At 42.3% G+C, this 71863-nt stretch overlaps 2 protein-coding genes across 3 annotated transcripts in view; both read right to left on the bottom strand.

Moving 5' to 3' along the window:
* The window catches only part of LOC129466026 (pregnancy-specific beta-1-glycoprotein 3-like), a 22353-nt gene extending 20767 nt beyond the window's left edge, over positions 1-1586 (bottom strand). For both annotated transcript variants that reach the window (XM_063621035.1, XM_055248843.2), the window contains exons 1-2: positions 1464-1586; positions 1-231 (exon numbers count right to left, since the gene is read on the bottom strand). The exon at positions 1-231 is cut by the window's left edge and continues 135 nt beyond it. In XM_063621035.1, the coding sequence (XP_063477105.1) occupies positions 1-231; positions 1464-1527 (295 nt within the window). In that variant the 5' untranslated portion in view covers positions 1528-1586. The remainder of the gene's footprint in view (positions 232-1463) is intronic.
* Positions 1587-48861: 47275 nt separating this feature from the next.
* On the bottom strand, positions 48862-65877 carry LOC129465389 (pregnancy-specific beta-1-glycoprotein 6-like). Its single transcript, XM_055247405.2, has 6 exons — positions 65650-65877; positions 64058-64423; positions 57280-57558; positions 53974-54252; positions 53321-53575; positions 48862-49656 (listed from the first exon to the last, which is right to left on the bottom strand). Exons 1-6 carry the CDS (start codon positions 65711-65713, stop codon positions 49589-49591), a joined length of 1311 nt encoding a protein of 436 aa, XP_055103380.2. The 5' UTR covers positions 65714-65877; the 3' UTR covers positions 48862-49588.
* Between the last annotated feature and the right edge of the window lie 5986 nt (positions 65878-71863).

Here is a 71863-nt window from a genome sequence, read left to right as displayed (position 1 = left end):
CTCGTCCACTGTATGCAGGCCCATATATAATTATTTGACTGGCTACTACATATGATGTAATGTAATTGTGGAGGTCCATCATTCGCCCTTTGCGCCAGCTATAGCTGGCAAGATTATGGGGCAAATTGTGAACAAGTAGAAGAACATCCTTCCCCTCGGAAACTTTGGGTGGCTGGGCTTCAATCATGACTTGGGCCATGGTAGGTGGGTTCCAGAAGTTTAAAAGTGATGCTAGGAGGTGGAGAGAGCATCAGTTAATATTGAGACCTATGTATTGGGGTGAAAAGATGGGGCCCTCGGTCCTGAGAAGTTCTCTTCAAACCACAGCCTTGAAGACACACACACACACACATACACGCCCATAAAAACACATACACACACAAAAGGGGCATGTTTGTGTGTGTGTCCTACTGTCCTACTAGGTCAAGGCCAGCAGCATGACCCCCATTCCTTCAACACTTCTGACCTTGGCATTTTTCTGTTTGGAGTCCTCTTACCCGGGGGTCCGCACAGCCCCCTCCACAGTGCCCTCAGGTCCTGCTCACATCAGAGCATCCTTAGACTTCTTTCCTGACACCACCTTCAGAGACCCTCGGTCTTCCCTTTCTGACCTTTCCCTGCTCTGCTCCCTCCAGGGTTCTTGTCAACACTTGACCTCACATTCTAGATCTCTTTGCATGTCTGTCTTCCTCCCCATGACAGCGTGAGCTCCGTGAGGACAGGGACTTTTGTGATCCTGGTTGCGCCCCAGTGCCTGGAATAGGCTGCACACTCTTGTAGATGTGAGTTCTCAGGGCCGTCCACGCCCTGGGTGTTTTTGTTTTCTCCCAATTGTCGAGGTTTTTTGCTGAGGACAGTGTTTGATGCCCTGTTTATATTTTTATTTGAAGTGTCATCTGATATAGTTATTATTATCATTTTTCAAAATGTGGTTGCCCCTTATGATTAATCAGGAAAGCAGAACACTTAAGATTTTCCTACCTTTTACCAATTCCGGTTCAATGTGGCTTTCCTGTTTTGACCCCTGTCCCTCTCTGGTGTATTTTCCCCTATCCAGGCTCCAACAGAGCCTTCTTTCCTTCTTTTATTCTTTTTTTTTTTTTTTAGACAGAGTCTCGTACTGTCGCCCAGGCTGGCTTGCGGTGGCTCTCTCTGGCCCACTGCAACTTCTGCCTCCCGGGTTCACGTGATTCTCCTGCCTCAGCCTCCTGAGTAGCTAGGATTACAGGAGCACACCACCATACCTGGTTAATTTTTTGTATTTTTAGCAGAGACAGGGCTTCACTGTGTTGGCCAGACTGACCTTGAACTCCTGATCTCGAGCTCCTGATCTCGTGATCCACCCACCTCAGCCTCCGAAATTGCTGGCTTCTTTTATTTTTTAGAACCCCATCCTCTCAGGAGACCCCATCCAGTGACTCTGCTTCCTCCTCCTGTCCTCTCCCAGGAAGTTCTCTCCTCACCTGTGAGCAGGAGCCCCTTCCAGGTGATGCGCTGTGTGCACGGAGGGGCTGAGAGGAGCCCCATTGTCTCTGCTGCCTGTGTGTTCTCCTCTGTGGAGATGAGCCTAGGATCCAGAAGCTTCCTGAGCACGGCTGTCAGCTGTGCTGTCTTTCCTCCTTCTGTGCTGAGCCTCTTCCTGGGGCAGGAGCAATTCTTAGGCTCATGGGCGGGGTCAGGCCCAGGACACCTCTCTGTCCCCTCCTCTCTCTGTCCTGCCTCCTTGTCCCTACTTCTGTTTTTATTTTTGTCCATGTTTCAGGTCCCTGGGAATTGTGGAGGCCTCTGCCTTTTTCAGCAGTGACTCTTTCACCAAACCTCAACACATACTTTGTGCAGACACACACACACACACAGAAGAGACACACACAGACCACACAGTCACACACATACCCTGCAGGTTGGGCAAACACAGTCCTGGGCCTCAGCCTCCTGCTGTCCCCATGGCTCTGGATTGGGGTGCACATTCACGCCCTTTGACCTCTTTCATCTCCATCTGGCTCTCCCCTTCAGTGCAGGAAGCTGGAGCTCCACCAGGTCCCTGTCACAATGACGCCCCATTGTGCTGTGGGTAAGCTGTGTGTTGCCTGGTGAGAGGGACGCTTCTTTTCTCTAAACGTGTCTAGCATGGCTGCAGATTCCAAGGATGGACATTCAGGACCTGGGTGTCCCAGAGGAAACTGTCCTTCCTGGAGGTGTGCAGGGTGAATCTCTCATGCCTCTTGGGAGGAGAGGCCTGTGCTGGTTGCTCAGTGGGGGCTGTGAGTCCCATAGTCAAAGGGATATTTCTCAGTCACTCTATGGCTCCCTGGGGTCTGGCAGCTGAGGTGGAGCTCAGGGTTTCTCATGTTCTTCCTGACCATCTTTGATGTCCTCTCTTCTCTGCCCAGCTGATTGTCCTGTGGTCACCACACCTTCCCCATTGTGGTGAGTTACCCAGGAACCCCGCAGGACATGGCTCGTTGAGACGCAGGATGGGGAGCCTGGGACACAGCAGGGGTTCGGAGCTGGAGAGGTTCATCCCGACTAACTCCGTGGCCATGATGGGCTCAGCCCTCCATGTGCTGACATGGAGACTTCCTGAGCGAGCGAGAGAGAGAGAGAGAGAGAGACCTATTGAGTTAGTTATTATAGCATTTACCGATCTTTCCTAACAGAACTGTTTCCCTGAACTGTAAAAATTTCCATATATTGCATACACAAAAAGAATGGGAGACATAGAGACCATGGATAGAAAGGAAGAACAAATTTGCAACAGGATAGCAAATTAGGAGACCCATTACCAACATCCGGATGGGCTGCCTGAGGCTGTGTTCAGTCCAGAAGCCTTTGAATAACATCAGGGTGTGTCCTGTCCAGAAATTCTCAGCTTCTCCAGGACATCCCCCAGCCTCATGTGATGGTGAGGTTCTCCATGAAAGGAAATTCGTTTGAAGAGAACCTTGAAATTAAAGGGAAGATTTGAGGTTTGCTCCATACTCACCATTCTGATGTTTCTATCTTCTCTTCTGATCACAATCCTGGATGAGAACTCCCAAATAAAATGGCTGTGTTGTCTGGGAATCTATCCATGGTTCTTTGTCACCGAGAAAGAATTCAGGACATGGAAACACATGAGTAGTGGGTTTAGGAGTGAAAATTTTAACAGACAAAAAAGAAGAGAGAGAGAAAAAGCTTTCTCATACTGAGAAAGCAGTCACCCAAGAGAGGGTCTCCAATTTGGGGTGGAATGCAATTGATTTTGTACAGAGACTTGAGGAGGCAGTGATTGATTTACATAGGGTCCAGGGGATTGTTTTGACCAGGTGTGCCATTTACATAACCTGAGAAAAGACTGGCCCTCCCACCCTAATCTTTTATTATGCAAATGTGGCTTCTACCTGGTGGTCACCATGACACCTGCACATGTGGTGACAAGGAAAAAAGAGCAGGAGCTGCCATATTGGGTGTACCTGGCTCTTAGCTGCCTGCATCTACATATGCTTATCTATGCTTGCAGCCTGATCATTCTGTCTGTTTTCTGTTAGAAATTGTTTGGGGCTGCTTTTTATTAAAGGAAAATTCCACCAAGAATTCTTTTACCCTTTCTAGCTGCCTAAAAATAATTTCTCAATAATTCCTGTATTAAGACCCCTTTAGGAAAACAGAAAAGATGACACAGACTCTCCTGTAGGGGAGCAACCATAGTTTTGTTTCTCATGGAACCCCAAGAGTTGCAAGTGAATGGATTTCTCTCAGGTCTAAAACTCAGCTATTTTCTCCATTGTATTACCTGACCTCTTTGCCTTTTACATTACTTTGTACTGTAAAAATATTTGACCCTGTGTGTAATGGTTGCTGGGTCAGTGGTAAGAGCTATGGTTTTGAAGGTGACTAACAGTGGTTATAATAAATTATTCTAGCTTCAGAGGGGTACTCATTTCTTTGCATGTTTAGATGGAAAAGACACAGTTTAAACAATTAGGGAAATGCCTTTGTAGCAAAGTACTCTGTGGAAGTGTTGCACAGTATGGTCCCCGTTGCATTTTCCTCTTCTTGGGGACCGGGGATTCAGTGAAATCCTTGATTTTTAATGTCTAAATGTTGTCCCTTCCAACTGGTTCTCTTTTTTGCATATTTAAATGATTAGAATCAAAAAATTGCAAAGACTTTGTTGGCCCTCTTCTTTAATGGGCTCTATCTTGAGCACAGTGATTCAGTTGAAGAAGAGAGACCGAATTAAAAGCTACATCTCTAAATAAACAACAGGTGCTGGAGAGGATGTGCAGAAATAGGAACACTTTTACACTGTTGGTGGGACTGTAAACTAGTTCAACCATTGTGGAAGTCAGTGTGATGATTCCTCAGGGATCTACAACTAGAAATACTATTTGACCCAGCCATCCCATTACTGGGTATATACCCAAAGGATTATAAATCATGCTGCTATAAAGACACATGCACACGTAAGTTTATTGCTGCACTATTCACAATAGCAAAGACTTGGAACCAACCCAAATGCCCAACAACGATAGACTGGATTAAGAATATATGGCACATATACACAATGGAATACTGTGCAGCCATAAAAATTGATGAGTTCATGTCCTTTGTAGGGACATGGATAAAGCTGGAAACCATCATTCTCAGCAAACTATCGCAAGGAGAAAAAACCAAACACCACATGTTCTCACTCATAGGTGGGAATTGAACAATGAGAACACATGGATGCAGGAAGGGGAACATAACACATCGGGGACTGTTTTGGGGTGGGAGGAGGGGGGAGGGATAGCATCAGGAGATATATCTAATGTTAAATGACGAGGTAATGGGTGCAGCACACCAACATGGCACATGTATACATATGTAACTAACCTGCACGTTGTGCACATGTACCCTAAAACTTAAAGTATAATAAAAAAATAAATAAAACGCCATGGTAAATTTCTATTATTTTTGTGTTACCTTGGCATCTATTTTTAATCTTCCTTGAGCACACCAAATTTTTTCTTGAAAAAGCTTAAATTCTCTTTCTCTCTCTTTGCTTCGAGATGTAAATGTGCTACGTATTTTCTCTAAAACTCGGTAAAGTCTTCCTCAGATAAATGTTTACCATTTACAAGAAAGCAATTTGAATCCAAGTATCCATTAAAATGGTGGGTTTTACTGATCTCATGCCTAAAGTCCTAAAATCAAAACTCTAAAATCTTTTTGTCTCTATCTTTATGTGAACATGTATGTTATATGTTTCATCACATATATGTATATGTCACACGTTTATATACTGTTGACACATAGTATCAAATGAATGTAAAAATAAATGAGTACTCACAAATTAAGTGAATAAGCCCAAATGCTTTTCTATACATGTGATTTTAGTACCTTTGGTGAATATAGATAGTTTTAAAATTGTTGGTAAAATAAAGTAGAAATGTCTTCATAATTTAATTTATACGTTTTTGCCTAGGTCTGTTGGCAGGCAGGTTTATATTGTCTTTACTAGATGTTTTAAGGTCATCAAACAGTTGCTTCTGTATATATACATTTTCTTAATTTTTCTGTGAGCTTATGTCTTTATATATGAACCTTTAAATTCTGAGTTCTAGATGAGTGACCATAGTAAGAACTGGGAACAAAACCCATCCCATCCTCCAGCTGTGCCTTTTGGCCATGCTGGGAGAGAGGAGATTATCCAGGCATTTTCTTCATAGCTCTGTTCTTTGTCTTGGGCTTTGCATCTGGTACATAGTTAGAATGGTTTACTCCCTAGCTTTTTTTCTACTGAAAAGAAGGCTGTATAAGTCTGTATTTACATTGCTACAGACAAATACATGAACCTGAATAATTTATAAAGAAAAAGGATTGAATGGTCTCATGATTCAGCAGGTTGTAGAGTAAGCATGATTCTGGCATCTGTTCAGCTTTTGAGGAGGCCTCAGAAAACTTACAATCATGGAGAAAACCAGTCGTGCAGGAAGACATCTTATATAATGGGAGCTGGAGGAAGAGAGCAAGGGTTGCACACTGGTAAACAACCAGATAAAACTCACTGTTGCTACAACAGCACCAAGGGGAATGGTGTTAAAATATGAGAAACCACCTCCATGATCCAATCACATCCAACCAGGCTCCACCTCCAACTTTGGAGATTACAATTTGACTTGAGATTTGGGTGGGGGTAAATGTCCAAAAAAAATTATTCTCTCCATCGTCCCTCCCAAATCTCATGTCTTTCTCACATTTAATAATATAAAAAATGGCTTCTCAACAGTCTCTAGAGTCTTTAACTCATTCCGGCATTAACTCAAAAGTCAAAATAGCAAGTTTCATCTGAGACAAGGCAAGTTCCTTTTACCTATGAGCCTGTAAATTCAAAAACAAGTTAGTTACTTTCAAGACACAATGGAGGTATAGGCATTGGGTAAATACTCCCATTCCAAAGGGAAGAAATAGGACAAAGGAAATAGGATACAGTCCCCATGAAAGTCTGAAACCTTGCAGCACAGTCTTTAAAACATAAAGCTCCAAAATAATCTCCTTTGACCCCATATCTCCTATTTGGGGCACACTGATGCAAGGCTTAGGCTTTCAAGGTTCTGGGCATCACAAGAACTTTCCAAGAGAGTCACAAAAGAGTTTGTAGTGTGGCTTTTGATGCTAAACAGCATATTAGACCGAGTAAGTCACTGAAGAGAAAAAAGTCAGAGGAGAAGTTGCATGAGGGTGACAGAAATGGAATGGTGAAAGGAAAGGTCTGATAAAAATGTTTACTGGCTGGGCATGGTGGCTCATGCCTGTAATCTCAGCACTTTGGGAGGCTGAGGTGGGCGGATCACAAGGTCAGGAGTTTGAGACCACCTTGACCAACATGGTGAAACCCCATGTCTACAAAAAATACAAAAATTAGCCAGGCATGGTGGCACGCACCTGTAATCCCAGCTACTCGGGAGGCTGAAGGCGGGAGAATCACTTGAACTTGGGATGCATAGGTCGCAGTGAGCTCAGATCGTGGCATTGCACTCCAGCCTGGGCAACAGAGCGAGACTCCATCTCAAAAAAAAAAAAAAAAATTTTACCCAAGGGCTCATCTGGTACCTTGCTCTGTGACTAATATCTTACACATTTTGATTTACTCTTCCGCTTTCATTTTCTGATGTGTGAAGGGTCACCCTTCTGCTGAAGATTAGAAAAGAGGCTGAGGGAGCTCAAATGAGTGGTCTAGAGTCATCCAGCTACTTCATAGAGTTTGTGCGTTTCACCTTGACGTTTGTGCACAGACAGAAATGTGAGACACAGAAGGAAGACAAAGCAAGTTTTTGTTGTGGGTGACATTTATGATAGTTACCTCTGTTGGCAGAATAACGGACTCCTAAAATGTTTGGACCCTAGCTCCAGAACGTGTGCATTTACTTTTCTTGGTAAAAACACTGTGCAGGGGTGATAAAATCTTAAGATGTGGATGTTATTCTAGATTATCTGGGTGGGCCCATTGTAATCAGAAGTGTCCTTGTAAGTGACAAAGAAAAGCAAGGGCATCAGTGTGAGAATGATGAGCCTGTGAAACTCCACTGGCCAATGCTGGGTGTGAGCATGCACCAAAAGACAAAATTACAACTAATGTAGTTAAAGATTTTATTTTTGATTTATTATTTAAGGCAGCTCTCACTCTACAAATATAGTGACCGCCCTCCCTGGGCTATACAATAACAAAACAGTGGGTTTTGTCAAGTGGGAACCAGTAAACAAAGCCATATAAATAAATAAGTTGGCTAACATTAGGGTACTTCAGGTCGCTTTTCTGTCAATGTAAAGCAGAGGAAACTTTTATTATGCTGTCTCAGGTAGAGTGGAATCCCCTGTTTTCAACAAAAAACAAAAGTCTGTTCTGTTATCTCTTTGCTTCATTAAAATTTCACTTGTAGATTGTAGCATTTATCATGAGTGATTCTATTTTGGAGTCTCTAGGCTCTCACTTAGGTGAGAGTGTGACCAAAATTTAAAGCATTGGCATTCATCTCAGTAACCATCATATTGGGCTTCCATCATTTATAGGTTTACGATGTCTTCCTGATCAAACATTTCTTTGTGTTTTTGTCATTTCAGCCAAAGAGAGACCCTTTGGTATTTGTTGATGGCTGCACACAAAACTTTTTAAAAACTTTTGTAGAATTCACCACACCAAAATGTAGAATTTAAAAACCTGTAGAATTTATCACACCAGAGAGGCTACTCGTATGACTGTTAGGAGGATAATACCAAAAGTTTGGAGTATGCACTTTAGGCAAGATGCAAACTAACTAAAATAGAATAGATCAAAGCATGAGCCAGAAGAGTCTAGCAATTTTAACCAAGTAGTATGTTTGGTAACTTTTGTGATTGAGTCGTTATGATACTCGATATATTTGTTTATGTGCAACAATCAGTGTCAGAAACTGCACAGGCTCCTTCCTGTTCAGCTGGTAGGGAACAATTTTATTATGTAGCATTCGATGGCTCATTAAATTAAAACAAGGAGTGTGAACAAGTGAGTCTGAAAATGTAACTTTAAAAGGGACCACTGTACATTTGAACAAACAATTGTGTTAAAGATGCTGCTAATGTCAGCCATTGGGTGGACTAAATGATATCTTACGTAAAAATTTGAGGGTGACATGATATATCTGTCACTCTGTTATGCTACTCTCAGAAGCTACTTCATGTGAAATTCTAATGATACCATCATCCTGCCAAGTGAAAGAGGGAGGCATAAGCATGGACAAATTAAGAGGGGTAAGAGCCTGATTTTGATGTGGAGACTTGTTCTGACAACTTGGGAAAAGCTTTTCACAGTGTGAAGTTGTCAACTTCTTATCCTGGTTTTCCACTTGAGTGTCTGTAGTTATGGTGTCAAACATATTGGTGAGCTCTGAGTGACGCATACTTCAGGCACGAGGGTTTTCCCGTGAAATTTACATTGAGCTTTCCACCTCCAGCTTATAGGGCTTCAGGAACAAAGCAGATTTTGTTCTTACTGATTCAATAAGAGAAAATTGGAAGGGAGGAACTAGAAGAATTCAGGGTCTAGTCCAGTCTACAGGTGAATAATAAAAACTCAGAAACAATGAACAGAGCTGCAATTTCATAGCAGGTATACTACAGTTTTTCTTTTTTTTTTTTTAGGATATTTAAAATTTGTTCACCCACATTTACTGTTTTACAACACATTGAAATATTATTCCCTGATTTTTTAATAAAAAACTTATTCCAAGTAAAAAGTAGCTCACATATTAAAACACATATAAATCACACACCTACACATTTCTTTAATTGTTATTTTTTATTTCTCCAACCAGCAATAACAAATTAATATTCAGGAATTCACCTCACTTTTTGTGTGGGTCTCATAAGTAAGATGAGACCCTCACTTTATATGTGGGTCTCATAAGTAACAGTAAATCCATAAGTAATGGATTTACTGTTTTGCACTTTAGTAATTATTAATATGTGCACATTTTTTTAAGTTTTATTATTATTATACTTTAAGCTTTTGGATACATGTGCACAACGTGCAGGTTTCTTACATATGTATACATGTGCCATGTTGGTGTGCTGCACCCATTAACTCGTCATTTAGCATTAGGTATATCTCTTAATGCTATCCCTCCCCCCTCTCCCCACCCCACAACTGTCCCTGGTGTGTGATGTTCCCCTTCCTGTGTCCATGTGTTCTCATTATTCAATTCCCACCTATGAGTGAGAACATGCGGTGTTTGGTTTTTTGTCCTTGCGATAGTTTGCTGAGAATGATGGTTTCCAGTTTCATCCATGTCCCTAAAAAGGACATGAGCTCATCCTTTTTTATGGCTGCATAGTATTCCATGGTGTATATGTTCCACATTTTCTTAATCCATGCTATCGTTGTTGCACATTTGGGTTGGTTCCAAGTCTTTGCTATTGTGAATAGTGCAGCAATAAACATACGTGCGCATGTGTCTTTATAGCAGCATGATTTGTAATCCTTTGGGTATATACCCAGTAATGGGATGGCTGGGTCAAATGGTATTGCTAGTTCTAGATCCCTGAGGAATCGCTTTACTGACTTCCACAATGGTTAAACTAGTCTACAGTCCCACCAACAGTGTAAAAGTGTTCCTATTTCTCCACATCCTCTCCAGCACCTCTTGTTTCCTGACTTTTTAATGATGGCCATTCTAACTGGTGTGAGATGGTATCTCATTGTGGTTTTGATTTGCATTTCTCTGATGGCCAATGATGATGAGCATCTTTTCATGTGTTTTTTGGCTGCATAAATGTCTTCTTTTGAGAAGTGTCTGTTCATATCCTTTGTCCACTTTTTGATGGGGTTGTTTGTTTTTTTCTTGTAAATTTGTTTGAGTTCATTGTAGATTCTGGATATTAGCCCTTTGTTAGATGAGTAGGTTGCCAAAATTTTCTCCCATTTTGTAGGTTGGCTGTTCACTCTGATGGTAGTTTCTTTTGCTGTGCAAAAGCTCCTTAGTTTAATTAGATCCCATTTGTCAATTTTGGGTTTTGTTGCCATTGCTTTTGGTGTTTTAGACATGAAGTCCTTGCCCATGCCTATGTCCTGAATGGTAATGCCTAGGTTTTCTTCTAGGGTTTTTATGGTTTTAGGTCTAACATTTAAGTCTTTAATCCATCTTGAATTAATTTTTGTATAAGGTGTAAGGAAAGGATCTAGTTTCAGCTTTCTACATATGGCTAGCCAGTTTTCCCAGCACCATTTATTAAATAGGGAATCCTTTCCCCATTGCTTGTTTTTGTCAGGTTTGTCAAAGATCAGATAGTTGTAGATATGTGGCATTATTTCTGAGGGCTCTGTTCTGTTCCATTGGTCTATATCTCTGTTTTGGTACCAGTACCATGCTGTTTTGGTTACTGTAGGCTTGTAGGGTAGTTTGAAGTCAGGTAGCGTGATGCCTCCAGCTTTGTTCTTTTGGCTTAGGATTGACTTGGTGATGCAGGATCTTTTTTGGTTTCATATGAACTTTAAAGTAGTTTTTTCCAATTCTGTGAAGAAAGTCATTGGTAGCTTGATGGGGATGGCATTGAATCTATAAATTACCTTGGGCAGTATGGCCATTTTCACGATATTGATTCTTCCTACCCCTGAGCATGGAATGTTCTTCCATTTGTTTGTATCCTCTTTTGTTTCATTGAGCAGTGTTTATAGTTCTCCTTGAAGAGGTCCTTCACATCCCTTGTAAGTTGGATTCCTAGGAATTTTATTCTCCTTGAACCAATTGTGAATGGGAGTTCACTCCTGATTTGGCTCTGTGTTTGTCTGTTATTGATGTATAAGAATGCTTGTGATTTTTGCACAATGATTTTGTATCCTGAGACTTTGCTGAAGTTGCCTATTAGCTTCAGGAGATTTTGGGCTGAGACAATGGGGTTTTCTAGATATACAATCATGTCATCTGCAAACAGGAACAATTTGACTTCCTCTTTTCCTAATCGAATACCCTTTATTTCTTTCTCCTGCCTGATTGCCCTTGCCAGAACTTCCAACGCTATATTGAATAGGAGTGGTGAGAGAGGGCATCCCTGTCTTGTGCCAGTTTTCAAAGGGAATACTTTCAGTTTCTGCCCATTCAGCATATTGGCTGTGGGTTTGTCATAGATAGCTCTTATTATTTTGAGATACTTCCCATCAATACCTAATTTATTGAGAGTTTTTAGCTTGAAGGGTTGTTGAATTTTGTCAAAGGCCTTTTCTGCTTCCATTGAGATAATCATGTGGTTTTTGTCATTTGTTCTGTTTATATGCTGGATTACATTTATTGATTTGCATATGTGGAACCAGGCTTGCATTCCAGGGATGACGCCCACTTGGTCATGGTGGGTAAGCTTTTTGATGTGCTGGTGGATTCAGTTTGCCAGTATTTTACTGAGGATTTTTTGCATCCATGTTCATCAAGGATATTGGTCTAAAATTCTCTTTTTTGGTTGTGTCTCTGCCAGGCTTTGGTATCAGGATGATGCTGGCCTCACAAAATGAGTTAGGGAGGATTCCCTCTTTTTCTATTGATTGGAATAGTTTCAGAAGGAATGGTACCAGCTCCTCTTTGTACCTCTGGTAGAATTCGGCTGTGAATCCATCTGGTCCTGGACTTTTTTTGGTTGGTAAGCTATTGATTATTGCCTCAATTTCAGAGCCTGTTATTGTTCTATTCAGAGATTGAACTTCTTCCTGGTTTAGTCTTGGGAGGATCTATGTGTCAAGGAATGTATCCATTTCTTCTAGATTTTCTAGTTTATTTGCATATAGGTGTTTTTAGTATTCTCTGATGGTAGTTTGTATTTCTGTGGGGTCGGTGGTGATATGCCCTGTATCATTTTCTATTGCATCTATTTGATCTTCTCTCTTTTCTTCTTTATTAGTCTTGCTAGCCATCTATCAATTTTGTTGATCATTTCAAAAACCACCTCCTGGATTCATTAATTTTTTGAAGGGTTTTTTGTGTCTCTATTTCCTTCAGTTCTGTTCTGATCTTAGTTATTTCTTGCCTTCTGCTAGCTTTTCAGTGTATTTGCTCTTGCTTCTCTAGTTCTTTTAATTGTGATGTTAGAGTGTCAATTTTAGATCTTTTCTGCTTTCTCTTGTGGGCATTTAGCGCTGTAAATTTCCCTCTACACACTGCCTTGAATGTGTCCCAGGGATTCGGCTATGTTGTGTCTTTTTTCTCCTTGGTTTCAAAGAACATCTTTATTTCTGCCTTCATTTCATTATGTACCCAGTAGTCATTCAGGAGCAGGTTGTTCAGTTTCCATGTAGTTGAGCGGTTTTGAGTGAGTTTCCTAATCCTGAGTTCTAGTTTGATTGCACTGTGGTCTGAGAGACCGTTAGTTATTATTTCTGTTCTTCTACATTTGCTGAGGAGTGCTTTACTCCCAACTATATGGTCAATTTTGGAATAGGTGTGGTGTGGTGCTGAAAAGAATGTATATTCTGTTGATTTGGGGTGGAGAGTTCTGTAGATGTCTATTATGTCTGCTTGGTGCAGAGCTGGGTTCAATTCCTGGGTATCCTTGTTAACTTTCTGTCTCATTGATCTGTCTAATGTTGACAGTGCAGTGTTAAACTCTCCCATTATTATGGTGTGGGAGTCTAAGTCTCTTTGTAGGTCTCTAAGGACTTGCTTTATGAATCTGGGTGCTCCTGTATTGGGTGCATATATATTTAGGATAGTTAGCTCTTCTTGTTGAATTGATCCCTTTACCATTATGTAATGGCCTTCTTTGTCTCTTTTGATCTTTGTTGGTTTAAAGTCTGTTTTATCAGAGACTAGGATTGCAACCCCTGCCTTTTTTTGTTTTCCATTTGCTTGGTAGATCTTCCTCCATCCTTCTATTTTGAGTCTATGTGTGTCTCTGCATGTGAGATTGGTTTCCTGAATACAGCACACTAATGGGTCTTGACTCTTTATCCAAATTGCCAGTCTATGTCTTTTAATTGGAGCATTTAGCCTATTTACATTTAAAGTTAATATTATTATGTGTGAATTTGATCCTGTCATTATGATGTTAGCTGGTTATTTTGCTTGTTAGTTGATGCAGTTTCTTCCTAGCCTCGATGGTCTTTACAATTTGGCATATTTTTCCAGTGGCTGGTACTAGTTATTCCTTTCCATATTTAGTGCTTCCTTCAGGAGCTGTGTTAGGGCAGGCCTGGTGGTGACAAAATCTCTCAGCATTTGCTTGTCTGTAAAGTACTTTACTTCTGTTTCAGTTATGAAGCTTAGTTTGGCTGGATATGAAATTCTAGGTTGAAAATTCTTTTCTTTAAGAATATTGAATATTGGCCTCCACTCTCTTCTGGCTTGTAGAGTTTCTGCCAAGAGATCCGCTGTTAGTCTGATGGGCTTCCCTTTGTGGGTAACCCGACCTTTCTCTCTGGTTGCCCTTAACATTTTTTCCCTCATTTCAACTTTGGTGAATCTGACAATTATGTGTCTTGGGGTTGCTCTTCTTGAGGAGTATCTTTGTGGCATTCTCTGTATTTCCTGAATCTGAATGTTGGCCTGCCTTGCTAGATTGGGGAAGTTCTCCTGAATAATATCCTGCAGAGTGTTTTCCAACTTTGTTCCATTCTCCCCGCCAATTTCAGGTACACCAGTCAAACGTAGATTTGTTCTTTTCACATAGTCCCATATTTCTTGGAGGCTTTGTTCATTTCTTTTTATTCTTTTTTCTCTAAACTTCTCTTCTTGCTTCATTTCATTCATTTGATCTTCCACCACAATACCCTTTCTTTCAGTTGATCGAATCTGCTACTGAGGCTTGTGCATTCATCACGTGGTTCTTGTGCCATGGTTTTCAGCTCCATCAGGTCCTTTAAGGACTTCTCTGCATTGGTTATTCTAGTTAGCCATTCGTCTAATTTTTTTTTCAAGGTTTTTAACTTCTTTGCCATGAGTTCAAACTTCCTCCTTTAGCTCAGAATAGTTTGATCGTCTGAAGCCTTCTCTCAGCTCTTCAAAGTCATTCTCCTTCCAGCTTTGTTCCATTGCTGGTGAGGAGCTGCATTCCTTTGAAGGAGGAGAGGTGTTCTGATTTTTAGAGTTTTCAGTTTTTCTGCTCTGTTTTTTCCCCATTTTAGTGGTTTTATCTACTTTTGGTCTTTGATGATGGTGATGTACAGATGGGGTTTTGGTGTGGATGTCCTTTCTGTTTGTTAGTTTTCCTTCTAACAATCAGGACCCTCAGCTGCAGGTCTGTGGAGTTTTCTGGAGGTCCACTCCAGACCCTTTTTGCCTGGGTATCAGCAGTGGTGGCTGCTGAACAGCGGATATTGGTGAACAGCAAATGTTGCTGCCTGATTGTTCCTCTGGATGTTTTGTCTCAGACGGGTACCTGGCCATGTGAGGTAAGAGTCTGCCCCTACTTGGGGGTGCCTCCCACTTAGGCTACTCAGGGGTCAGGGGCCCACTTGAGGAGGCAGTCTATCTGTTCTCAGATCTCAAGCTGCATGCTGGGAGAACCACTACTCTCATCAAAGCTGCCAGACAGGGACATTTAAGTCTGCAGAGGTTTCTGCTGCCTTTTGTTTGGCTATGCCCTGCCCCCAGAGGTGGAGTCTACAGAGGCAGGCAGGCCTCCTTGAGCTGTGGTTGGCTCCACCCAGTTCGAGCTTCCTGGCCACTTTGTTTACCTAGTTAAGTCTCGGCAAATGTGGGCTCCCCACCCCCAGCCTCACTGCCACCTTGCAGTTTGATCTCAGACTGCTGTGCTAGCAATGAGTGAGGCTCTGTGGGTGTAGGACCCTCTGAGCCAGGTGTGGGATACAATCTCCTGGTGTGCCATTTTCTAAGACAGTTGGAAAAGGACAGCATTCGGCTGGGAGTGACCTGATTTTCCAGGTGCAATCTGTCACACCTTTTCTTGGCAAAGAAAGGGAATTCCCTGACCCCTTGTGCTTCCTGGGTGAGGTGATGCCTCACCCTGCTTCGGCTCATGCTCAGTGCACTGCATCCACTGTCCTGCATCCACTGTCTGACAATCCCCAGTGAGATGAACCCACTCAGTTAGAAATGCAGAAATCATTTGTCTTCTGCGTCGCTCATGCTGGGAGCTGTAGACTGGAGCTGTTCCTATTTGGCCATCTTGGCTCCACCCCCCCATACTATTGTTTTAAAGGTTTAACGTAATCATCAATTTAACCTTCAGAAAAATGCCATGCACACAGGAAATGGTTAATGTTAGCTGCTGTGTTACTACTATTATCATTAGCTTTGAAGTCAGGTAATCCTAGAATCAAACCTTAGATTCACTTCTCACTAGTCACTGACATCTGAAAAGTTTTTTCACTACTCCAGGCCTCTGTCTTTTCATCTGTAAAGTGGAAGTAATGTCTACCAGGCAGGGTTATTGTATGAATCAAGTAAGATACAGGTAAAGTACTTAACACAGAACCTGACACATAGGAATTGCCCCTCAGCCACAGCTAACATAGCATTATTCATCAGCCTGAGTTGACTGGTAAGGGGTAAAAGTAAATGGTTGCAACAAAAATAACCATATGCCAAAAATGTGTGTGTGTGTGTGTTTGTGTGTGCGTGTGTAAAAGGTATTTTATGTAAATACACACTATTGGGGACCAGCCTCAACACCACCCATAGGGTACCCAAAGTCCGGTGGCAACAAAGGAATGAGCAGAAACAGGTTAAGAGTTCATAAAGGTGGGAGCCATGGGGCCAGTTGCAAAATGGAGGCTGCAAAAGGTGCCGAGCTCTGGTCTCCACACTATTTATTGAGTACAATTACTTAGATCTAAGAGGCAGATGTTCAGGGCAAAACAGTGAAAGGGAGACAGTATGTCATAGGCATAATCTATAGCAATAGCAGTTTAAATGAATCTCCTTTGTGCTCAGACAGCATATCTTTAACTTATCAGAGAGTACCTACTGGGAGTGGGCTTAACTGGGAGACTGCATGTCTGCCCACATTCCAGTGTTTCAAAGGAGTGTCTTTCTCCTTGAACACAGTGTTTATAGATAAGACAGCAGGTCTCACTCTGAGCATGGGAATGTGATGGCAATTAGGAGGCTTTCCTCCTCACAGATCTCTTCTGACTTTCCACAACTTATTGTCCCATATTTTTATGGCCAGTTTATACAGCCACTCCACAATCCCTTTTCCCAACACACACACACATACGGAAATATGGAAAAAGAGGTAACACAGAAAATACTAGGACACTGTTATTGACTACATGTGGGAGAGAGAGAAAAACTAATTGCAAAGAGTGAAGCCTGGAATGTTAGTTATTAACCAATTCAGATGCAGCCAATAGTGGATTAGACATGGAAGAGAATTTATTAGGGTAAATGTCTGTGAGGGAAAGGAAGGCAAGTGTGAGAGAAACCTGAGAGAGCTCTCAGACCACAATGCAGATCTGATTTTTGTGAAAGATAAAGAGAAAGAAATTTTGGGTAGCAATGCAGTTCAAAAAGAGTTTCTGCAAGACTGAGGGGGAGTCCCTTCACCAGTCACCCATTAGAGTTACACAGAGTCTCATAGAACTGGGCTTGCTTTCATACCCCTGCTGGGAGGCCCTGGGAAGTGAGGTCTTCTCTGCAAGGGAGGTGGTGAATTTGAAATGCACTGACCTGTCCCTTCTGTCAATCAAGTCCCTGCCATAGACACTGACAGGGTCTAATTCATGGCTGCCACAACTGAGACACTGGGAAAAGGATGCAACCATGAAAAGGTGGAAAGTTCTAATGACATAGCGAATAGCCATCAGCCTTTCTCACATCCCAAAGCCTTCAAAAATATCTGAGTGCAGAAAGGCCAGGAAGGAATGACAAAAGACTATCACCAAACTAGAAACTTCGTGGGAGAAGGAAAAAACGACAAAAATGTAGTTGGCAAATCGTCTCCCATCAGCCTTCTTATACAAATAATTTATTCCTTGAAGGAACAAGTAGAGTACTCCATGCCAAGAGCTAGTTCTTGGGGCACCCCACTGTAAAACAACCTCACTTTTATTCCTTCTTTTATGTTCCTACCATTACAGATGCTTCAGCACAAGGAAGTTCTCCTGGCCTCCAAACTAAGGCCACTGTCAGCATCAAGATTGGAGTACTGGCCAGGGTGGCTCTGATATAGCAACTTTGGTTTAGTTTCTGCATTTCAGGAAGACTGGCAGGTATGATGGCCTTTCCTCTTGTCCTGTTTCCTGCAGGGTTGACCGCCATGCTTGGGAGAGGGACCTGTATCCCGGGACTGGATCTCCTCCTCCTCCCAATAAACTCCTGCTTCTCAGCACTAACTCCTGCATGTCTCTTCTTCCCTGGTCTGCATGCTCCCTGTACCCCACTGTCTCTTAGCTGTGATTATCCCCAGCCTCTGCTTTTTTGTTTCCCAGATTCAATACACTATGAAAGTCTTTTGATCCTTCCTTAACATCTCTCACGTGTGTCATTCTCTCCATTCCCATAGACCTCAACAACTTCTCAGAGTCCTGCTTGACTCCTTGTCTCCAGTATTTGAAATCTTCCTTGCATATGACTGTCTCATTACCTTCCTAAAATCTAGTTCACTCACCTACTCAAGAATCTACAGGGGCCGACTCTGGCCTATTAGATAAGTTTACATTTCTTCTCTTTACTAATCCTTCTTACTTCCTTTACCACCACTCGCTTATATAATTCCTCTATCCTAATTAGATCTGTCTCCCTACATATCCCTGCCCACCCATGCCATATACACATAGGATTATGAGCTCCAATTGTATGCCTAAAACAGGATGACCGCCCTCCATCATCTGGGAAAGCTGAGGGATGGTGCCTTAAGAAGGGCTTGTTTTAGCTGGTTGAAGGCCTTTTGAGCTTCAGTTTTCCAGGTTAGAAAATGAGTTTTAGCCACTTGAGTTTCCTTTATGATGTGATATAAGAGATGTTCTATCTCACCATACCCAGGTATCCATAGTCTACAAAATCCTGTAATGCCCAAAAATCCTTAGTTGCTTGAGGGTTTTATGGAGGGGGAAAAAGGAAATGGACTTAATCCTTTCTTCCCCTGATGCTCTGGTCCCGTCAGACAATATTAAGCCTAGGTACTTCACTGAGATTTGGCAAAGCTGGGCCTTGGATTTTGAAACCTCTATCTGCTAAGAAATTAAGAAGAGTTTTCAGTGCTTCCTGAGAAGCTTCCTCAGTTGCAGCACAGAGCATCATGTCACTCATATATTGCAAGACTCTGACCTGAGGATGGGAAAACTCAGAGAGGTCCTTTGACAATGCCTGTCAAAAGAAGTGAGGACTGTCTCAAAATCCCTGAGGCAGCACCATCCATGTTAACTGGGTGGTCTGGCCAGAGGGATCTTCAAAGGCAAACAAGTATTGAGAGTGAGGATGTAATGGTATACAGAAAAAGCCATCCTTTATATCTAGGATTGTGAACAATTTAGTTCCCTCAGGTATTTGAGATAGCAAGATATAGGGATTAGGGACCACAGGATGAATTGTGACTGTGGCCTTATTAACGAGGCAGAGGCCCTCAGCTAGCGTCCATGCCCCATTGAGTTTTTGCACTACTAATATTGGGTTGTTGCAGGGGCTGTTACAGGGTTTGACGAGGACTCAACCTATTCTTCCTTGAACTGCCCATGATTCTGGATTAATATTAGCTTCCACTGGGGGAGACAAAGTGTTTATCCTGGGGCTACAAGGATCTTGTCCCCCCGTGTGATTAAAAATATTTCTACCTAATAAAGGAGTGAGACTTTCAGACAAACTTAAGGAGGCATGTATAAATAAAAGGTCTCCCACTCTACAACTAAGGGGTTGAGAAAAATATCGGGTTAGAACCTTTCCTGAGATGTCTATCACAGTCATGCTACAGGAAGAGGGGAGGCCTGGATTAGAGAGAAGAGAAAGGCTGGCTCTAGTGCCCAGAAGGAGGTCCACCCTTCTTCTTTTAATTTCCACTATCACCTCGGTTTCCTGTGCAGTAATGGCAGCTTAAGCTGCTGGAGCCAGGGGTTTGAATCCTGGGACCCATCGGTCCCATTGGACCATCTGTGAAACTGATTCTGATCTCAGTGACCTCCATCTCCAGGGGCAGTTTGATGGAATAGGCGCTGTCCAGGTTGCTGCCCTCTCCTGAAGCTTGATAATGAGGAGCCCTGATGTGTCACTACGGAGGAGGCTGTGGGAAAAAGCTGTATCTCAGGGCAGCCTGGATCACAAGGTGGGGGCACTTTTGACTTGGCTGGACCTGTGAATTACAGGAATTCTGCTCCATGTCAGCAACCAGCTCCTTCAACTTCGTGTTCCTCTTTGCAGCCGGTTCTCTTGCCTGATTCCTGAGCGTATTCTAGAGTCCTCCTCACAATACCTGATGGTCAGGGCTGTGTGTGGAGACCTAATGAAGGGTCTTGTGTGCTCACACAGAGTGTCCAGGGTACAGGCTTCATGACCTCCCCTGTCCCAACACCACAACAAGATCTGGATAGTGGGCCGGGACAGATAAATTCAGAATCCCCAGGAGGGGTGTGTGTCCTGGCAGTGCTGAGGTCTGTGCCCCGGATTAACCTTCAGTCTCTTTGCAAATACATTTATGTTTTGCGTGTGTTGTTGGCTGGTCAGTCTCATGTCTCTAAATTCTTGTATCGCTCTGTGGATAAGGTAATAAAGAGTCTGCATATAAGTATATAAAAGCTATCTGATCAGGGTGGGTGTGTTTTACATAGTGGAGTTGTTTTTCACCAAAGACGTTTCAAAGGTCTGTGATAGAATATATATATAGACACACATGCATATTTATATGTGTTAGATGTTAATATATATTTATATAAATATACATATATTTATAAAAATGTATAGGTATATTTATAAAAATGTAAATATACATATACTTATAAAAATGTAAGTATACGTATATTTATAAAAATGTAAATATACGTATATGTATAGAAATATACTTATACTTATATTCATAGAAATGTAAATGCATGCATATGTATACAAATATACATATACGTATATGTATAGAAATATAAACATATATTAAATTTATATATAATGTGCCATTTTAACCACTTTAAAATGTGCAATCAAATAAAATTAAACACACACAGAGTGTTACATTACCATCACCACTATTTTTCCTAGAAAACTTTTGTCATTTTAAAGTAAAGATTTATATCTTTTAAACAATAACTCCCTATTTTTTCCACCCTAGGCCTTGATAATCTCTAGTCTACTCTCTGTCTGTATGAATTTGCCTATTCTTGATGTTTCATATACATTTAATCATACACATTTGTCATTTTGCTTCTCACGTATTTCACTTACCATAATGTTTTCAGGTCTATGAATATTCCAGTGTGTGTCAGAGTTTTGTTCCTCTTTATGGCAATTAACGTTCTGTTGTATGTGTCACCACATTTGTTTATTCATGTGTTGATGAACACTTGGATTGTTTTCATATTTGATCTTTTGTGAATAATGCTGCAATCAACTTTCCCATGTGAGTACCTCTTTGAGTCCCTGAATTCAATTCTTTGGGTATATACCTAGGAATGGATGTTGTTTCATATGAGAATTCTATGCTTAGCTTCTTGAGGTACAGCACAACAGTTTCTCCTAGTGGCTGTACTTTTTATAATCTCACCAGCAATGTATGAGGATTCTAAATTCTACATAAGGCTTTCACTTGTTATTTAACATTTTAAAAGAATGGTAGCCATATTTGTAGGTGTAATGTGGTATCTCATTGTGGCTTTGACTTTGTATTTTCCTAATGACTAATGATGTTGAGTTTCTCTTCATGTCCCTCTTGATGACTTGCACATCTTCTTTGAAGAAATATCTATTTGAGTCCTTTGCCTATTTATATAAATTGGGTGGTTTGTATTTTTGTTATTGAATTGTAGCAGTTCTTTATATATTCTGGGCATGAAACCATTGTCTATGTGATTTGCAAATATTACGTCTCATTCTGTGTTTGGTCTTTTTATTTTCTTGATAATATCCTTTGATGCACAAAAGGCTTGCATCTTTAGCCCAATTTATCTATTTTTCCTTTTTGTTTCTCATGCTTTTGGGTCATACCTGAGAATCCACTGCACATTTGAGGTCATTAAGTTTTACCCCCTGTCTTTTTCTAAGATGTTTTTATGGTTATAGATCTTATAATTAACTCACTGATCCATTTTTAGATAATTGTTTGATATGGTTGGAAGTCTAGTTCTCTAAGTTTGTTGTTTTGCATGTGGCTATCTAGTTGTTCCTGCACCATTACTTGAAAGGATGATTGTTCCTCCATTGAATTATCTGGAACCCTTGTGCAAGAGCAATTGCCTGTAAGGGTGAGGGTTTATTTCTGGACTCTCAATTCTATCCCTTTGGTCTCTATTTGTATTCTTATGCCAGCAGCTTCTGTTTTTAATAGTTGTAATGTTTTGTGAGATTTCAAATAAGAAAGTTTCTGCAATTTATTTTGGCAAAATTGTTTGGCTATTTCAAGGGTACTGTTTTGAAAAGCAAGGAGGCCAATGTTTTGCAATTGGGAAAGCCTGTTCTGTCTTCTTTTGGAGGGAAATTTTGCTGTCTAGGGATCTTTTCAGGAACTTTATCAAAGTAGGTAAATTATCAACACTTTGTTTGCTGAGGTACTGTGTTAAAATGTGTGTTGCCCCCCGTTGAGGAATTGAGAGACCCTGGAAGCACTGCCCATGTGGTGAAGGACAGTGAGCTCCATAATGAGGGGCACAGAAGACATTGCTTTGGGACAAAATGTTGTCAGGGGAGCTGTGTGCATCTCTACGTCTTTTTTTTTTTGTACACCTTGCATATCTGCTGGACATACTAGATATTGAAATCTTTGTTCATTCTCTTGAAACTGGGTTGGCTGACCTGTCAGCTGGAGCTGGAGGACATGCCTGGCAGGGGAGTGACCCCCATGGGAAAGAGCAGGGCTCAGCAGAGTGAAAGCAGCTGGGACCCAGAGAAGCCAGGGAGGTCTGACTCTTAGAAGTCAAAGACCAGCAGGTGGGTGTCTTCAGGGGCAAATGGACTGCACTGGTACCCATTGCAGTGGACTGGAAAAAGGTAAGAGGCTTTGGATATCCTATTTTCTCTCTCAGCTCTTCAGCAGGAGATTCGGGCCCTGGTCTGGTACTGTCCTGCAGCAGGGGCAGGGTAGACAGGAATGGCTGCATATCAGGCCTAAGTCCATGTCATCCTCTCAGGCATTGCCACTGAAGATGGAGAATTTTGTTCAGAGGCCCAGCCTCGGCACATGGGAGGAACGACCTTGTTACAATTAATTTAAGAAAACAGTATGCATGCTTTATTCTTGTAGAATAATTATTAATGTCATGTTTTATAATATATCTCTTAAGGGAATGGTGAGAATCATCTACATAATGTATGTTTTAAGTGGTCTTTTCTATAATTGCAGCTTTCATATGTTGTTATAGACACCATTTTCTTTGGGAACACACAGGCAGTATGTCTGTGTTCATTTCTACTGGGAAACATTTATGCAGGCTGGAGAGAGTCACATTTCCTAAAGAGAGATGGAAAGCATCTGACTACCAGAAAAAGTGTCCAAATGCTGCTGGTAATGATCATGGGGCTGCAGGTGGAGGTCAGTTTAAGGAGGTGTCAAGGAAAGTAATTTAGAGAGTCTTTTTTTTTTTTTTTTTTTTACAAAATCATAGGCAGAAGGCACCACATGGACCCACCACATGTTGGAATGGAGGAGGAACAGAAATAGATTTCCGTAAATTAAGAATGAAATCCAAGAGTGGGCAAGAGGTTTGGGAGGTCGACGAGTGTGAGAGGTGGATGGGTGAATGGTGAGAATGTTCAAAACATCTTCTTTCTCCATAATAAGAGAGCATTTAGGCCCCTGAGTCATACAGTGTCCAGGACAGGTGGATCAGGATGTTTTCAGCTCTCCTGGCCAAAAGTGAGACTCCAGCAGTGTCCAGTTACTTGGTCCATTTTGGGATTTTTTCATATTTTAAAAATGATCCAACAGTATACAATTTTGAAAATATACAAAAATCCCTGTGCTACCATTCATAGATAGCTAAGATGTCCCTAAGATGGTGAGAGAATCAGAAAGGGGTTTGAGTTTACGTTGTGTATTTTTTTCTCCCAATAGCTACAGAATTCCCAACATCCCCCATTTTAATGTAACCCAGTTGGTGTCATTCCCATTGGCAGTTACAGACCTTTCCAGTTCATGGTTACAGACCCTTGGAAAACTCATACCCTTTCTGCTGCGAGGTACAGGCAGCCATGTGGCATCATCTCTAAACATGCCTTCTGGAACATCAAATTGCTGATTAAGGAAAAGTCATAGCAGTAGATATTGAAGACCACAATTTTACCCCTCTCACAATTGTAATTCTTCTACTGAGAGGTGACAGATTTTAGTGGTGATTTGCTTTTATAGATTAGTGTAGATTAATGCTTCTGTCAGGGGCAATTTTTTCATTCGGAAAATCATTTGGCAAAGTCTGTAGACATTGCTGGTTGTCAGAGCTGGGGGAGGGAGTCCTGCTGGCCTTGAGTGGGTAGAGTCGCCAGATAGTGCTGAACATTCTAGAGCTCACAGAGCCCGACCAGCATGACCTCTACAAAGTTCAATGCTGAGGAGGAGTGGAGAGCCCTGTTGTGCCTCCCCTAACTTCCCTGGAGCTTTTTATCTTCTCCTTCCATCTGTCTCTACCACTTTCTCACCTCAGCTTGCTCCTTGAACCTAAATGCCCTCCACTTGAATTTGCCCTCAACTCCTCAGGCCCCTTTCTGATCCTTAGCTGGGTGTCCTCTAGAGGGCCCCCTCACCTTTCCTGTAGCTTCCCAGGATCGAGATGCCCCTGTCCTGTGTGGGCAGCAGGGATAAGGGCGTGTGCCTGTGTCCCTAAATGTCCTGTCAGGACGTTTGTGTGAGAGCAACTGAGGTGATATTACCCTCCCCTGCTTTTCTTGGAACACAAAAATTTATGCAAACCTTGTATAGTAAAATTTCTTAATGCATGTGAAAATTTAAAATCTATATATTTTTGCCTCTCCAACTTTACTGGGAAAAATTTATCACAGTCACAGTCATAAAAAATGACACCTAATGAGAGTTATTCACTGTATTGTTTAACAGCAAAATATTGGGAAAAACCTAGACTTTCACCAGCACAATGGTAATTAAACAGGTTACCTTATATCTACACAATAGAATATGATGCAGCTGTTTAAAAGGTATGGAATCTTTCAGCTATTCATATGGAAACACCTCCATGTTCTGTTTTAATTATAGCATCTAAACATCACAGAATAAGATGCAGTTTTTGTACCAGATCTGACCTTAGAACATTATTTTAACTGTTTTTTTTTTTATGAGAGGGGGTCTCACTCTCATACCCAGGCTGAAGTGCAGTGGCAAGATCATAATTGACTGCAGCCTCAAACTTGTGAGCTCAAGTGATCCTCCTGCCTCAGCCTCCTGAGTAGCTGGAATCACAAGCACTTGCCACCTTGCCTAGCTCATTTTTTGTGTTTGTTTCTGTAGAGATGGGGTTTCACCCAGGCTGGTGAAACCCCAGGCTGGTCTCAAACTTCTGGGCTCAAGTGATCTGCCCACTTTCACTCCCAAAATGCTGGAATTACGGGCAAGTGTCATCACACCTGATTCTGCCTTTTTTTTTTTTAATTGGACTGCAGTCTACTCACTCATCACTTCCCCATCAGGTGATTTCTAATTTTCCTCTATTTCTCTACCATATGTCCATGCCAAAATCCAGATGTATTTGCTTTTATCTAGAACTAGATTTTTTTTTGCTAAAGAGAAGCCTTAGGAATCGTCTCCTAACAGATTTTCAGGATTCTAGTCTTCACTCTCTAAACCATAGTTTTCCAACTCTGGATACTGATTAGTCACTTGTAGGGCATTTGAAGCCTAGCAATGCCTGTACCATCCCTCAAGTGTATCTGATTTGGCTGATGTGTGGTGTGGCCCAGGGATTTGTTGTTTAAAAATGCTTTCAAGGAAAAGGGTCATTTTTCAGTGGAGGAAGTTTAGCCCAGTGATCAAAGTTAACATCCCCAGTAATCAGAGATCACAGCATCTTAGGGCATTCTAATATAGTGGATGGAAAAGGTGCAGCATCACCCTGTGGTATTCTTGTACAAAGTCTATGACCTGAGTTTAATCTTGAGAAAATATTAGAAAAGTCCAAACTGAGGATCTTTCTACAAAATAAGTCACCAATACTCTTCAAAAATGTGAAGGTCTTAAAGGTAAAAGAAATCCTGATTAACTTTCTCAGATTAAAGAAAACTGAGAGAACAGCACAATGAAATGCAGTATGTGATACTAGATTGGATCCTGGTCCAGAAAAAGACATTAGTCAGAAGATAGAGGAGACTTGAACAAGGTCTGTTCAGGCATTCATTTTACAGTGTTAATAATCATTTATTGATTTTGATGATTAGATGCATATCTATAACATTAATATTTGGGGAAGTTGAATCAAAAGCATGTGAGGACATTGCCTATTTTTGGAATGTTTTTGAAAGTCTGAAATTATTTCAAAATTAAAGATGAAAAGAAAAGAAGAGAAATAGAGATCTCTTAGATATTTCTATTAAGTTGCCCAAGTTGAAGACCATTTCCCAACTTATCTTGCCTAATACTGTCAGAGTAATCTTCCTGGAAATGCTGTTTGTCATGTTTGTGACTTCAAAGCTTTGCAGTGACTTATCTTATCTGTAGGATGAAGTTCCCATTATGTAGGCTGTCATTCAGTGCCCTCATAGCATAGCCCTAATCTCCCTTTTTTCTGATCTGTGTTGAAAGACCTGACCAATATTTTACTTTCTTATGTCCAAACCTGTTCTGATTTTTTCTTGCTTATGTAATGCCCTTCCCTGTCTTCTCGACTGTGGGAGTTCAGTCAGGGTGGTGGGAAAGATTTTAGAGGAAAAATTATAAAGATATTTACAGGAAATAGTCGCAAACCTTGGAAGGCTGGGTGGTTTGCATAGTTTCAGTAAAAGGTTTGGCCGAAGGCAGCTGAATTATCTTAAAAGCTTAGGGTGTAGATACATAGGAGTGTAGAGGAGTTTCTCTAAATAGGTTGTTTACTCAGGCAGTCCTAAAACCAACATTTAATCTTATGCTTGGGGAACTACTTGGGAGGTCCAAGATGTCAATTACCTTCTAGTGGTGTTTACTCAAGACCTTTGTCATTTAATCTGTGCTAAATAAATGTGAACTTTGCTGGCTGATCAGGGCCACAGCTGCTAACTCTTTCCGAGAAGGGTCTGGACCCTTCTCTCTATCAGTGAGTAGGGACTCGGCAGCCTAGCCTGCTCTTTCACTGGATATTTGTGTCTGAGTGTATTTGTTCATCTGTTGCTGGGTCAGGGTCTGCTGGTTGGACCCAGACAGTTGGTGCCCCATGTGAGGACCTGGCATGTTGGTGCCCAGGTCTGAGGTATAGCTGCAGGGAATCTCGAACCTTCAAAAATGGAGAAGACTGTGCCGTTGGTAAGCCAGTAAGTTGATGAGTCAGTTAGTCACTAGGTCATTGGTGCCTCCTTGGGTTCTCCAAGTTCAAGGGAATGGTTCAGGCTAGGGTTTGATCAAGGGATAACAGTTATCAGCACAACAGAAGCAGTATATAAAAGTATTCAAACAGCTGCTTAAAGCCACTGGAGCCTCGGTTTTGCTGGTTCAATTAAGGGACTTAATGTAAAATGTATCACTTAACCCATGGTTCCCGGAAGAAGGTACAGTAGATGTAGAGCTTTGTGAACGAGTGGGAGGAAATTTCATTTTATTTTTTTGAGACACAGTCTCCCTCTATCGCCCAGGCTGGAGTGCAGTGGCGCGATCTTGGCTCACAGCAAGCTCTGCCTCCTGGGTTCATGCCATTCTCCTGCCTCAGTCCCCTGAGTAGCTGGGGCTACAGGCGCCTGCCGCCATGCCTGGCTAATTTTTTGTATTTTTAGTAGAGACAGGATTTCACCCTATTAGCCACGATGGCCTTGATCTCCTGACCTCGTGCACAAGAACAACAGGTCCCAGTAATCTTTAATGCTATGGGCTTTAGTGAGGGCGACTCTGGTCCCATTATACACTGAAGAGCCTAAAAAGAAGAAGGAGGAAGAATCGTCACCTATTTTACCACCCCTGAGTACCTCAGCCACACTATGACTGTGCCAAAATAACCAAGAGGAAACGGAGGTTTTGCCTGAGCCCCCTCCTCCAATAAATAAGAAAAAAGACAAGGGATACACTATGGCTATGGGACCCTGTCTTAAGCAAGCGGCATTAGAAAGAACGGGAGCTTTTAGCCTGCCCGGTGATGCAAAATCAATAAGGTAATCAGGTGTATGTTTATAGAGAGATAAGGAAAGGCATTAATGGGTGTAGCACACCAACATGGCACATGTATACATATGTAACCTGACGTTGTGCACATGTATCCTAGAACTTAAAGTATAATAAAAAGAAAGAAAAGGCATTAGAAGCTGAAGCCATGCAGCCAAGTGGGCGGTCAGCCAAAGGAAAGCCTCAGCTGCAAAAAAGCTCGCAGCGCCCAAGCTGACAGGGTTCGCCCAGGCCGGCAGCATCCATGCAGCGGTGGGAGGAGGGAACGGTGCAGACAAAAAGCGGCACAGACAAAAAGTGGTGCCTAAGCAAGCACAGTGCGGCCGCCACCGAGGACCCGCCCCGCTGCCCTCCGGCTCCACGGGGGGCCCACAGTAAAATCTCATGTGTTCCTTACAAGGAACACGCCAAAGTGTAATTGTCTGTTAAAATTTAAGTTAAATTTATAATTATGGCCACTGTTTTTCCTCCGCTACCCGTGATGTGGCTCTCTCAAAATCTTAATTGGGTAAAAGAGTGACCTCTGAAGGGAGAGAAATTACAAAGAGCCCATGAATTAGTTGAGCAATGATTACAAGCCGGCCATATAGAACCATCTAACAGCCCTTGGAATTTGGCCATTTCGTCATTCCCAAAAATCTGACAAATGGAAACTTTTGCATGACTTACACGCTATTAATGCTAATCTACAGCCTATGGGATCCCTTTCCCTGTGGCGATTCCTCAAGATTGGCCTATAATTGTTATTGACTTAAAAGACTGTTTTTATACTATTCCTCTTGCAGAACAGAACAGAGAAAAATTTGCGTTTACATTACCAGCTATTAAAGTCTGTGAGATTTTACACTGATAATGCTTTTTCTTTTCATGTACAGAATAAAGACAAGATGAGACCAAATATTCTTCTCCCTACTTGTCTCTTTCTACCTGCCTTCCCTCCTTTCAGAAGATGTGTAAATACCAGGCCTCCTGGAAACCGCCTCAAAGACACAACAAGCCACAGAGGGTTTCTACAACTTGTGTTTTTGCAGGGTATGCCCTCAAGCTCTGGTCCAATAAATCTCAATTGATTGAGACACAATACTCTACTGATTCAGATGATTGAATCAGGCACTCAATTTGGTTAACATTTTGCCAACCATGAAGGGGTCCTCTTAATGGAGTTTAGAACCTTTGACCTGCAGTGCTTCTTTTGTTCATGCTCAGTACCAACTATAGAGCTTTAGTTCTGACCAATCGTGTGACTTTCTAAGAATTGGATCCTACTTTCTCTTGAGGTCCCTGCTCTCTCTGACTTTTTTCTTGAGATGTGAGTTTTGTTTTTTCATGGAACTCCTCTCCTCCTGGAGCTTTGCTCACTTCCTAAAAGGAACATGAGTTTCCTGCTCCTGTGACAATGGAGAGCAGACTGCAGCTTGGTCCCTGCTCAACTAAGGAGCTGGTTTGGGGTTTTGTTTTAGAGTTTGGTAGCTGCAAGATAAGGCTTATTACTACTTCGTTCTAACCTCTCCTTATGCTTAGAGTGTTCAACAGTATGTAAATAGTGCAATCGCTATTTGTGTTTTTGGCTTTTATCATTCTTCTTTTGGATTTGACCAACTCTTCACCTTGTCTAATGTCCAAAACACCTTTCACTTGGTCAAATCCAAATCTAACAGGAGCTCTAAATTATGGTGAAGCAGGCCTTTAAATTGGCTAAAATTCTGTAACTGCAGAACATCCAACTCCACCTCTGGAAACAATTGTTTGTTGAAGAAAATAAAAACATTTTAATCCACAATATATTTCTCTGACAAATTTTGATGAGTCTGTCAGAGGGCCAACAAATAGAAGTGGCCCTGCACAGTTCCCTTTTGTGGAAAAAATCTACATCATAGAGAATCATTATTAGTGCAGGCATGTCTTCCCTTATCTGGATCTTGGAAAAATGGACTGAATCTGATACCTTAAACATAAACAACTTTAGCATTGATATTCTCTGAGGGCTGCTACCTGCAATGTTTCACTGACACAAGACCAGCTTTGCTAACTGAACTTCCTTTCTTTCTCCCATGACCTGTATTACCACTAAAACCTGATGTACCTCCATAACCTCGTTTTGGACATGCAGAAATGCAGAAAAATAATCAGCCAGCAAGAGTGTAAAAATGTATTAGTCTCAAGTTTCCTGGCTTCTCTCTATGCTTTCTTTCCAATTGGATGGTAAAAATCACTGTTTCCTCCACCAAATTTTGATTAATGGGAGAAGATTTGTGTTGGACTAGTCTTGGTGTAGTAATTCTGGTGTACTTTTTAGTAATGTTGGGGTCTGAGTATTTTGATTGTTTAATCCATTTCCTCCCAGAAGTAGTCTTTTCCTTTATCTCTTTCTTTCTGTGTTGTTCATAAAGGGAGGTACTGGATAAAGTTTTCTCTTATCTTGTCATATGTCCTTGAGGGCTTGATTTGTGACCAAGTCAGAGTACTCACTCTTGGTCTCCACCATCAGGGGGAGGAGTCATTTTTGAGTCACATTGGGAGACCAGCGGTAACACGGCTGAGAACCTGAGGTTTTTTATTTTGTTTTGTTTTCCAAATGTGTTAAGCTCCCAGGAGGGCTTGGCATAAGAAGTCCCATCCAGGATGGGCACGGTGGCTCACGCCTGTAATCCCAGCACTTTGGAAGGCTGAAGTGGGTGGATCACGAGGTCAGGAGATCGAGACCATCCTGGCTAACATGGTGAAACCCCGTCCCTCCAAAAAAAAAAAAAAAATTAGCCGGGCATGGTGGCAGGCGCCTGTAGTCTCAGCTACTTGGGAGGCTGAGGCAGAAGAATGGTGTGAACCAGGGAGGCGGCGCTTGCAGTGAGCCGAGATTGCATCAGTGCACTCCAGCCTGGGTGACAGAGCAAGACTCCATCTCAAAAAAAAAAAAAAAAAAGAAGTCCCATCCATCAGGGACGTTTTTCATCCCAAGTCTTGTTGCTTGGATACAGCTGTGGCAATCAGAGTCTTTTGCTTTCCTAAGCCTATTCCTGAGAGTACATATTTTATTTTAGGGTGGGGGAAAGATCATTGGGATTGGTTTTTCACTGAAGAGGCTGTTGGATTGAGTCATTTAGAATCAATACACGACTGGAAATTCTAATTGTCCATGGCCAGAAGATGGATTCTTTAAATTGGGACTTCTAAGTTAAAAGATATTTTAGAGATCTCTTCTTCTAAACAGTTGATCAGAGGATTGAATTTCAAAGAAAGATGCCTGATAGTGTTATGGCTAGCCTTAACATTTCTTTTGACTAAATTACAGAGCAAAAATCTCACCTAAAACAAAGTTATTTTGTTTTGTAAGCTCAAACTGCTTGACTTAGATAGTCTGAGAAAATAAGAATAAAAGCCACTTTACCTTGTCATCGAATAGTTAAAATTTTATGCTTTACTGCTGCAGCCTGGATTTAATTTCGGGTCAGGGAACCAGCCTTATTTGTTTTGATATTTGTGTGATTTTTGAATTTTTGAGGTGCTCCTTCGCCTCTTTGGAGATCCCTCATACATCCTCGGCTAAGCCATAATGTTGATTAAGCCTTACTAGTTTCATTTGGGAGGATAGTATTCGTTAAAAAAAAAAAAAAATCAAAAGCCAGAAATATCAGCTGTTTGTCCTACATAAAATCTGATATTAAGAAGTCTAAGGCTGGGCACAGTGGCTCACACCCGTAATCCCAGCACTTTGGGAGGCTGAGACGGGCAGATCACAAGGTTAGGAGATCAAGATCATCCTGCCTAACACAGCGAAATCCCATCTCTACTAAAAATACAAAAAATTAACCTGGCATGGTGGCGGGCACCTGTAGTTCCAGCTACTCAGGAGTCTGAGGCAGGAGAATAGCATGAACCTGGGAGGCAGAGGCTGCAGTGAGCTGAGATCACGCCACTGCACTCCAGCCTGGGTGACAGAGTGAGACTCTGTCTCAAAAAAAAAAAATTCTGAAAGTGTTACAGCAGGTAGCTGATCAGACATGAGCAGGGCAGGAGAGATCCTTCCACCCCCACACACTAGAAATGTCTAGTGATCATCATCAGGTGATAGTGAAGTCAGGTGGTTGTTAACAGTCTCTCTAAAGTAATAATTGATTGCAGGTAGTGCCAGGGAGATATAGTCCCACAATAGATAGAAAACACCTTAAACAGGTGATCAGCAGCCTCCCAATAAGTTCTCAGAAGTTGAGCAAGTGGGCTCAAATATACACATTAAGAGGCAACATAATAGTTTCTGGTATATGACCTTCCAGGGTCTTTTTTCTTTGTTTCTTTTACATTTTAGAAGCATCATTTTTTAGGAACTATGTTTTTAAATTTTTTATTTCATTTCATTTTTAAATCTTTTATTTCCATAGGTTTTTGGGGATTTGGTATTTAATTACATAAGTTCCCTAGGGGTAATTTGTGAGATTTTGGTGCCATCACCCGAGCAGTATACATTGAACTCAATTTGTAGTCTTTTATCCCTCACCCACTTCCCACCGTTTTCCCCAAGGCCATTGTATCGTTCTTATGCCTCTGCATCCTCATAATTTAGTTCCCACTTATCAGTGAGAACATACGGTTTTTGGTTTTCCATTCCTGAGTTACTTCGCTTAGGATAATAGTCTCCAGTGGGGGGTGGAGCCAGGATGGCCAAATAGGAACAGCTCCAGTCTACACCTCCCAGCGTGAGTGACACAGAAGTCAGGTGATTTCTGCATTTCCATCTGAGGTACCAGGTTCATCTCACTAGGGAGTGACAGACATTGGGTGCAGGACCGTGGGTGCAGTGCACTGTGCATGAGCCAAAGCAGGGCGAGGCATTGCCTCACTCAGGAAGTGCAAAGGGTCAGGGATTTCCCTTTCCTAGTCAAAGAAAGGAGTGACAGATGACACCTAGAAAATCGGGTCACTCCCACCCTAATACTGTGCTTTTCCAATGGGCTTAAAAAACGGCACACCAGGAGATTACATCCCGTACGTGGCTTGAAGGGTCCTACCCCCACAGAGTCTCGCTGATTGCTAGCACAGCAGCCTGAGGTCAAACTGCAAGGCGGCAGTGAGGCTGAGGGAGGGGCACCTTCCATTGCCCAGGCTTGCTTAGGTAAACAAAACAGCCGGGAAGTTCAAACTGGGTGGAGCCCACCACAGCTCAAGGAAGTCTGCCTGGAATACTATGCAGCCATAAAAAATGATGAGTTCATGTCCTTTGTAGGGACATGGATGAAACTGGAAATCATCATTCTCAGTAAACTATTGCAAGGACAAAAAACCAAACACCGTATGTTCTCACTCATAGGTGAGAATTGAACAATGAGAACACATGGACACAGGAAGGGGAACATCACACTCTGGGGACTGTTGTGCGGTAGGGGGAGGGGGGGAGGGATAGCATTAGGAGATATACCTAATGCTAATTGACCAGTTAATGGGTGCAGCACACCAACATGGCACATGTATACATATGTAACAAACCCGCATGTTGTGCACATGTACCCTAAAACTTAAAGTATAATAATAGCAAAATAAAATAAAAATAAAAATAAATAAATAAAAGAAACAGTGAAAAGAAAAAAAAACAATAATAGTCTCCAGTTTCTTTGAGGTTGCTGCAAATGCCTTTAATTAATTCCTTTTATGGCTGAGTAGTATTCAATCATATATATATATATATATATATATACCACAATTTCTTTATCCACTTATTTATAGTTTACATTCCCACCAGCAGAGTAGATGTGTTCCCTTTTCACCATTTCCACACCAACATCTATTATTTTTATTTATTTATTTATTTTTGAGATGGATGGAGTCTTGCTCTGTCACCCAGGCTGGAGTGCAGTGGCATGATCTTGACTTACTGTAACTTCTGCCTCCCAGGTTCAAGCCATTTGTCCGCCTCAGCCTCAGGAGTATCTGGGATTACAGACATGTGCCACCTCACCCGGGTAATTTTTTTGTATTTTTAGTAGAGACAGGGTTTCATCATGTTGTACATGCAGGTGTCAAACCCCTGACTTTAAGTGATTCGCCCACCTTGCCCTGCCAAAGTGGTGGGATTACAGGTGTGAGCCACTGTGCCTGGCCAGCAAATATTATTTATTCATTTTCTGATTATGAACATTCTTGCAGGAGTAAGGTGGTCTCACATTGTGGTTTTGATTTGCATTTCCCTGATCATTAATGATACTGAGCATTTTTTCATGTTTGTTGGCCATTTGTATATTTTCTTTTGAGAATTGTTTATTCACGTTCTTAGCCCGCTTTTTGATGGGATTATTTGTTTCTTTGTTTGCTAATTTGAGTTTCTTATAGATTCTGGATATTGGTTATCTTTCAGATATATAGATTGTGAAGATTTTCTTTCACTCTGTGGGTTATATGTTTAGTCTGCTGACTGTTGCTTTGCTGTGCTGAAGCTCTTTAGTTTAATTGTCTCACCTATTTATTTTTGCTTTTGTTGCATTTGCTTTTGGGTTCTTGGTCATGAACTTTTTGCCTAAGCCAATGTCTAGAAGGGTTTTTCCAATGTTATCTTCTAGAATTTTTATAGTTTCAGGTCTTAGATTTAAGTCCTTGATCAACTTGAGTTGATTTTTGTATAAGGTAAGAGATGGGGATCCAGTTTTATTCTCCTACATTCAGCTTGCCAAATATTTCAGCACCATTTGTTGAGTAAGGTGTCCTTTACCCATTTTACGTTTTTGTTTGCTTTGTCAAAGACAAGTTGGCTGTAAGTATTTAAGTTTATTTCTGGGATCTATATTCTGTTCCATTGGTCTACATGCCTATTTTTGAACCAGCACATGCTGTTTTGGACTTAGAGTATTGTTTGAAGTCAGGTGATGTGACACCACCAGATTTGTTCTTTTTGCTTAGTCTTGCTTTGGCTATGTGGCCTCTTGTTGGGTTGCATAGGAATTTTAGAATTGTTTTTTCTAGTTCTGTGAAGAATGATGGTGGCATTTTAATGGGAATTGCTTGAATTTGTAGATTGCTTTTGTCAGCATGGTCATTTTCACAATAATGATTCTATTCATCCATGAGCATGGGGTGCGTTTTCATTGTTTGCATCATCTATGATTTCTTTCAGCAGTGTTTTGTAGTTTTTCTTGTAGAGGTCTTTCACCTCCTTGTTTGGATACATTCCTAGTTATTATATTTTTATAACTGCTTCATAATAAGTGTTCAGTTTTTGATTTGATTCTCTGCTTGCTCGCTGTTGTTGTGTAGCAGAGCTACTGATTTGTGCACATTAATTTTGTATACTGAAACTTTGCTGAATTCATTTATCAGTTCTAGGAGCTTTTTGGAGGAGTATTTAGGGTCTTCTAGGTATACGATTATATCATCAGCAAACAGAGAAAGCTTTGCTTCCTCTTTGCCAATTTGGATGCCCTTTATTTATTTCCCTTGTTTGAGTGATTTGGCTAGGACTTTCAGTACACTGTTGCATAAAAGTGGTGAGAGCGGGCATCCTTGTTGTTCCCCTGCTCAGAGTGAATGCTTTCAACTTTTTCTCATTCAGTATTGTCTTGGCTGTGGGTTTGCATGCCAATTTTGCTGAAAGTTTTAATCATAAAACGATGCTGGATGTTGTCAAGTGCCTTTTCAGTGCCTATTGGGAGGATCATGTGATTTTTAAATTCTGTTTATGTGGTGTACCACATTTATTGACTTGTGTATGTGGAACCATTCCTGCATCCCTAATATGAAACCTACTTGATCATGGTGGATTATGTTTTTGATGTGCTGTTGGATTCAGTTACCTAGTATTTTATTAAGAATTTCTGCATCTATGTGTATCAGGGATATTGGTCTGTAGTTTTTTTGTTATGTCCTTTCCTGGTTTTGGTATTAGGGTGATACTGGCTTCATAGTATGATTTAGGGAGAATTCCCTCTCTTTGTAGCTTGTGGAATAGTGTCAATTAAATTGGTACCAACTCTTCTTTGAATGTCTGGTAGAATTCAGCTGTGAATCTGTCTGGTCCTGGAATTTGTTTTATTGTTAATTTTTAAATTATCTTTTCAATCTTGCTGCTATTTGTTGATCCTTTTCAGGGTTTCTAATTCTCTCTGATTTAATCTAGGAGAGTTTTATATTTCCAGGAATTTATTCATCCCCTCTAGGTTTTCTAGTTTATGCACATAAACGTGTTCATAGTACCTTTGAATAATCTTTTATATTTCTGTGGCGTTTGTTGTAATAGCTCCCATTTCATTTCTAATTGATCTTATTTGGCTCTTCTCTCTACTTTTCTTGGTTAATCTTGCAATGGTCTATCCATTTTATTTATTTTTCCAAGAAACCAGCTTTACATTTTATTTATATTTTGTATTATTTTGTTTCAGTTTCATTTAGTTCTGCTCTGATCTTGGTTATTTTCTTTCTTCTGGGTTTGGGTTTGTTGTGTTCTTCTTCCTTGAGTTTCTAGAAATGTAACCTTAGATTGTCTATTTGTGCTCTTTCAGTCTTTTTGATGTAGGTATTTAAGGCTATGAACTTTTAGCATGCTCTCTGCTGTATTCCAGATGTTTTTTGTTGTTTTTTTTTTTTTTTTTTTTTTTTGAGATGGAGTCTCGCTCTGTCGCCCAGGCTGGAGTGCAGTGGCGCGATCTCGGCTCACTGCAAGCTCCGCCTCCCGGGTTCACGCCATTCTCCTGCCTCAGCCTCTCCGAGTAGCTGGGACTACAGGCGCCCGCCACCACACCCGGCTAATTTTTTTTATACTTTTAGTAGAGACGGGGTTTCACCGTGGTCTCGATCTCCTGACCTCGTGATCCGCCCGCCTCGGCCTCCCAAAGTGCTGGGATTACAAGCGTGAGCCACCGCGCCCGGCCCAGATGTTTTGATAGGATGTGTCATTATTGTTCAGTTCAAAGAATTTTTCAATTTCCATCTTGATTTCATATTTGACCTAATGATCATTCAGGAGCAAGTTATTTAATTTCCATGTGTTTGCATGGTTTTGAAGGTTCCTTTTGGAGTTGATTTCCAGTTTTATTCTACTGTTATCTGAGAGAGTACTTCATATAATTTCAATTTTCCTAAATTTATTGAGACTTGTTTTGTGGCCTATCATATGGCCTATCTTGAAGAAAGTTCCATGTGCTGATGAGTAGAATGTATATTCTGTGGTTGTTGGATAGACTATTCTGTAAATATCTCTTAAGTCTATTTGCTTGAGGGCATAGTTTAAATCCATTGTTTCTTTCTTGACTTTCTGTCTTGATGACCTGTCTAGTGCTGTCGGTGGAGTATTGAAGTTCCTCACTATTATTGTGTTACTGTCTATCTCATTTCTTAGGTCTAGTAGTAATAGCTATAAAAATTTGGGAGAACCAGTGATAGGTGTATAAATACTTAGGATTGTGATATTTTCCTGTTGGACAATTCCTGTTGTTATTATATAATGTCCCTCTTTGTGTTTCTTAACTGCTCTTGCTTTAAAGTTAGTTTTTTTTAATATAAGAATAGTTACTCCTGCTCACTTTGTGGCCATTTCCATGGGGTGTCTTTTTCTACCCTTTTACCTTAAGTTTATGTGACACTTTATGGTTAGGGGAGTCTCTTGAGGGCAGCAGATTCTTGCTTGATGAATTGTTATCAATTCTGCAATTCCGTATCTTTTAAGTGGAGCATTTAGACCACTTACATTCAATGTTAGTATTGAGATGTGAGGTACTGTTCTATTCATTCTGCTATTTGGTGCCTGAATACATTGATTTTATATATTTATTTATTGTATCTATGTTTTATAGGTCCTGTGAGTTTCATGCTTAAAGAGGTTCTGTTTTGATGTGTTTCCAGGATTTGTTTCAAGATTTGGAGCTCGTTTTAGCTGTTATTGTAGTGCTGGCTTGGTAGTGACAAATTCTCTCAGCATTTGTTTTTCTGAAAAAGACTGTTATCTTTCCTTTATTTATGAACTTTAGTTTTGCTGGATACAAAATTCTTGGCTGATAATTTTTTTAAGGAGGCTGCAGATAGGTATGCATGCTCATTTGAGGTGTTCTTCCCTTATTGAAGATTGCTAAAATCACATGTGTTGAAAAGCATTTGGGATTATTTACTTAATTGATGAGTACTCATTTATTTTTGCATTAATTTGATACCATGTATAAACAATATATAAACATAGGTATGGACATATACATATATGTGATACAACATAGAACATATACATGTGCACATAAAGATAAAGGGAGACAGAAATACTTTAGATTTTTGATTTTAAATCTTTATGCATGGAACCAATAAAACTCATGTTAAAAAAACTGTTGGATTTAAATTGTGCTTTTGTAAATAGAACAAGTTAACATTTATCAGAGGAAGCCCTTGCTGAGTCTTAGAGAAAGTAGGTAGTGAATTTACATCTCAAACCACAGAAAGAGAGAGAGAAGGAATTTGGGTGTGTTCAATGAAGATTAAAAATAGATGCCAAAGTAACACAAAAATGATAGAAATTTATAACAGGATTTTATAAGGAGACCAACTTTATTTACATACATAGCTTTTATTTTGGTCTCTGTTTTCCAACTGTACTCCAGGAAACACACTACACAGCCTCCCTTCTTAAGTGCTTGTGAGCCACTGCACAGGCAGACAGCCCACTTTAAGGGAAGAATCAGGAAAGAAGAGATGCAGACCCCAGAATTATGCCAACATACAAAAGCCTAAGTCAAAAGTCAAACCACACACTTGAAATCTCATCGCCTGTTTGGCCCTGTTTTAAGTGTACTTTACTTTCTTTAATTTCTGCTCTAAAGCTTTTAAATAAAGTTTCACTCTTGCTCTAAAACTTACCTCAGTCTTTTCTTCTGTCTTATGACTCTTAGTTGAATTCTTTCTTCTGAAGAAGCAAGAATTGAGGCTGCTGCAGACTTCTATAGATTTGCTGCCATTAATATACTTTAGTGCCATTCTACATTATAGAATATATATATATATTCTTATATTTATACATATATATAAAATACATGTATTCATAGAGGCCTTGAATCTACATTCTTGCTGCACTTTATATAAACAATCCAGGTATAAGACTAAAACTTATTTTGGAAATACATTGGTCCTATGTGATTTCTATTTCATAAAAATGGGAGACAGGAGGGGGAAAATTATTTTTCCAAAGAAAACGACAGAACGGTTATTAAATTTTAGATCTGTTCATTTTTTTCTGAATTTTGTTATTTACCTACAATTTGGACTGAATCCTAAATTTTTTCCTGGCTACAAATTTCAAAACTAATGGTTTGAGAATTTTCTTTTATTTTTCTTCCATTTTGGTATATTATAAATTAAAACTGTGCTTTTAAATGTTTTTTCATTTTTTAATTACATTTTTAAGTTCTGGGATACATGTGCAGAACCTGCAGGTTTGTTACATAGGTATACACGTGCCATGGTGTTTTGCTGCACCCATTAACCCATCATCTACGTCAGGTATTTTTCCTAATACTATCCTTCCCCTATTCCCCCACCCTTCAACAGGCCCCAGTGTGTGATGTTCCCTTCCCTGTGTCCATGTATTGTCATTGTTCAACTCCCACTTATGAGTGAGAACATGCAGTGTTTGGTTTTCTGTTCCTCTGTTAGTTTGCTGAGAATTGTGGTTTCCAGCTTCATCCATGTCCCTGCAAAGGACATGAACTCATCCTTTTTTATGGCTGCATCAAATTCCATGGTGTTTATGTACCACATTTTCTTTATCCACTCTATCATTGACAGGCATTTGGGTTGGTTCCAAGTCTTTGCTATTGTGAATAGTGTCACAATAAACATATGTGTGCATGTGTCTTACAGCAGAATGATCTATAACCCTTTGGGTATACACCCAGTAATGGAATCACTGGGTCAAATGGTATTTCTTGTTCTAGATCCTTGAGGAATCTCCACACTGTCTTCCACAATGGTTGAACTAATTTACACTCCCACCAACAGTGTAAAAGCATTCCTATTTCTCCACATCCTCTCCGGCGTCTGTTGTTTCCTGACCTTTTAATGATCACCATTCTAACTGGCATGAAATGGTATCTCATTGTAGTTTTGATTTGCATGTCTCTAATGACCAGTGATGATGAGTTTTTTTCATATATTTGTTGGTCACATAAATGTCTTATTTTGAGAAGTGTCTGTTCATGCATTTTGCACACTTTTTGATGGGATCATTTATTTATTTCTTGTAAATTTGTTTAAGTTTCCAGTACATTCTGGATATTAGCCTTTTGTCAGATGGATAGATTAAATCTTGCAAGCTGAAACTAGATGACTTATGTAACATCAGGATATATAAACAACCTTTGTGTCTGCTGATGTGTGGACTACACAAAAGGTACACATGATCACTGGATTCAGACTGCAATTCAGAGAAGTGTGTCAGATTGTCATTGCAATTAGGAGATGCTTCAGAAACTCTAGAAAACCTAGTCTATAGACTGCTCCAGACATTACAGGTGAGCCAACATGCAACTGAATGTGTTAGAGCGATGTTTGCCAAATGAGTTGCTCTAATTGAAGCTGCAGTTTTGTGACTTTAATAAGGTTCCAGGATTATACTGTCCCTTTGTTGCTGTGACTTCCCTTTGCCCTTTTCTGATTTGTCTTCATCCCCTTTTCCATGGGACATGACTTCTTAAGAATGAGTCTTCCTTGTGATGTAGGATCTGATGAAACATACAGTCACAAAGTCATGTCTTCTACAATGCTTTCTCTGAAAGCTTTTGAAAAATTGGGGTGCCAGGTGTGCTGGCATAGGCCTGTAATCCCAGCACTTTGAGAGTCCAAGGCAGGAGGATCACTTGAAACCAGGAGTTCAAGACCAGCCTGAACAACAAAGGGAGACCATGTCTCTACAAAATATAAAATAAATCAATTAGCCAGGTGCAGTGGTGCATGCCTATAGTCTCAGATACTTGGGAGGATAAGGTGGGAGGACCGCTTCAGCCCAGGAGTTGAAGGCTGTGGTGAGTACACTCCAGTCTGGGTGACAGAGCAAGGTTGTGTCTTTAAAAGAAAAGAAAAAAAAAAAAACAGAAAAACAACGGGGTAAACAGGAAAGCCAAAGATCTCGGGCATCTCCAGATGATTGCCTGAACAAATTGTTTTTTCTTGGCTTCAAAACCTTTCAAGATGTATATTTCTTTGTAAGAGAAAAACATGCCAATTGTAACTTTCAGTGAGCAGTCGAAATCTAGCTCCTAAAACTGAAGTATTTTAACTCTCATTCTGATAATATTTATTTTCTGAGGCACAGAAGAAAGACAAGATTAGATCAGTTGGTTTTCTGCCCACTCCGTCTCTTCCGACCTGTCTTCTTCCCTTTAATCAAATGTATAAATACTAAGCCTCCTGAAACCTCTTCAGAGAAAACACAAGTCACAGAGGTTTTTTGCAACTCATGTTTTCCCAGGGTGCACTGTCAAGCTCTGGCTCAATGAAACTCAGCTGGTCAAGACCCTTGCCTCAGTCAGTCATTCTGGATAACAACCATGAGTCCTGCAAAGCCCTTCAGTAATCTATTGCCTTCCTAGGTGATGTGTACCCAGGTGAGTCAGGTCCTCATGAGTCAAACACTCGTCTTCCTTTTCTGTCTCTCCCAACCTACCACTCAGTGCTGTGTGCTCTGATCTGACCCCAAATCCCAGGTTGTTTGTATTGGTCTAAGAAAGCAAGACCAGGAGGAGCAGGTTCAGAAAGAAGTAAGAGGCCAACAGCCATGGAAAATGGCAGGTGGGGCTGTCATTGCTCAAAGCCACACTCACTGGGTGCATTTTATGAAGTTTTCTGGATTCAGAATCTTTTCCCTGTGTGTGTATCTAGAAACTCACCCTACTCCTACTTTCTTCTCATTACACTTTCTGTTTCTAGTGCACTCGTTTGTGGCCAGAGAATGGCCATGCAAATAGTTGACAATAGAATAAAAAATGACTTTGTGAGACTTGGTACCTGGCCTTTCTTTTTTCCAAAAGAGATTGAGGTTTCTAAAAGCTAACTTTCATGCAGGGCTATGCAGTTGTGAGTGTAGTTTTAGGGAACAGGTGCATAAGTGAAGGGTGAGACAGAAAACAAAATGCTGGCTGTTTGTAAATCCTGAAAGTAAATAGGACAAAAATCATTTTTGAAGGAGGATGTCATTCAGGAGACCTTGTAAATCTCAGAGTGTCCTCTTACCAGATGAAGTGGAGGATGAGGTTGAATTATGGAGTTAGGTGACGGTGGGTACATGCTTCTCTGCCTCAATTTTTTGTTTTAATCTGTAAAAATGGGGATTGTGGCACTTGCAATTTTTTGGTGAGGACTGTAGTTACCTGGAAAGCTCTTAGGATAATGCCTGGTGCATAGTGAGTGCTACATCAGTGTGAGACGTTATAATTATGGGAATAGACAAAGGTGCCACCCTGGCCATCCAGAATGGGGAGGTATTTCCGGTCAGGGTCCAGGCAGGCCAGCTGGAGATGAAGCTGATTAGTGGGGAAGCTTAACTTCCAGGAGTGAAAGAATTTAGGAGGAGTAACTCATGCACAACATTCTGGAAACATTCCTTTACCCAACAGTAGGAATACTCAGAGTGGGTGTCGCTTCCATGGCAATCATTATCTCCTGGGAATCTAAGAATGTGTCCTAGAGTCAAATGGCTTTGATGTTTGCCAAACCCAGAAATGGGCTTCCTGGCTGCCTTGCACATAGCATTCATTCATCTTGAAAAAGGAAAGCATTCTTCTTGCTAAAGGAATCCCCTCTTCTGGCCCAGGCCATTATTTTTGTTTTTGTACTATCCTAATTTTTTTTTTTATTATACTTTAGGGTTTTAGGGTACATGTGCACAATGTGCAGGTTTGTTACATATGTATCCATGTGCCATGTTGATTTCCTGCACCCATTAATTCGTCATTTAGCATTAGGTGTATCTCCTAATGCTGTCCCTCCCCCCTCCCCCCACCCCACAACAGTCCCCGGAGCGTGATGTTCCCCTTCCTGTGTCCATGAGTTCTCATTGTTCAATTCCCACCTATGAGTGAGAACATGCAGTGTTTGGTTTTTTGTCCTTGCGATAGTTTACTGAGAATGATGTTTTCCAGTTTCATCCATGTCCCTACAAAGGACACGAACTCATCATTTTTTATGGCTGCATAGTATTCCATGGTGTATATGTGCCACATTTTCTTAATCCAGTCTATCGTTGTTGGACATTTGGGTTGGTTCCAACTCTTTGCTATTGTGAATAGTGCCGCAATAAACATACGTGTGCATGTGTCTTTATAGCAGCATGATTTATAGTCCTTTGGGTATATACCCAGTAATGGGATGGCTGGGTCAAATGGTATTTCTAGTTCTAGATCCCTGAGGAATCGCCACACTGACTTCCACAATGGTTGAACTAGTTTACAGTCCCACCAACAGTGTAAAAGTGTTCCTATTTCTCCACATCCTCTCCAGCACCTGTTGTTTCCTGTGTACTATCCTAATTTTTAAGGTTTAAGGAGAAAGACCGAAGAATAAAATAATGAAGTACATGTACGAAATAACAGGGTGGAATTAAGACTGGTACATGTAAGTTAAGAAAAATTGTGTATAAATTTTGCGTCAACATAAAAAGGATTTCTTGTTGCAAAGAGACCTCTCCATATAAATAATACTCACTGCCTTGAGTGGATAGCAGACCACATAACAAGAACGTTCCAGCAGAGCCATGAGAGAATGGGTAATGTGGCTTCTTTAATTGGCAGGTTAGACTGAGTAAGTTAGTGAAGAGAAAGGAGTTGAAGGAGAAGATGGGTGAGGGCAAGAAAAATGGGAAGGTGAAAGGAAAGGACCGAAAGGAATGTTTACCAAGGGCTCATCAGGAACCAGGCTCTGTGACTAATGTCTTACACATGTTAATTGACTCTTCCACTGTCATTTTCTGATGCAGTAAGAGTCAGCCTTACACTGCAGATGAGGAAAGAGGCTGAGGGAGGTCAGATGAGTGGCTCAGGGTCATCCAGCCACTTCATAGCAGAGCTAGTGTGTGTCACTGTGGTTCGTGCAGACAGAAAAGTGAGACATGGAAGGAAGGCAAAACATTTTTGTTGTGGGTGATGTTTATGAAAGTGACCTGTATGCGGGAGAATAATGGCCTCTTAAAAATGTCCACATCCGGGCCGGGCATGGGGACTCACGCCTGTAATCCCAGCACTTTGGGAGGCCGAGACGGGTGGATCACGAGGTCAGGAGTTCGAGACCAGCCTGGCCAACATGGTGAAACCCCGTTTCTACTAAAAATGCAAAAATTAGCTGGGTGTGGTGGCGGGCGCCTGTAATGCCAGGTACTTGGGAGGCTGAGGCAGGAGAGTCATTTGAACCTGGCAGTCAGAGATTGCAGTGAGCCGAGATTGTGCCACTGCAGTCTAGCTGGGGCAACATGAGTGAAACTCTGACTCAAAAAAAAAGAAATCCACATCCTAACTCTTGGAACACATGCATTTACTTTTCATGGCAAAAACACTGTTCAAAGGTGATGAAGTTGAGTATCTTCGGATGGAAAGCTTATTCTGGCTTAGCTGGGTGGCTCCGAGTGTCACCATAAGGGTCTTTGTAGGTGAAAGAGAAAGGCAGGAGGGTCAGGGTGAGAATGATGCAGCCTGAGAGACTCCACTGGCCATTGATTGCTGTGAACATGTGTGATAAGACAAAATTACAACTAATTTAGTTATAGATGTAATTGGCTTTTATTTGTGATTTATGATTTGGGGGAGCGCTCCCTCTACAGATGCCTCAGCATCCCAAGTAGCTGGGACTATATTGCGGCATCTGGGCAGCAGCCTGCAATGCAACGGGGCTCTTTCTTTGTTCCCAGGCGGATTGGCAGGTTGAGAAATAAAAGGCACACAGAAAATAGTGAAAGCTGGGACCAGGGGGGTCACCGCCTTCTGGTCCTGCAATGCTGCCAATGCACTGGATATACTAGCATTTATTATTAAGGTTAGTGAGAGTGGGGGCAGGTTAGTGAGGGATTTAGGGTCATTTATAGGCTGTCCACAAGGGTCACATTCCATTCCTACAGCTATGGACATCTGCTTTTCTGGGATAGGAATCTCAGTAATGTGAAACCTCCCTGACTTGAACATCCATTCATAGGCTCTCTGCAGGGGGAAGCATATCACGTGCTGTTGGCTCATTCTGGCAGCCCAACCTGGCATTTGTCTTTACACAATCCTGCATGCAATTTTGTATTTACAATAATCAGGAGCATTTCATATTTTATTCCGTAGCAATCGTTTCAGGGGATCTCCCTACATCTCCCCCTTTTCTCTGATTTAAATGAATCATAGCAATCATAGCTTGGCACTGATTACAATTGGATTGAAGAAAATTTTTTCCAATGTTACACATGAACAATAAACCAATAGCACAAATTATACACAGAACAAAATTAACGAAGTGGATCCTCCCAGAGATTTTACCTATTGAATGGCGTTGAGATTAGATAACCCCTCAGAGATATTGTCTAAGACTTCAGCACCGGGCAAAGCAGTTAAGTGTGCTTGAGAGGCTTCAAAAATCTGTTCTTTTACCTTGCTTATATCTAAACTTAAATTATCTTCACTTCCTTGTAAATGGCATTTTACTGATTCCCAATTGTGAACAGACTCATTATATTGGAACAGTTATACAAAAATCAGAAGTATTCCAATCACATTGCATTTGTAATCTATGTTCTAAACTCATAATTCTATCTCCCATCCATATAACAGAAGAACATCACACGTTGTAGGCTCATTCTGGCAGCCCGACCAGGCATTGTCTTTACACAACCCTGCATGCAATTTTGTATTTACAATAATCAGGAGCATTTCAGCTTTTATTCTGTAGCAATAGTTTCAGGGGATCTCCCTACAGGACTACAGGTGCACACCACAATGCCTGGCTAATTTTTGTATTTTCAGTAGAGACAGGGTTTCGTCATATTGAGCAGTCTGGTCTCGAACTTCTGACACTGTGATCTGCCTGCCTTGGCCTCCCAAAGTGCTGGGATTACAGATGTGAGCCACTGCACCCAGCCCATAAATCACACATTTCTTTGAGTTTTTGTCATTCCAGCCCAAGAGAAACCATTTGATATTTGAAGAATGGCTGCACACAAATATTTGCACACAAATAAAAACATCTGTAGATTGCACCACACGAGGGAGACTACCAGTATGACTATCAGGAGGAAAATATCAAGAGTTTGAAATATGCACCTTAGGCAAGATGCAAACCAACTACAATAGGATAGATCAAAGAAGAAGCCAGAAGAGTCTAGTCATTTTAACCAGGCAGCACATTTATTGATTTTTACAACTGAGTCTCTATAATACCCGATGTATTTATGCATGTGCAGCAAGAAGTGTCAGAAACTGCACAGGCTCCCCACTGTTCAGCTGGAAGAGAGCAATTCTATTATCTAGCATTGCATGTCTATGTTAAATTAAAACAGGGAGTGAGAATAGTAAAGTATAGAAGTGGAAGCCTAAAAAAAACTCCATACATTTGAGGAGAAAGTTGTGTTACAGATGCAGCTAATGTCAGCCTTTGGGTAGACTAAAGGATCTCTTGTTATGTAAAAATGTGTGGGCCTGGTGCGGTGGCTCATGCCTGTAATCCCAGCACTTTGGGAGGCTGAGGCGTGTGGATCAGCTGAGGTCGGGTGTTCGAGACCAGCCTGACCAACATGGAGAAAACCTGTCTCTACTGAAAATACTGGGCTTAGTGGCACATGCCTGTAATCCCAGCTATTCGGAAGGCTCAAGCAGGAGAATCACTTGAACCTAGGAGGTGGAGGTGGCAGTGAGCCAAGATTGTGCCATTGCACTCCATCATGGGCAACAAGAGCGAAACTTCATCTTATATAAAAAAAGGTGTGGTTGACATGATATATCTGACACTGTTAACTTAGCCTCAGAAGCTACTTCTTGTGAAATCCTAAGTACAGCATTATTCTGGGAAGCAAAGGAGACAGGCATAAGCAAGGACAAATTAAGAGAGGTAAGAGTCTCATCATGATTTATAGTCTTGTTCTGACATCTTGAGAAAAGCTGTCCACAGTGTAAAGTCATCAACTCGTTGTCGTTGTTTGCAGTTTGAGTGTCTGTAAGTTATGGTGTTGAACATTTGGTGAGCTCTTAGTGGCCCACACCTCAGATACGTGGGATTTCCCATGAAATTTACATAGAGTTGTCCACCTCTGGCTTATATGGCTTCAGCAACAGAGCCGCTCTTGTTCTTAATGATTTCATTGGAGAAAATTGAATTGGAAGAACTAAAAGAATTCAGGGTGCAGTCCAGTCTACCAGTGGATTATAAATACTCAAAGATAATGAACAGTGGTTGAATCTGGTAACAGGTGTACTGCAGTTTTTCTTTTCAACATAGTTTTTCTCTCTATAGGAGTCTCTATTTTTACCAAAGATAATTCCAGTAGGATGAATTTGTTTGCAAAATAGGTTGAGTCTCACCGAACTTGCCCAGATTTTTTACCTAAGTGCGGCAAGAGTAGCAATGGGTCATAGGGGCTGTTTTTAAACTTCGCTTTGCTAGAAGTTTTTAATAAGAATCTCAGATTAAACTTCCAAAACGTCTTGAGACTAGAAAGCCAAACCAAGGCCAACTTCTGACTTTGCCTGCATTCCCTATGGGTTTATTCTATGTATATTCTCAAATATAACATCGCAGTCAAAGCCTTGGTAATATAACCAATGTTTTCAAATGTGTCCTGTTATAAAGAGATCAGATTCTTACTGAACTTGTGCAAATAACTTTATTACCATAAACGTGAATACTCATGAATAGTTTCCCAATTCTAGGGCACTCAGAGAGCAAAGGCAAATGTTTCAATTTTTGTTTACAAAAGTATGCTTTACCAATTCCTCAAGAAAAAAATTCATAAATCTGGAGAATAAAACATTCAAAGAATCAGCACATTTTCAAATAAAAAATTATGAAAACGTTATCCTTTTGATTATTTAGTCCAATAACATTGAGTTTTTTTCTTCTTTGTCTTGAATTTCATGAAGGTATCAGCCTGTTCAATAAATCGTGAAAGTTCTTAGTCCAGTGGTGTGATCTTGAAGTTATCAGAAACTTGTATTCAAGAGTGTGCTTGAGAGGCTTCAAATATCTGAAAAGAAAAGAAAAGAAGGAATGAAGTTGGTGTTATTTTACATGGGAGAGCCTCAGGAACAAGCATGTAACATGAGGTACCCTAGAATTGTTTCTTCAAGGACTACATTGTTTCTGTTGGAAAATTGATGAGAGATGATGATATTCTTGCAGGTTTTTTTCCCTCTCACCATGTTTCTAGGTTGGTGATAAGTCCTCTGTCAATTCTCTACTGCACTCAGATATTTTGGAAGGCTTTTAGAGATGGGAAACGTTGATTGCTGTTTTCTATGTCACTAGAACTTGCCAGCTTTGCACCTTTTTCATGGTTGCATCTTTTTCTCAGTGTCTGTGTTGTGGCAGCCATGAATGAGACCCTGCCAGGTCTCATGGCATGGACCTGATTGACAGAAGGCCCAGGTCAGTGCATTTCAAATTCACCACCATCTTTGCACAGAAAGCTTCTTTCCCACAGGCTCCCAGCAAGGGTGTGAAAGCAAGCCTAGTTCTCTGAGGCTCTCTTTAACTCTAATGGGTGACTGGTTGGAGGACTCCCCATCAGCCTTGCAAAAACTCTTAGAACTGCATTGGTACCTAAAACTTCTTTCTCTTTCTTTTTCACAGGAATCAGCTCTGCATAGTGGTCTGTGGGTTCTCCCATGCTACCTTCATGCCTGCCCCACATTCCCTCACAGGTGTCTTCCCTGATCAATTATCTTGTATGTCTAATCCCATCTTGGGTGCATCTCAGTTGGTAAAAACTAACATACCAGGCTTGATTCTTTGCATTTAGCTTTTTATCTTTCTCTCCCACAAGCAGTCAGTAACCATCTCCTAGTGTTTTATGTCTTACCTCTTTTTCCATATATATATATGGAAAAAGGTAGGTACAGTTGAGGGGCACTTCCTATGTGCCAGGCCCTGTGCTAACTACTTTACCTGTATCTCATTTAATCCCCACAATAACCCTGTCAGGTAGACATTATTTCCATTTTGCCAATGAAAAGACAGAAGCTTAGAGTGGCGTAAAAACTTTGCTGGTGTCATATGGCTAGTGACAGGTGGACCTGAGATTTGATTCTAGGACTATTTGACCTCAAGGCTAATGATTATGGTAGTAATATAGCAGCTGACATTGGTTCCTCTGTGTGTGGCATCTTGTTTCATTCACTGCATTAAACCTTTAAAAGAATGGTATGAAGAAATCACTCTCATTGCAATTTTCAGGGGAGGAATCAGAGGTTCAGAGAAGTTAAGTCTTGTGCAAGAAATTTATAATTGTAAACTCTTACATTAAAAAAGAAGAAAGATCTCAAGTCAAGAACCTACTTTAATACTTCAGGATGTGAAAGAAGAACAAAATAACCCAAGCACAGTGAATGAGGGAAATAATAAGGATTAGAGTGGATATACATAAAATGGAGAATGGAAAAAAATAGAGGAAATTAGTGAAACCAAAAGTTGATTCTTCAAAATAAAATCAACCAAATTGACAACCATTAACTAGATTGACTAAGAAAAAAAAGAAAAGTTTAAAATTACTAAAATCAGAAATGAAAATGGACTCTGAGCATGGTGGGTCATGTTTTAGTCCTAGCACTTTGGGAGGTCACAACAGAAGGATTTCTTGAGACCAGGTGTTTGGACCAGCATAGGTAACCATAGGGGACCCTGTCTCTACAAAAAAAAAAAAAAAACAAATTAGCTGGGCATGGTGGCATGCACCTGTAGTCATAGCATCTTGGAAGGCTGAAAAAGGAGAATTGCTTGAGCCCAGGAGCTTGAGGCTGTGGTGAGCCATAATCACACCACTGTATTCCATCCTGGGCTGGCCTGCAGAGTGAGAGCCTGTCTCTGTCTCTTCAAAAAAAAAAAAAAGAAAGAGATATGAAGCAATTACTACCAATTCTAATAAAATAATGATTACAAAATTACTATAAATAATTCTATGCCAATAAATTGGATAGCCTAGATAAAGTAGACAAACTCCTAGAAACACACAAAAATATGAATAGAACTATAATCAGTAATAAGATTAAATCAATAAAAGTATTTCATGAAATTCAATATTTTTTCATAATAAAAACATTCTAAGAATGGAAGGAAACCACCTCAACATAAAGGCAATATGTGAAAAACCCGATGCTAACATCATACTGAACGGAGAAAGACTGAAAGCTTTCCCTGTATGAGCAGGGACAAGACAAGGATGCCTGTTTTTGACTCTTTTATTCAACATAGTATTGAAAGGTCTAGTCAGAAAAGTTAGGCAAGAATTTTAAAAAAAGACATTCAAATTGGAAGGAAGGAGTAAAATTATTTCTGTTTACAGATAACTTGAACTTATATGTAGAAAATCCTAAAGATGGAACAAACCTATTAGAATTAAGAAATAAATTCAGTAATGTTGCACAATACAAAATCAACATTCAAACATCAGTTGTATTTCAAGACACTAACCATGAACAATCTGAAGGGAAATTAAGAAAAAAATTTCAATTTATATTAACATCAAAAAGAATAAAATATTTAGGAATAAGTTTAACCAAAGAGGTGAAATGATTATATCTGAAATCTACAAAATATTGCTGAAAGAAATGAAAGACGACATCAATAAATTGAAAGACACTTTGTTTTCAAGAATTGGAAGACTCAATATTGTTAGGAGGACAGTGCTACCCAAAGCGAGCTGCAGATTCAATACAATTCCTATCAGAATCTCAGTGACATTTTTGCAGAAAAAGAAAAATCTGTCCTAAAATTTATATTGAATCTCATGACTCTAAATAGACGTACAGCTTTGAAGAGGAAGAATGAAGCTGGAGGACTCACACTTCCTGATTTCAGCATTTACTACAAAGCCCCAGTAATCAACACAGTGTGGTACTGGCATAAAGGAGGACATAGAAACTAATGAAATATAATAGCCCAGAAAGAAATGCTTGCATATATGGCCAAATGATTTTCATCGAGTGTGCCAAGATCGTTCAATGGGGAAGGGAGAGTGTTCTCACCAAATCATATTGGGAAAGCTGGATAACCAAGGGCAAGAAGAGTGGAAACTTTACCTAACACCATGTACAAAATTTAACCCACAGTAGATGAAAGATCGAAATGTAAGAGCAAAAACTATACAACTCTTAGAAGAAAAGCTTCATGATACTGGATTTCACAATGATTTCTTGGTTGTAACAACAAAAGCATAGGCAACAAATAAAATGGATAAATTGGACTTCATAAAAATCAAAACCTTTTATATACCAAAGAACATTATCAATAAAGTAAAAAGGCAACCCATGAAATGATACAAATATTTGCAAATTATGTGTAATAAGAAATTAATTTCCAGAATACATGAAAAGCTACAAGTCAACAACAGCAAACATCCAAATACCCAATGAAAAAACAAAGGATTAAAATAGAGTTTTCTCCAAGGAAGACATACAAATATCCAATAAGCCCACGCAAGCTTCCTCAGCATCACGAATACTTAGAGATATGGAAATCAAAACCACAATGTTACACCACCTCACACACTTTAGGATGGCTTTGATAAACGACAATGACAGCAACACAAAGCAACAGGTGTTTTCAAGTAGATGGAAAAACTGGAGCTCTAGTGCATTGCTGATGGGAATGGGAAATGGTATAGCCACTGTAAAAAGTGCTGTGGCTATTTCTCAAAATATTAAACAATAAATTACCATTTGATCCAGCAATGCCACTTCTGGACATACTCCCCATAGAATTGAAAGAAATTTGAACAAATATTTGTACACTGATGTTCAGAGAAGCATTACTCACAATAGCCAAAAAATGGAAACAACTGAAAAGTCGATTGAAAGATAAGAGGGTAGGCAAATAAGGTGTATCTATACATTGAAATGTTATTCAACCTTAACGAGGAATAAAATTCCAATACAGCGTGCAAAATGGATGAACCTTGAAGATATTATGCTAACTGAAATAAGCCAGACACAAAAGGATAATTAGTACATAATTCCATTTATAAAAGATAGTTAGAATAGCCAGTTTCATAGAGACAGAAAGTAGAATGTTGGGTGCTAAGGGTTAGGGGAAGAAGGAGTGAGAGTTACTGTTTATTGCATACAGAGGTTTAATATGGTAAGAGGAAAAAGTTCTGGAAATGGATAGTGTGATGGTTACACAACACTAAATTGCACACTTAGAAATAGTTAATGGTCAATGAGAACTCATGGACACAGGAAGGGGAACATCATATTCCGGGGACTGTTGTGGGGTGGGGGGAGGGGGGAGGGACAGCATTAGGAGATATACCTAATGCTAAATGACGAGTTAATGGGTGCAGGAAATCAACATGGCACATGGATACATATGTAACAAACCTGCACATTGTGCACATGTACCCTAAAACCTAAAGTATAATAAATAAAAAAAAAGAGAGAGAAAATAAATAAGTAAAAAAAAAAGAAATAGTTAATAGTAAGTCTTATATTAGATATATATAAAGTGTCTGGTAGTCTTACCCTCTCTATATTTACACACTTTTTGGCACTGCCCCTTTCCTGCCATGCAGAGCCCCAGGGGTGAATCTCCCTATTTCTCCAGCTCTGCATCAGTCACTGTCCTCCGTGCTGTGTTCCACGTGCTGTGCCCACAGCCTCATACATCCGGTGACTTTAGAGCCAGGACGCAGCTCAGGAGTCTGCCCTGAGGCTCCTTCTCTTCTCATTTCCCTGCAGCCTGGCCCGGGAGAGGCTTGTCTTCAACTGGAAGCTCGATTTAGCCAAATTCAGGACAGGCCACAAGGGCTCTTTCTCCACACATGCTGGTCCCTCACCAGGTGGAGTCAGGCAGGGCCAGTCACCAGAGGAGCCCAGAGCACAGCAGGAAGCAGTCTGAGCTGCTCCTCCCTCTCCCAAGGGGCTTCCTCCTCTCATTTGGGGGAAAAGTGTGAGCTTGTTTCAAAGCCTCAGATGTTCCTTGTAGCTCATGGAATAGGTACAAGAAAACAAAGAAGTGGCAGAAGGGGATGTGTTGGTGACAGCGAGAAGCAACTTGATCTTGAGGACTCTCCTTCTTGTCCCTCTGTGAAGCCTCTCCTACCACATAGGGCTCAGGGCTGATAAAGACCCCTCCCTACCTTTCTAAGGCAGACAGAAGTTCAGCCATGAGAAAACAGAAAAACAAGGAGAAGAGAGTCTGTAGAGACAAATTGGGAGGGTTCAGGAGGAGATTTTGGGATTTGCTTGTGCCCATGGACACGGGCAGGGAATAAAAATGTTTTCTTGACTCTTCTCTGAAAGCCAAATAGACTCCACCTAAAACCCTATTGCCAAGGATGCTGGGATCCACTTACCAGAGACTTTGACTTTTACAGATCTGGAGCTTTCCTTGCCAGTGGCTGAGTTACGAACAGAGCAAACATAGAGCCCGCTATGCTTTGTAGTAACTTGGGGGATAGACAGCTCTTGTCCTGATAGCTGAAACTTCCCATTAATTGTCCAAGAATACTCTGCCGGTGGGTTAGAGTCCGCGAAGCAGGACAAAGAGAGGTTTTCTCCTGAACGATAATAGGCGAATGAAGGGTAAATGTTGGGGAGGTCTGGACCATCTGGAGTAAAGAGAATAAAGCCACAGGTGATGTCATCCGAGAGAAGGGGATTCTCCTGGTCTCTTAAAGGGACATAGTGAACCTCTGAGCCAAGACACACCCTCAAGTCCCAGCCAAACGCCCTCTGTGTTCACTGAGCCGAAGCCTGAGGTATTCACTTGTTTCTCCCATCACAAACTGTGGGCCCCAAGTCTCCCATGATGAGCGTCCCCTCCCCTTATATTCTTGGTTAAGGCTGTGCCTACCCAGGTTTTCCCAGGGCTGGGAGTCATGGCCAGCTCAGATGTCCAGAAGTAAGTGTGTCTATACTTGGACTGGAGAGAGACTGAGAGGCCTGGCCTCTGGTCGTTTGGATTTAAGCTGGTGTCCTGGCCCACAGAGGAACAAAAGATACTCACAGAGGACATTCAGGATGACTGGGTTACTGTGGAGGCCACCATATTGGTCCCGTATTTCACAATGATAGGGTCCGGCTTCATTTCTCGTGACACTGGGTAGAATGAGGATGCTGTTTTCAATGGGTCGCTTTACCCTGGGACTGACCGGGAGGCTCTGACCATTTCGCCACCAAATGTAGGTGTAGTTCTCACTCTCGGGCTCACAGGTGAAGGTTAAGGCATCCATATTCTCCCTGGGGTTTAACTCGTTGATGGTGATGTAGGGCATGGGCAGCTTCGCTGTGTGGGTAAGAGAGAGAAGATTGTCCTGTGTGGCACCTTTGATTCCTCCATAGGCATCCTTCAATCAGAGGTGGCATCTCCCACCTCTCAGCCCACCCAAGTCCTTGAAAGCCAATAGCTGGTGCGTGTGTCACAAGACAGATCCATGATGATCTAAGGGCTCAAACACTGTGAGGCCGCCTGCTCTTAGGGAAGCACAGACTTTCTCAAGTGTCAATTGAGCAGCAGTGTTGGGTCATGGACAGACACGTCAGTGGGAGTCACAGCCCCTGGTACCCCTCCCAGTCCCTCCCTAATCAGTTGAATGGCTGGCTCACCTTGGGTTCCCGACCTGGAATGTGCAACTGATGGGTCCCTTCCAAATTCCATCCTACTTAGCCCCCCTAGATGTGATTTCTCTGCAGCTTCCACTTCCAAGGACATTCTAGAGGTGAGTAATAATGGGACTTCCCATTGTCCTGAAACCCTGAAGATACTGAACAACCTGGCCTGGGACTGGATGTTTCAGCAGAAATAACACAGGGGAGACCAGAGTCAAGCCTGGAGGTCAGTTCAGACATCGGCAGTGGAGGCACAAGGTGGGGCAGTTTTTTTGCAGGTGTTTCATGATGAGTTACTTGAACCAGTGACCTCTAAAGATAGAGCACAGTGCAAGGAACGATCTAGAAAGAGTGAAGGGGACAGGCAAGAGCTGGTGGCTTTGGAGCAAAACCATGTTCCCTCTCCTGGGTTCTTTAAGTTTTCTCTCCTGCAGAGGGCAGGTGAGGACCATGTGGATCTTTCCAGAAATACATGTGGGCATTTGCAAATGCAGAACTGACTGGTGGAAAGGGTGGGAATGAACTGCTGGAAATCTGATCCTCATGGACCATGTTTGTTTGATGGATATGAGACAAATTTGGAGAGAAGTTTTAGAAATTTTTTCTTTCGGCCGGGCGCGGTGGCTCACGCTTGTAATCCCAGCACTTTGGGAGGCCGAGGTGGGTGGATCATGAGGTCAGGAGATCGAGACCACGGTGAAACCCCGTCTCTACTAAAAATACAAAAAATTAGCCGGGCGTGGTGGCGGGCGCCTGTAGTCCCAGCTACTCGGAGAGGCTGAGGCAGGAGAATGGCGTGAACCCGGGAGGCGGAGCTTGCAGTGAGCGGAGAGCGCGCCACTGCACTCCAGCCTGGGCGACAGAGCGAGACTCCGTCTCAAAAAAAAAAAAAAAAAAAAAGAAATCTTTTCTTTCATTGGACATTCTACTCTCTGATTCCATGGGTTTGACTACTCTAGGGACTTCATGTAAGTGGATTCCAGAGTGAATATGAGAAGAGACTGCTGGTTGCCAGGAGCTGGGAGTGGGGCGAATCAGAAGTTGTTCATGGCTGTGCAGATTCAGTTATGCAAGGTGGGGAGGTTCTAGAGATCTGCTGTACAGCTTGATGCCTATAGTTCACACAGATTGAGTATTTCTTCTGCATAAGACTTAGGACAAAAAGTGTTTTGGATTTGTGACATTTTTTGATTCTGAAATATTTGTCATATACTTACTGGTTTAGCATCCCAACTCTGAAAGATTCAAAATCCAAAATGCTTCAGTGAGCATTTCTTTTCAGCATCAGATTAGTAGGCAAAAGTGGGAGTTGATAAGACAAATATGTTCTTGCCCTTTTGTTTTCTCTCACTACGTTTCTATCTTGGTGATTAGTTTTCAGTCAATTCCCTACTGGCCATGATGCACTCGTATATTTTTGAAGGCTTTTGGATGTGAGAAAGTCTGATTGCTATTTTCTATGTCATCAGAACTTTCCACCTTTTCGTGGTTGCATCTTTTTCTCAGTGTTTCTGTTGTGGTAGTCGTTAATAAGAGCCTGTCAGGTCAGATTTAGGAGAGAGTTTTCTAATTCTGCAAAAAATGTTACTGGGATTCTGGTAGTGGTTGCATTGAATCTGCAACTCACTTTGGGTAGTACTGTCTTTCTAACAATATTGACTCTTCCAATCCATGAAAATGAAATGTCTTTCCATATATTGATATCGTCTTTAATTTCTTTCAGCAATGTTTTGTAGTTTTCAGGGTATAATCATTTGACCTTTTTGGTTAAACTTATTCCAAAATATTTTATTCCTTTTGATGTTAATGTGAATTGAAATTCTTTTCTTAATTTCCTTTCAAATTGTTCACTGTTAGTGTATAGTCCAAAGAATGATCTAGAAAGAGTGAATGGGACAGGCAAAAGCTGGTGGTTTTGGAGCAGAAACATATTCACTGTCCTGGGATTTTGATTTTCCCTCTCCCTTTGCAGAGGGCAGGTGGCTCTTCCCTGATAGCTAAATAGACTGCACTGGAAAACATGTTGCCAATGCTCCAGGGATCCACTTACCAGGGACTGTGATCCTCTTGATTATGAGATTTCTTCCACCAGTGGCTGAGTTATGGATGAAACAGACATAGACCCCTCTATATGTTTTAGTGATTTGTGGGATAAAGAACACTTGTGCTGATTGCTGGAACTTCCCATCAATCAGCCAAGAATGCTCTGCCAGTGGGTGAGAGTCTGTGAGGCAGGATAGCTTGGGGACTTCACCTGTATGGTAATAGGTGTATGAGGAAGAAATGGTGGGGGCATCCAGGCCATCTGGAGCAAAGAGAATAAAGTCACAGGAGATATTGTCAGAGGGAAGGTAAACTCCTGGTCTGTGGAAGGGCCACAGTGGCCCTGTGAGCCAAGTCACAACACTGAAGTCCCAGCCAAATCCCCACTGTGTTCACTGATCTGGAGCCTGAGACATTCACCTGTCTCTCCCATCACAAGCTGTGGACCCTGAGTCTCCATGACAGGAGCAGCCTCTTTTCTCCTATTTTTGATCAAGCCTAGGCCTACTCTGGTTTGCCTGGGGCAGGAATTCATGGCCAGCTTTGATGTCCAGGGGTAAAGCTCTCTGTACTTGGACCTGAGAGGGACTGAGAGGTCTGGCCTCTGGCCATGTGCATTTGGGATGGCAGCCTGGCTCCCAGAGGAACAGAAGATACTCACGGAGGAGATGCAGGGTGACTGGGTCACTGCGGCTGGCACTCACTGGGTTTCGTATTTCACATTCATAGGGTCCTGTAATATACTTTGTGACACCAAATATATAGAGGCTCCTGTTGGTTTTGGACAGCTGCAACCTGTGAGTCACAGGGAGGCTCTGACCATTCATCCACCACCGGTAGCTTGCGTCCGGAGTCTCAGGATCACAGGTTAATCTCACAGCCTCCATGGACTCCCTGGGGTTTAAGTTGCTGCTGGAGATGTAGGGCTTGGGAGTCTCCACTGTGCAGAAAACAGAGAGAAGATTGCCGTGTGTGGCAACTTTGATTCCTCCAAAGGCATTTTTCAATCAGAGTTGGCATTTCCCACCTCTCAGCCCACCCAACTCCTTAAAAGGCCATGGCAGGTGTGTGTGTTACAAGACAGATGCATGGCAATCTGAGGGCTCAGAGATTGTGAGGCTGCCTGCTTTATGTGGGAGAAGCACAGACTTTCTTAAGTGTGAATTGAGCAGCAGCATTGGGTCATGGAAAGACACAGGACCAGCAGTCACAGCCCCTGGTGCCTCTGTGATTCCCTCCATCTCCAACTGCCTGCCTGGCCCACCTGTGGTCCTCACTTGCAGCAAGAAATGCTGGAATCTTCTTAGTTTCAGTCTTACTTTGCCCCCCGAGGTATGTTTTCTCTGCAGCTTCCCTTTCCAAGGACATCCTAGAGATGGATGATGGAACTTCCCATTGTCCTTAAACCCTTTGGGTACTGGAAAGCCTGGCCTGGGACTGGGTACTTCAGCAGAAATAACACAGGGGAGAGACCAGAGTCAGGCCTGGAGGTCAGTTCAGTCATCAGGCAGTGGAGCCACAAGGTGGGGGAGTTTTCCCAGGTGTCTCACAGTGACTGACTTGAGCCAGTGACCTCTAAAGATAGAGGAGAGTCCAAGGAATGACTTACAAAGAGTGAAGGGGACAGGCAAGAGCTGATAGCTTGGGACCAAGACCATGTTCCCTGTTCTGGGTCCATGATGCTCCCCTCCCCCTGTAGAGGGCAGGTGAGGACTATGTGGATCTTTCTAGAAGTACATGTGGATGTTTGCAAATGCAGAACTGACTGGTGGAAAGGGCGAACATGAACTGATGATGGAAGTCTGGCCCTCATGGACCATATGTGTTTGGTGGATATTAGACCAATATTTGGGAAGAAGTCTTGCAGGTACTTTCTCTCAGTAGACATTCTACTCTCTGATTCTGAGTTTGACTACTCTATGTACCTCATATCAGTGGATTCCAGAGTGAATAGAGAGTAGAATAGAAGTCTCCAGGAGCTGCGATCAGGGGAATAGGGCGTCGTTCCATGGGTGTGCGGTTTCAGTTATGCAGGATGAGGAGGTTCTAGAGATCTCCTGTACAGCCTCATGCCTATAGTTCATACAGATAGTGTTCCTTATGCAGAAAGCTTTAAAAAAAGTGTTTTGGATTTCTAATTTTTTTTTATTTTGGAGTATTTGCAGTATATGTACTGGTTTAGCATCCGCAATCTGAAAAATATAAAATCCAAAATACGCCAGTGAGCTCTTATTTTTAGCATCACATCAGTGGTCAGAAGTGTTGAGTTTTGGAGCATTTCAGATTTTGGATTTCTGGATTTGGGATGTTCAATTTGTAATACTGAAATTTTCCCATAAAATGTCAGGAGTTTAGACCTCATGTTATGTTCTCACTCTACTAACAACAAAAACAAATTCAGAGGAAACATGAAAATATTTTCATAAGTGGAAATTTTTACTGATGGTCCAAACATCTAAGATCAATTGCTGGTAGTAGTATTTCTCTTGAGAACATAATAAGGTTTAGGTGTGCCATGAATTCCAGCAAGATCACATTATGCTCAAAGAAAGATGCCAAAGGTGATTTGAAATTAGCAACTCCTTAAGTAGAGAGAGTCCCGTTAAAAGGACAGAACTGATCTTTTTTTATGGCTGCATAGTATTCTATGGTGTATATGTGCCACATTTTCTTAATCCAGTCTATCGTTGTTGGACATTTGGGTTGGTTCCAAGTCTTTGCTATTGTGAATAGTGCCGCAATAAACATACGTGTGCATGTGTCTTTACAGCAGCATGATTTATAATCCTTTGGGTGTGTACCCAGTAATGGGATGGCTGGGTCAAATGGTATTTCTAGTTCTGGATCCCTGAGGAATCACCACACTGACTTCCACAATGGTTGAACTAGTTTACAGTCCCACCAACACTGTAAAAGTGTTCCTATTTCTCCACATCCTGTCCAGCACCTGTTGTTTCCTGACTTTTAAATGATGGCCATTCTAACTGGTGTGTGATGGTATCTCGTTGTGGTTTTGATTTGCATTTCTCTGATGGCCAGTGATGATGAGCATTTTTTCATGTGTTTTTTGGCTGCATAAATGTCTTCTTTTGAGAAGTGTCTGTTCATGTCCTTCACCCACTTTTTGATGGGGTTGTTTTTTTTTTTCTTGTAAATTTGCTTGAGTTCATTGTAGATTCTGGATATTAGCCCTATCGCAAGGACAAAAAACCAAACACCACATGATCTCACTCATAGGTAGGAATTGAACAATGAGAACTCATGCACACAGGAAGGGGAACATCACACTCCGGGGACTGTTGTGGGGTGGGGGTAGGGGGGAGGGACAGCATTAGGAGACATACCTAATACTAAATGACGAGTTAATGGGTGCAGCAAACCAAAATGGCACATGGATACATATGTAACAAACCTGCACATTGTGCTAATGTACCCTAAAAACTAAAGTATAATAATAAAAAAAAGGGACAGAACTGGTCACTGTGCCAATTACATAAAGGGAGGAATGATGCCAAACTAAAAGAAGCGATGTGTGTTATGTTAGTAAATATAGAAAGAACTCCCTGCTTCTAATTTCTGTGCAGAGTTAGGAAAAGTGGGGAGGACCCCAAAACATGTATGTGAAATGCTTTCTTCATTTTCTCTTAAGCTCAGGAAACACCACTAGAGTGTAAGTTTGTGTGAATTAGGAAGAGTCTAAGTGAGATGCCAATGGCTCATGTGTCTCCCCACACGAAGAACCCCAACTTATGAAAATGGCATCATCATGAGGAAACAGTTGTATGTGGCACAGGCAGTAAAACCATCAGATAGCGCCCACCTGGCCACCTCCAACTGGTCCCCAAAACCACCAGTATTCCCATTACATGTATGTTACAGCCGTTGTAGTTGTCCCACAACAACAAAATTTAAAAATTGCTATTGTCAAAACAAAATATTAAATATGAAGTTGAATATGTTGTTCCACTTTTTTTTCCCCACTCTTTTTGAACTTTCCTGTTTCAGTTTTGGAAATTTCTATTGACACATCCTCAAGCTAGTCATTCCTTCCTCAGATGTGTGCAGTCTACCAGTAAGCATCAAAAGCATTCTTCATTTCTCTAACAGCATTTTCTTTTTTTTTCTGAGACAGAGGCTCACTCTGTCACCCCGGCTGGAGTGCAGTGGCATGATATCAGCTCACTGCAAGTTCCGCCTCTTGGGTTCACGCCATTCTCCTACCTAGGCCTCCCAAGTAGCTGGGACTACAGGCACCCGCCACCAAGCCCAGCTAATTTTTTCTATTTTTAGTAGAGACGGAGTTTCACCGTGTTAGCCAGGATGGTCTCTATCTCCTGACTTTGTGCCCACCTCGGCCTCCCAAAGTGCTGGGATTATAGGCATAACACACTGCCCAGCCATCTCAGAGGGAATTTAGCGAGTTGTTGACTTTGAGTTTGTTCAGCTTTTTACTTAGTGTTAGAACCGAGTGACAAATTTCAAGCTTGTTTTGTGACTGACAGGAAGCCAGAAGTCTCTAGGAAGTGACCAGAGAATGTGAGCTCCATAGCAGGTTGAGGATTGAGTCACGAGTGAAACGGGTGAAATGAGCCCATGGGCTTTGGGGACTGCAGGCCTGTCCAGCCTCTGACACCCTGGTGAGTCAGTGCAAAGATTACAACAGTGACAGCAAACTAGCATGGCTGACTCCATCTGGCATCTAGTCTCAGGCTGGCTGTCCTCACTCATTCCTGGGCATAGGCCAGGCTAACCTTGGGAGGAATTTAGTTTATGGTTTAACTTTGAAGCAAGAATGAGAATAGTTCCTCGATAAGACTAACACCCTTACTTTGCCCTGGGACTGCCTTTGTAAAACTAGTGAAAGACCATGAGATTAAGATGATAGGAGGGAACTGAATTCTGCTAAAATGTAGGTACAGTTTCTATAATCCCTGACTGCTCAAATGTCATTTGGCCAGAGTTTGCAAAATTTGTAACTAATTGCTCCTATAGACAACATCACTATTGTAGAACGTGAGATTGGTCTTTTCAGATGTTTCTCATTCTTTTGCATTCTGGCAATCGGCTGACCTCATCCATACCTATGACTAATGGCTCAGCCAGTCATGTGGTCCCTACCTAGAGGCGGATTCAAGCACAAACAGATCCTTTCCCTCCGCCCGCATGATTCCATCACCAAACAATCAGCAGTACTCATTTTTTAGTCCTGTGCCCCTGAAACTATCCTTGAAAATCTCGAACCCCTGATCCACCGGGGAGGCTGATTTGAGGAATAATAAACCTCTGTCCTCCTGTTTGGCAGACTTGGAGTCATTAAAATCTTTCTTGACTACAAATCACTGTTTCGATAATTTTTTTTGTTTTTTTTTTTTGTGTGCAGGAGGCCAGAAGAACTTGTCTGGCAATTCTAAGAGTGGATGGAGGAACTGCCTATCCCTGTCCCATGGTCTTGTCCACAGGTCAGCCTCACAAAGGGAAAGAGCCCTGGATGGGAATACAGTGGAAGGTCATTCTCTTAGTGACCAGGGGACATTGGCTCGAGATGAAGCCTGGCAGGAGTGGCAACTCCTGTGATTTCTGCACCTTTCCTATTTCCTGGGAGATGGGCCAGGCCACTATGTTAGCAGGAAGGGAACAGAACAGCCAGCCTAGTTAGAGGGAGTATCTGCAGAAGGCCTAGTGGTGGAGGAAGAAGCCGTGCAGGACAGGGCTTGCCAGTCAGAATGAAGTGGGAGGAAGATGAGGGACAGAGAGAAGCAGAGAGAGGCAGAGACACCATGGCAGTGAGCAGTGGGGCTACACTGACTTCAGAGACCCCAGGGACCAGGTGCCCCCAGTTCCACAGTCCAGGACCAAGGAGCCCTGAGAACCCTCCGGTGGCCAAAGAGCTTCAGAGTTACATGAGGTGGGGTGGCTTTAGGGGCAAGAGGTAGTAGGGGGATGAAACATGGGTGTCAGCCTCTGAAGGACAAGGGACAGGTATGGCTAGAACCTCCTAGGATTCTGCATCCAAGATCCAGTCTCTAAAGAGGTTTTGGATCATTCATTTCTTCATTCGATTCCTTCATTTGTTATGTGAGAGCTCCTGAGTGTGTCTCTCTCGCTGGGCCTGTGCTGGTGCAGGGTGTGAGTGGGGAAAGAAAACAAGGTCCTTTCCTTGATCCTCTCATAACAGTGACATGGACACTTTGGGAAACACAGGATTTCAGGTTCAGTGATGGGGGTAAAGATCTGAGGGGGAGGCCTGGACATTTTTTTGCACTGACTCTGACGGTTGAGGGAGGTGATTTAGTTCTGGGGTACAGACTAATCAGCTGACCATTTGCTCTCACTCCTCTGAGGTTTGGATGCCTAAGAAGAGAGAATTTGAGCCAATAAATGACTATGGGGTCCTTGGAACCCAGTAAGCCCTCACTTCTGGTGGAGGAGAGGATGGGCCTGTGGCTGCAGAGAGACCTCATGTGACCCTGATCTCCCCTTTGTGTTTGTGTGACTCTGGTTCAGTGACTGTGCCTTCCTGTGCTTCAGTTTTTTCTCAATCAAATAAGCTAAATGGCAAATGGACTGTGGCTTTTCATGCTATCTGTGAATAAATTTTAAATTATTCAGTCACCTGACCTAATGCTTGGCACAGTGGAGGTGTTCACACAAACAGCATTTATTACTCATTTGCTTCCATGAGAAAGCACCTTTAGGTCAGATCCCTGTGGACAAGCTGCTACCAGGTACATCTTCTCTCTTCTGTTTCTGCTTCTGGGGACATTAGACTTTCTATGACTGTCCTAAGCCTCCCAAGGCAGTTGGCTGATATTCCATAAAGCTTGTCTTTCTGTCCTCTCCACTCTGAGTCTCAGGTTGAGAAAGCTCTAGCCTAGCCCTGATGAGTCTCTGAGGGCTGAGCCCTGGCTGGTGAGCAGCTCCAGGGGACACCGTCCTCAGACAGCTGGTAAATCCTTGGTCCCTGTAAGCCCTGCCCAAGAAGCCACAGCCCAGCCCTGGCACAGGCTCCTCAGCTTTATCTGGAGTAAGGATTTAGGCACGGGGTCAGGAGTTGAGGCTTCTAGAGCTGAGCTGCTCTGAGAGTATCTCAGAGGGCCCCTCAGGCCAAGCCCTTCTCAGTTCTCCAGGGTCTTTCTCAGGGTGAAATTTATGAAGAGGGCATGAGGAGCTTGGCTGAGACTGATCTCCGGCTGCTGAGTCCCCCCATCAGACTGTCCTTCCTTTGCAGCAAGTGTCTGCAGGGTCTGGATGTGGGAAAGGAATTCTGATCTGTTGAAATTTGTCTCCTCTGTGTGTGTCCTTCACTAAATGACCAAACCCCAGCATGGGACATAATGCAGAGAGGGACAGAGGCACAATCCAGGCCTGAAAATCCTGTGTGTGTGAAGTAGAAATGACCCCTGCCCCCCAACACCCAGGGATCCTGTGGAATCACTCACGGTATAAGGTGAAGGTGAAATGTCCACTTAGTCCTCTAGTCTCATCACCTCGCTCTATGATGTGAAATGTGTAGGATCCTGCGTCCTCCCAGGTGACATTCTGGATCAGCAGGGATGCATTGGAATATAATGTTACTCGTCCACGGTATGCAGATGCGGACATAATTATTTCACTGTCTGCTACATATGATGCAATGTAATGGTGGAAGTCAGTCATTTGCCCTTTGTACCAGACGTAGGCATCAAGATTCTGGGGCAAATTTTGGACAAGTAGAAGAACATCCTTCCCCTCGGAAACTGTGGGTGGCTGGGCTTCAATCGTGACTTGGGCAGTGGTGGGCGAGTTCCAGAAGTTTAAAAGTGATGCTAGGAGGTGGAGAGAGCATCAGTTAATATTGAGACCTATGTATTGGGGTGAAAAGATGGGGCCCTGGGTCCTGAGAAGGTCTCTTCAGTCCTCAGCCTTGAAGACACAAACACACACAAAAAAGGGGCATGTGTGTTTGTGTGTGTGTATGTGTGTGTGTCCTACTGTCCTACTAGGGCAAGGTCAGCAGCATGACCCCCATTCCTTCAACACTTCTGACCTTGGCATTTTTCTGTTTGGAATCCTCTTCCCCAGGGGTCCGCATGGCCCCCTCCACACTGCCCTCAGGTCCTGCTCACATCAGGGCATCCTTAGACTTCTTTCCTGACACCTCCTTCAGAGACCCTGGGTCTTCCCTTTCTGACCTTTCCCTGCTCTGCTCCCTCCAGGGTTCTTGTCAACACCTGACCTCACATTCTCGATCTCTTTGCATGTCTGTCTTCCTCCCCATGACAGCGTGAGCTCCGTGAGGACAGGGACTTTTATGATCTCGGTTTCACCCCAGTGCCTGGAACAGGCTGCAGACTCCTGTAGATGTGAGAGTTCTCAGGGCCCTCCATGCCCTGGGTGTTTTTTGTTTTCCCTCAATTGTTGAGGTTTTTTGCTGAGGACAGTGTTTCATGCCCTGCTTTTATTTTTATTTGAAGTGTCATCTGATATAGTTATTATTATCATTTTTCAAAATGTGGTGGCCCAGATGATTAATCAGGAAAACAGAACACTTAAGATTTTCCTACCTCTTACCAATTCCAGGTCAATGTGGCTTTCCTGTTTTGACCCCTGTCCCTCTCTGGTGTATATTCCCCTATCCAGGCTCCAACAGAGCCTTCTTTCCTTTTTTTCTTTTTTCTTTTTTTTCTTTTTTTTTTTTTTTTTTTGAGACAGAGTCTCATACTGTCGCCCAGGCTGGCGTGCAGTGGAGCTATCTCGGCTCGCTGCAACTTCTGCCTCCCGTGTTCACATGATTCTCCTGCCTCAGCCTCCCGAGTAGCTAGGATTACGGGAGCACAACACCATACCTGATTAATTTTTTGTATTTTTACTATAGACAGGGCTTCACTGTGTTGGCCAGACTGATCTTGAACTCCTGATCTCGTGATCCACCCACCTCAGCCTCCCAAAGTGCTGGCTTCTTTTACTTTTTAGAACCCCATCCTCTCCAGGAGACCCCATCCAGTGACTCTGCTTCCTCCTCCTGTCCTCTCCCAGGAAGTTCTCTCCTCACCTGTGAGCAGGAGCCCCTTCCACGTGATGCGCTGTGTGCAGGGAGGGGCTGAGAGGAGCCCCATGGTCTCTGCTGCCTGCGTGTTCTCCTCTGTGGAGATGAGCCTAGGATCCAGAAGCTTCCTGAGCACGGCTGTCAGCTGTGCTGTCCTTCCTCCTTCTGTGCTGAGCCTCTTCCCGGGGCAGGAGCACTTCTCAGGCTCATGGGCGGGGTCAGGCCCAGGACACCTCTCTGTTCCCCTCCTCTCTCAGTCCTGCCTCCTTGTCCCTCCTTCTGTTTTTCCTTTTGTCTGTGTTTCAGGTCCCTGGAATTGTGGAGTCGTCTGCCTTTTTCAGCAGTGATTCTTTCACCAAAACTCAACACATACTTTGTGTAGACACACACACACACAAACACACACACACAGAAGAGACACACACAGACCCACACAGTCACACACATACCCTGCAGGTTGGGCAAGCACAGTCCTGGGCCTCAGCCTCCTGCTGTCCCCATGGCTATGGGTCAGTGTGCACATTCACGCCCTTTGCCCTCTTTCACTCCCATCTGGCTCTCCCCTTCAGTGCAGGAGGCTGCAGCTGCACCAGGTCCCTATCACAGTGATGCCCCATTGTGCTGTGGGTGAGCTGTGTGTTGCCTGGTGAGAGGGACCCTTCCTTTCTGTGATCGTGTCTAGCTTGGCTGAAGCTTCCATGGATGGACATTCAGGACCTGGGTGTCCCAGAGGAAACTGTCCTTCGTGTAGGTGTGCAGGGTGAATCTCTCATGCCTCTTGGGAGGAGAGGCCTGTGCTGGTTGCTCAGTGGGGGCTATGAGTCCCATAGTCAAAGGGACAGTTCTCGGTCACTCTATGGGTCCCAGGGGTCTGGCGGCTGAGCTGGAGCTCAGGGTTTCTCATGTTCTTCCTGACCATCTTTGAGGTCCTCTCTTCTCTGCCCAGCTGATTGTCCTGTGGTCACCACACCTTCCCCGTGGTGGTGCAGGAGGAAGTGGGGGAGTTACCCAGGAACCCCGCGGGACATGGCTCATTGAGACGCAGGAGGGGGAGCCTGGGACAGAGCAGGGGCTCAGAGCTGGAGAGATTCATCCCGACTTACTCCGAGGCGATGATGGGCTCAGCCCTCCATGTGCTGACATACCCAGGGTTCTGTCCTGAAAGTTTTGACCTGGCCAAGCTACTCTCTGTAGAGGAGGAACAGGCAGTGGCCAGAGAGCCTGTCTGGAGGGACGTTGCTCACACTTGAGAGGGCGGGTGGGGGTGAGTTGTGTTCTGGGAGCAAAGAGGAATAACACCGCCCTTCTCCCTGCAAGCACACAGGACAGTTCCGTCTTCCCAAGGGACAGCTGGGGGTAGGTGGCCACATACTGGATGGTGCCTGTGTGTGACCATCACACGTGCTCTGAGCCCCCCGGGTTGCTGCGGGCCGGCAGGTCACAGAGTGCCTGGCTGATTCCTGGGGAGGCTGTGGGCCCTCAGGCAGCCACTGTTCTCTCTCAGCTCTGGCCTTGGCCTGGGATGCCCCAGAGAACAGGACAGATGGAGCAGGGGCGGGCATTTAGGGAGCAGTGACAGAAAGAGTTGATGAGGATGGAGGGAGGTCACGAGGGGAAAGCACCCAGTGTGGCTTCGCGTGTGCCAGCGCTGCCCTGGGAGATGCCTTTAGCTGGGCCCAGGGAAGGAGCAGGTGTGTGGGGCAGGAGCTACCTGCAGAGGGAGTGGTGTTAGGTTGGCGGCCGCCAGGTCAGAGAGGAGCTGACAGAGTCCGTGTGGGGAGCATGGAGGGCGCTGAGGACTTGGGCCGAAGTGACCCTGGTGAGGGTGGACACTGCTGGGCTGTGGGTTCCGCTGAGGGAGGTTGGTATCCCCTGGGAAGTCTCCACGGTGGGAGGGACTCTTTCGCCCTCTTGTGGACAGGGAGGGAAGTGTGAATGGCAGCAATCCCAGGCCAGGCTGCATGTTTTATTCCACATGGATCTGCACACTTCACACGAGGTCACACGTATGTTATGTTACAGTTTCATCACCTTCCAGCCCCGTAGGTCCCAGTCTCTGTGGCTCTACATTCACTGTTCTCCCTCTTTCACAATCAGATGTCCCAAACGCAGATTTTTGTCACCTTCTGTGAGTTTGTGTGCGGTAGGCAACACTGTGTATACCCTAGGGGCAGTGATGTCTGGGGCTGAGCACTGCACATGGGCTTGGGAGCAGAATAGGGACCAGTAGGGTGGGAAGATCAATGTCAGGGGGGCAGGGACAAGTCATTTTCATTTTCTCACTCCCAGGGTCAGCACATGGGTGTCCTCAGGGGTAAATGGGCCATGCCAGTAGCCACTGCAGTGGACTGGAAGAAGGTAAGGGATGCTGGGTATCCCATGTTCTCTGTCAGCTCTGCAGCTGAAGATTTGGGACCTGGGCTGGTATGGCCCTGCAGCAGGGGAAGGGTATACGGGAATGGCTGCATATTAGGACCAAGTCCATGTCATCTTCTTAGGCATTGTTATCTTCTCTGCAAACACACAGGCAATATCTCCGTGTTCATTTCTATTGAGAGCCCTGTATGCAAGGTGGAGAGAGCCACATTTCCCCCTGAGATGTTATGTAAATTTTGAGGTAGAGATGACATATCTGACTCTCTGTTGTTACCCTCAGAAGCTACTACATGTGAAATTCTAATGACTGCATTATCCGGCCAAGTGAAAGAGGCAGGCATGAGCAAGGACAGTTAAGAGGGGTGAGAGCCTCATCCTGATGGGGAGCCTTGTTCTGACATCTTGGGAAAAACTGTCCACGGTGTGAAGTCATCAGCTTGTTGTCCTGGTTTATAGTTTGAGCGTCTGTTATTATGGTGTTGATTATTTTGGTGAGCTCCGAGTGGATCACGCTTCAGGTCCAAGGATTTTCCCATGAAATTTACGTTGAGTTGTTCCCCTCCAGCTTATAGGGCTTCTGGAACAGCGTGGGTCTTGCTCTTAGTGATTCCATGGGAGAAAATGGAATTGGAGGGACTAGTAGAATTCAGGGTAATGTCCATTCTACAGGTGGATAATAGAAACACGGAAACAATGAACAGAGCTGCAATCTCATAACAGGTGTACTGCAGTTTTTATTTTCCACTTAATTTTTTTTCCTTTTTTTAAAAGAAAATATGTGCTTTTATTTTTCCGTGATTACAAACACAACTGAATTTCAAATGCACAAAGTAAGAATTATACAGGGAAAAAAAATCAGATACTTTCATATATAAATCACCTTTTCAAGGCTATTTCCATCCGGAATAACCTTGGTTTCCCAGGGCCAATAGAAAGAAATCACAAAATCACCTTTAGTCAAATTTGTGTGTTTGCTTTCTTCTATAATTCCAATACCTCCACGATCAACGACTTGAGACAGCTGCCAAGGTGTTATAAAACCAGTGCCAGTGTCTTCATTCATTCTACAATGAAGGCTGTCACTTCACACTTGGAAGATTGCACAGCGGCCAGGCAGAGACACTCCTCACTTCCGAGATGGGGCGGCGGGGCAGAGGCGCTTCTCACATCCCAGACGATGGGCAGCCAGGCAGAGATGCTCCTCACTTCCTAGACAGGATGGCAGCCGGGCAGAGGCTGTAATCTTAGCACTTTGGGAGGCCAAGGCAGGCGGCTGGGAGGCGGAGGTTGTAGCGAGCCGAGATCACGCCATTGCCCTCCAGCCTGGGCAACATTGAGCATTGAGTGAGCGAGACTCCGTCTATAATCCCAGCCCTTCGGGAGGCCGAGGTGGGCAGATCACTCGTGGTCAGGAGTTGGAGACCAGCCTGGCCAACATGGCGAAACCCCACCTCCACCAAAATTACAAAAACCAGCCAGGCGTGGTGGTGTGCGCCTGCAATCCCAGGTATTCGGCAGGCCGAGGCAAGAGAATCACGGGAGCCCGAGGCAGGGAGGCTGCAGTGAGCCGAGATCATGCCACTGCACTCCAGCCTGGGCAACAGAGGGAGACTGTATCAAAAAAAGGAAGGAAGGAACAAAAGAAGGAAGGAAGGAAGGAAGGAAGGAAGGAAGGAAGGAAGGAAGGAAGGAAGGAAGGAAGCAAGCCATAATTTTTCTCTCTATGGGCATCTCTATTTTTACCAATGGTAATTTCAGTAGAATAAGTTTGTTTGCAAAATAGGTTGAGTTTCTTCAAATGTGGTCTGATTCTTTACATAAGTACAGCAAGAGTAGCAATGGACCATGTAGACTCTCTTTTAAAATTTTCTTTGCTCTAAGTTTTTATAAGGAATCTCAGATTAAACTTTTACAAAACTCTTGAGAATAGGAAGCCAAACCAAGTCTGACTTCAGACTTTGCCTGCAGTTCATATTGGTTCATTCTATCTATATACTTAAATATAACATCCCAGTCAAAGCCTTCGTAATATAATCAATGATATCAAATGTGTCCTGTTACAAAGAGAGCAGATTGTTACTGTACTTGTGCAAACATGTGTATTACCATAAACATATCAATACTCATGAATAGTTGCCCAATTCTGGGGCAATCAGGTAGAGAGCAAAAGTAAATGTTTCAATTATCGTTCCCAGAAGTATAGTTTATTGAACTGCTATAAGCTATAGATAGATTAAAAGGGAAAAATTCCATAAATCTAGAAAACAAACCATTTAAAGAATCAGCAAATTTTCAAATAAAAATCATAAAAACATTATCCTCATTATTATCAATTATTTCAATGAAATCAATGTTTTTCCTGCTTGGTCTAGGCTGGGAATTTTATGAAGATATCAGCCTGTTTGTTAAAGTTTTGGAAGTTCTTAGACAGTCCAGTGGTATAATCTGGAAGTTATCAGAAACTTCTATTAAAGAGTACTTGTCAGCATCTTTTCCATAAATCTCCTTGAAAAGGAAGCAATTTCGGACTGTAGCTGATTGGAAATGCTTTGAGGAAGAATAAAAACAATGTCTGTGAATGACAAAGATTTTAAATGACTATGGTTAAAACTCTGATGAGAATTCATTATGATAATACAGTTCACATAAAAAGTTACTTCTGTGGTATGTGACATTATGGCTGATAACATATTTAATTTCTAGGAATCTCATACAATTTTTGGAACAATCATATCAGTAACATATCCATAAATATACCATAGAGAAGGCTTAGCATCCTTTACCCTTTATGATTTGAAAATGCTTTTCATATAATTCTACATATCAAATAAAGTAGCTTTTCCATGTAGCTTGTATTTCTCAACAGGATTACTGAGTTCTTGCTGGAGGCCATTAATGAATAGGGCCAAGAAAGTATAGGCTTATGTATGCTGAAAAATTTCCCTAGATGATTCCAATACTCCCAGCTAATAATCATTAATTTAGGTCTAAGTTTTACCTATTAGAACAGCTGTTCTTTATCCTTGTTTCACATTAGTAGCACCTGGGAAGACTTAAAAATTGCCAATGCCTGCCGGGGGTGGTGGCTCATGCCTGTAATCCCAGCACTTTGGGAGGCCGAGGTGGGTGGATCACGAGGTCAGGAGATCGAGACCATCCTGGCTAACAAGGTGAAACCCTGTCTCTGCTAAAAATACAAAAACATTAGCCAGGTGTGGTGGTGGGCGCCTGTAGTGCCAGCTACTCGGGAGGCTGAAGAAGGAGAATGGCATGACCCCTGGAGGCAGAGTTTGCAGTGAGCCGAGATGGTGCCACTGCACTCCAGCCTGGGCAACAGAGCGAGACTCCATCAAAAAACAAAAAAATTACCAGTACCTGAGTCTCACTTTAGACCATTAAATTGGATCCTCTGGGTGGGGCTTGGGCATCCATTTAAAAAAACGTTTTCCAAGTGATTCCAGTGTGTAGCTATATTTCCCATCAAATTTCTCTGATTTCTTCTGGCATTCACTTTTTTTCTATTTTGGTATTATAATTATTTTTCAGGCCTTATCATCTATCTTAGGCTTTATGTTCCTTGTGGTAGAAACCTTGCCTTCTTCATTTTTGTATCTTTCATGAGCATATGAGTTGGTCATCAGGAAAAGGTTCTCAATCACCTGTAGGTTGTGTTCTGAGTCTCAGGTTTACACATTAATGCTGGAGTCATTGTTCTCCGGGAGGTCAGAGGTTGCTTGTGATGAAGGGTATGGGTAAGCCCATACTGCAGATGGTAGATGGGAGATCACCCTGTTTTTAGCCATAGCATTGGAACTAACCATTCTATGTGTATATCAGGTGGAGG

The sequence above is a fragment of the Symphalangus syndactylus genome, chromosome 17, assembly GCF_028878055.3.
Source record: "Symphalangus syndactylus isolate Jambi chromosome 17, NHGRI_mSymSyn1-v2.1_pri, whole genome shotgun sequence".
Taxonomy (NCBI): Eukaryota; Metazoa; Chordata; class Mammalia; order Primates; family Hylobatidae; genus Symphalangus; species Symphalangus syndactylus.
This window is presented reverse-complemented; position numbering and strand designations above follow the sequence as displayed.

Excerpts from the sequence above, each read along its gene's own strand:
- LOC129465389 (XM_055247405.2), bottom strand. The coding sequence starts at position 65,713 with ATGGGGCTCCTCTCAGCCCCTCCCTGCACACAGCGCATCACGTGGAAG. Across the intron at positions 64,424-65,649 it reads GAAGGGGCTCCTGCTCACAG|CATCACTTTTAAACTTCTGG; the intron begins GTGAGGAGAGAA and ends TCCACCTCCTAG. Across the intron at positions 57,559-64,057 it reads TTTCACCTTCACCTTATACC|TGGAGACTCCCAAGCCCTAC; the intron begins GTGAGTGATTCC and ends TTTTCTGCACAG.